Source organism: Rhinoderma darwinii, chromosome 3 (assembly GCF_050947455.1).
Source record: "Rhinoderma darwinii isolate aRhiDar2 chromosome 3, aRhiDar2.hap1, whole genome shotgun sequence".
NCBI classification, from domain to species: Eukaryota; Metazoa; Chordata; class Amphibia; order Anura; family Rhinodermatidae; genus Rhinoderma; species Rhinoderma darwinii.
In genome coordinates, this window is record NC_134689.1 from 67,343,463 (window position 1) to 67,415,551 (window position 72,089).

At 42.0% G+C, this 72,089-nt stretch overlaps 1 protein-coding gene across 1 annotated transcript; it reads left to right on the top strand.

Annotated features, from left to right (window-relative positions):
• The first annotated feature begins 11,256 nt into the window (after positions 1-11,256).
• Positions 11,257-48,735, top strand: TLX3 (T cell leukemia homeobox 3). The gene is made up of 3 exons (XM_075859966.1): positions 11,257-11,677; positions 14,228-14,471; positions 48,525-48,735. Exons 1-3 carry the CDS (start codon positions 11,257-11,259, stop codon positions 48,733-48,735), a joined length of 876 nt encoding a protein of 291 aa, XP_075716081.1.
• Positions 48,736-72,089: the final 23,354 nt, after the last annotated feature.

Sequence of the window (72,089 nt, forward strand, 5' to 3'; positions counted from 1 at the left end):
ATGTATGGAATTGCTCTGGGGCCGCCACCACATGCGTCCTGTTCTGTTTCTGTATCAAAACTGCACCTCTTCTCAGATTCCTACTGCCCCATTGGACCAGGAAGTGTATATTTAAATATAGTACAACTTGTCCAAGGGTAGCCTTTTCTAAAAACATATATTATTAATTGCTTATACAGTTGTTAATAAATGATAATTGGGTGCAGGGTTTTTTCTGGACAGTGTACTCAAAACTGACAAATGTTATTTGGAAACATACAGAGGTGTTAAATCCAAAAGAAAAAAATTGAGGCATTCTCCGTCAGGTTATGAACCCCATCCCAAAATATATTTTACATTGTACATATGGAAGTCCTATATAAATATTGCTGTGCCTTTAGGGTATGTTCCCACAGGGCGGATAAGCGACGGATTTTCCGCAAACAGATTTCCTTGCGGAAAATCCACAGTGTATCACAGTAACAGCAAAGTAAATGAGATTTGAACAAATCTCATCCACACGCTGCAGAAAAAAATACGCTGAGAAAACGTTCATAAATTGACCTGCAGTGTGTTTTTCTAATCCGCAGCATGTCAATTTATGCTGCAGAATCGCAGCTCTTTTGTTGTGGTTTTTCCCTGTTGGATTCAATAGGGAGGTAGAACCCGCAACAACTAGCAAATGTTATGATTTTTGCAGCAGAAAACCTACGATTCCCCGCAAAAATCGCAAATCACAAAAGAAAAACACTCTTTTTTTGGTTCCAATTAATTTTAAAAAAATAATACTTACCCGCCGGGCGTTATTATAGTAATGCGTCCCTCTGTCCTCCATGCAGCTCGGCCTCCTGGGATGACGGTTCATCCCATATGACTGCTGCAGCCAGTCACGGACTGCAGCTGTCACATTGGCTGCTGAGTCATCACAGGACGCCGGACTGCACGGAGAGCAGAGGGACGCGTCACTATTAGTATTGGCTTTTTTTTTCGAACACTGTTTTCCGCAGCAAACATTCCACCCGAAAATCTGCTCACCGATTTTCTAGGGTAGATACGCTGCATAATTTTATGCAGCATATCCGCCCTATGTGAACATTCCGTTAAAGGCCTTTGAAAGGGATTTTTCTTTTTTTTTTTATTAAAAAGATAAATCAGTGTGTTTGGTGCAACTTTATAATTTTTATTAAAAATTATTTTTACTTTTTGAGATACAGTGACGGGTTCAGTGTCAGCGGGTCCTGACAGGTTCTGTGTCAGCGGGTCCTGCGTGTCTTTGACACGCATGATTCACCTGTAATCTATCACATCTAATCCTTTAATATGGTTTTTTTTTTCCAGGATTGACGTTCCAGGGGAAAATATATTACTTCTGTACATTGAATATTATTTGTTATTTGTACTGTCATTTGAATTGTTTGGTTTACAGGTAATAATAGCTTTCCACTGTAGCTTTAATGCATTTGGCGCCTGGAGAAATGGCCTGGTTGCCATGTTAGTAAGGAGATTTTGCCGTGCCATAACAATGTTGGGGATGTAACACAGCGTGATTATGCTGCGTTGACACTGGCGGGCAGTGTTTAGTGCATAAAAGCCGTCTGTTTCCACCTAAAAGAGTTCGATGCGCGTGCTCTGGAGAAGTAGTAGTGCTGCACAGTGGGTCTGGAGTATGGGTGGCAAACGAGCAGGAGCATTCCCACGTGTGTGATTACTGACGGTCGGGTGATGGGCAGGAGCCGCCCCATCAGAGATAGCTTGCTTTTGGCGGATGAAAAAGCAGGAGAATCCATGCAAGTGAGCAAGCAAGCAAATTTGGATAGGCTGCAAGCCAGAAGGCCCTGCTAGGAGCTGCATTTTAAGAGGATGTAAACCTGTATCAGGGAGAAATGCCTGAGACTCTGCCATACAAGTAAATGGTGAGTCAGCCATCATTGCCAGAACCAAGTTGAACCTGAGTGAAGTAGAAATGATAAAATAGATGTCAATACAGTTTATGTGAATGGAGCAGGTGAAAAAAGCTGGTGACGTCACCCACCAGCATCTGCCTGTCTGCCCTATTCTGAAGCCAGGATCCAGAAAAAACAAGCTGTGGGGGAGCGGAGAACGTTAAATATTTATTTTCTTTCTTTTTTAGCCCCTTCATTGATATATTGAGTGTCATAATGGCTGTCCATTCAGGTTACAGGACAGTCATTTTAAGGGTATGTTCACACGGCGGGGGTCCGTAACGGCTGAAATTACGGGGATGTTTCAGCCTGAAAACATCCCCGTATTTTCAGCCGTACCAGCATGTGCAGGCGCTTGAACGCCGCGTCAATTACGGCCGTAATTAGCGCTGCTATTCATTGGAGTCAATGAATAGCGGCTCCAATTACGGCCAAAGAAGTGACAGGTCACTTCTTTGACGCGGGCGTCTAGTTACGCGCCGTCATTTGACAGCGGCGCGTAAATATACGCCTCGTGTGAACAGACAAACGTCTGCCCATTGCTTTCAATGGGCAGATGTTTGTCAGCGCTATTGAGGCGCTATTTTCGGGCGTAATTCGGGGCAAAAACGCCCGATTTACGTCCGTAAATAGGCCGTGTGAACATACCCTAAGAGTACATGATAAAGCAGAATTATTTAGGGAGTTGAAAGTATAGATGTACAATACAAATTTGTTCTTCATATACCAAAGTATAAGGATAAGGGACACTCACAGTAGTTTCTTTTGAGTTTGTACGAATTATATGCTGAAGGAAATGCACAACTAAGGCTGGGTTCACACGTGGCGGAATTTCACTTAAATTCCGCTGCGGACACTCCGCAGCGGAGCCGTTTCTGCATTGACTTCCACTTCTATTTAGAAGTGTTCGTTTAGACGATGCGTAACATTCCGCTGCGGAGCGGAATTTGGTGTCCGCAGCATGCTCTGTCTGTTGCGGAGCAGTGGCGGACTCATGGCGGAATTTCTCCATTGACTTCAATGGAGATTCTAAGTTCCGCAATGAAGTCCGCAGCTGTCATGCACATGTTATGTGTGCTGCGGATGCGTCTTGCTTTTTTGCCATGACATTTCTTCATTCTGGCTGGACCTATGTATTTCTAGGTCTACAGCCAGACTGAGGAAGTCAATGGGGCTCCCGTAATGACGGGAGCGTTGCTAGGAGACGTCTGTAAATAGTCACTGTCCAGGGTGCTGAAAGAGTTAAGCGATCGGCAGTAACTGTTTCTGCACCCTGGACAGTGACTACCGATCACAATATACAGCAACCTGTAAAAAAATATAAGTTCATACTTACCGAGAACTCCCTGCTTCTGTCTCCAGTCCGGCCTCCCAGGATGACGTTTCAGTCTAAGTGACGGCTGCAGCCAATCACAGGCCAAGCACAGGCTGCAGCGGTCACATGGACTGGCGCGTCATCCAGGGAGGTCGGGCTGGATGCCGAAAGAGGGACACGTCACCAAGACAATGGCCGGTAAGTATGAAATTCGTTTACTTTCACTAAGGAAAGTGCTGTCCCTTCTCTCTATCCTGCACTGAATAGGGAGAAGGGAAGCACTTTTCCTGCAGTCCGCAGCAGCTAGTCCGCATCAATTTTCTGCACATTTTGGGCAGATCCGCAGCCGTAATCCGCAACCCGGATTAGGTGCGGCATTGATGCGGACAGATGCGGAGGAAATCCGCCACGTGGGGCCATGCCCTAATGCCTTTTTTTCATCAGTTAGGGCATGACCACACATGGCGGAATTCCTCCGCAACTGTCCGCATCAATGCCGCACAGAATCTGCGTTGCAGATTCTGCAGCGGATCTGCACAAAATGTGCAGAAAATTGATGCGGACTGGCCGCTGCGGACTGCAGGAAAAGTGCTTCTCTTCTCCCTATTCAGTGCAGGATAGAGAGAAGGGACAGCACTTTCCCTAGTGAAAGTCAAAGAAATTCATACTTACCGCCCGTTGTCTTGGTGACGCGTCCCTCTTTCGGCATCCAGCCCGACCTCCCTGGATGACGCTCCAGTCCATGTGACCGCTGCAGCCTGTGCTTGGCCTGTGATTGGCTGCAGCCGTCACTTACACTGAAACGTCATCCTGGGAGGCCGGACTGTAGACAGACGCATGGAGTTCTCGGTAAGTATGAACTTATATGTTTTTTTACAGATACATGTATATTGAGATCGGTAGTCACTGTCCCGGGTGCAGAAACAGTAACTGCCGATCGCGTAACTCTTTCAGCACCCTGGACAGTGACTATTTACAGACGTCTCCTAGCAACGCTCCCGTCATTACGGGAGCCCCATTGACTTCCTCAGTCTGGCTGTAGACCTAGAAATACATAGGTCCAGCCAGAATGAAGAAATGTCATGGTAGTAAAAACAATACGCTCCGCAGCACACATAAGATCTGCGGACTTCATTGCGGAATTTTGACTCTCCATTGAAGTCAATGGAGAAATTCCGCCATGAGTCCGCAACCAGTCCGCCACTGCTCCGCAACAGACAGAGCATGCTGCGGACACCAAATTCCGCTCCGCAGCCTATGCTCCGCAGCGGAATTGTACGCATCGTGTAAACGAACACTGCTAAATTAAAGTGAAAGTCAATGGAGAAACGGCTCCGCTGCGGATTAACGCTGCGGAGTGTCCGCAGCGGAATTTAAGTGAAATTCCGCTATGTGTGAACCCGCCCTTATACAATCTGAAGCATATGGGAAATGCATATGTCTCTACAAAAACGTGTTCATTTCTTCATGGGGTTTAGTCAATGAGGTATAGGTTGGACAACCAATGCTAAAAAAAATTGATTATTTGAGTAATCACATATTCACATAAGTATAGAAAGACTCAAAAGACGCTACTGTGAATGCATAATAGTATCTGTTTCGTTGTAAATATTTTGGGAATTAGCAGATTGGAGTGATATAATCTGTAATACTAGCACAGAATATTTCAATAGTTTTAAATGATAAATGACCAGTATATATGCATCAAGTACATTACCTTTGATCAATGCACTCCATATGTAACAGTGTGTGTGTGTGTGTGTGTGTGTGTGTGTGTGTGTGTGTGTATAAATATCTATTATGTATGAATAAATACATAGATATCCTAACTATAGAGGCCTCTTCTGAGAACAATGATCTTCTCATGTTCCTGTTAGATTGGGAGAAGCCTAAGGAGACTAGGTTCTAAACGTCTCCTTAATTGCAGCAACACTGTACAATATCCACAGATCTTATTCTATACAGTGTATCACAACACTGTTAATATTTAATAAGGAGACTAACCTTTTATGCATGACACTGGACCCTTTACAGAAATAGTGAGGGGTTGTGTCAAAAAGAGAAATATTTAAGAGCAGACAGATACTTTATAATATAGTTTCCATTTTTCTAAATAATATAGATATCTTTTGAATATTGTAATAAAAACATATGAGCACCTTTTAAATGCACTATTACTTACCAGGCCTTTTCATATTGTACTATCACAGACACTTAGAAATTGCTTTAAAAGCACATCATTCATTATTCAGAGCTCATCATTGCATATTACGCCAGCTCAAGTCTGCCAGGCTCCCTGTGAAATTGTTCACGGAATTGATATCAGCAGACACACATGCAATAATAAGATAGCCCTGGGCATGCAGAGCCCCATTATGCAGATTTCTCTAACAAAGCCTCGCTCATTCACGACCAGCAACAGCATTTTATTTTCCTTACAATTCACCAAGTATCAGGTTGTAGGCTGGACTAGAGGCTTTTAGCAGTGGTGCCCCCAGGCCAGGCCAAGAGGATTGTGTGACACCAAATGCACCTCCCTTCCATTCTGCTTCAGTCTCTAGCAGTGTCCAGAGCTGGGATGCTGTTTACTGAAAGCTGGCACAGCAGCTTGCTGGTATCCTGTAAATCCAATTAGCTCCACTCTATAGAAACTCAAACTAATGACCAGTCAGCTTAGACACGCCAGTGCAAATGGAAAAAAATCAAATTAGGTCTTTGTGAGCCTCCCAGGCAGCTCTGAAAGCTCCGCCGAATAATAGACCTGCAACCTCATATGGACTTTGTCATAGGAGATAACCTGGAACACAGAATCCATCCATCCATCTAAGTCATATCTTTCTATCTATCTATCTATCTATCTATCTATCTATCTATCTATCTATCTATCTATCTATCTCATATTTATCTTCTATCTCAAGTAGCTTATACCTATCATCTATTTACATATCTGATATCTATCATCTATCGATTTCATGTTTGTGATCTATTTATTTATCTAACTTTCTTATATCTAGTATTTTTCTATCTGCCCTCTTATCGACATCTTTCTTATATACATCTCATATCTATCATCTATTTACCTATCTTATATCTGTCATCTAACTATCGAGATAGATATATATATATATATATATATATATATATATATATATATATATATATCCATCTGATCACACATATTTGTGTGCGCTAAGAATTCAAATATATATAGATAGACATGAGGTGAAAGTAGATAGAGAGAGAGAGAGAGGGAGAGGGATGGATGGATGGATGGATGGATGGATGGATAATTAAAGTAGATTTCCACAATGTAAATTAGGCAAGTGGGTTCTCTGTGAAAAATCTTATTTATATAATTTTAACTCTTTTGATTTGATATACTTTCTATTAGAAAGATTGACCTTTTTAAAGATTATATTAACTATTCCCATTATAGGAAAACAATATATATTAAGCCCGATTAGCCCCACCTGCAGGTATTGCAACCTAAGTACCGTTTCATATGACACGATCTTGTAGATTGAACACTAGATGTGCAATTGTTTGATCCAGAGATAAGGTCCTCTCCACCCCTGCCCCTAACTGAGATGATGTATGCCAGTGAAGATGTATGTTTGTAATTGATAAGTATGGTTTATAGAAATGAGCGCCTCTCCCTTATTAGTGACAAGACTGCTTTACCCACTCTACACAATTGAGCTTTTTAGCATCCAAGCTAATTGCCCTTGAAATATTAAACACTTTTAGGATAAGGCAGCTCCAATTATTAATCAGGATATTGTGTCACTTGAACGTGGATGCCGTAATTTGTAATTAGGTGCGGATGAGGCAGCTGACTGTATCAAGGGCTGGTGCTTCCCCTTCTATAGGTGTGCGCTTCCCTCCATCAATCTCTCATAATCCAATAAAACTAATTGGTTTCCCTTTGTAAATCAGCTGCTTATTTGGGAGAAGTAATTCTTCATGTCAGCTCCTTATTAGCGCTCACTCTGCGCTCAGCCCCAGATATTTGCTTTGGGGAACTTGCACTTTCCCTTATATCCGACTTTGATTTTTTTTTTTCTTTTTTTTTTTCTATTTCCAGAAAAGGGTTCTTTATGATAGAAAAGGACAAATGATTTTAGTTATGAGAAGACCATATTAATCTAATCTACCACTTTTGAAGCAACTCAATCGCAGGGTATAATGTATTTTATGCTGAGAAGTTTGCTCAGTATAATTGATTGTTTTGTTTGCGTGTTAGGTGCAATATCTTAGTTCATACTCTCTGATTATTATTATTATTATTATTATTATTATTATTAGTATTAGTAGTAGTAGTAGTAGTAGTAGTAGTAGTAGTAGTAGTAGTAGTAGTAGTAGTAGTAGTATTATGCCAGCAAATTCCTGAGTGCTCTAAACTTTGGTACAAACAAGGATAAGGAACATAATGCAATCAGATTCCAACGCCTCAAACAGCAGAGATCGTGAACTACAGTAATAATCGTCATAAAACATTTTTAGAAATAAAAAAACAATAAAACGCAAAAAAACTGTTTCAAAACGGAGGGAAAAATGCAAAGGCAAAATCATTGCTAAACTTTCAAGGTGTCCTTCACAAGAGGTGCTAAGCGGACCCCTCAATACAAACCACTGGGGGGGGGGGATACGAGTGAGAAAGAGCACACCACTTACATTATTATTATTATTATCATCATTATTATTAGTAGTAGTAGTAGTAGTAATAATAATAATAATAATAATAATAATAATAATAATAATAATAATAACAATCATCATCATCATCATCATTCGGTTACTATCATTATCTGGCCATCATTATAGCATGAAATCATAGGAAAAACGGTGTTACCATCTACAGAGCTCCCATAATAAGCAATAGCAGCGACCATTTATGTAATTGTATTTTAGTCAGTATTTTGCATCAGTTTTTCTAAGTCAAAACTAGGTGGGTCCAAAATACGGAAAGAATTCTTTCTAATATACTTTTTTCTGTTTATAGTTTACTCCTGGCTTTAGCTTCCAAATACTCAAGCAAAATACTGACCTTTACATGCATTTCAGTCATGTTATATACATATTTTGTGAAATCCTCATGACGTGTTCAAGCGATGCATTTTTCATTCCATTGACTTCAGTGTAAAAAAAACAAAACAAAGAAAAACAAAACAAAACTGAGTTTCGTATGTTTTTGGAGAGCCAAGCCCACAATCCTACAGCACCAGTAAAATAAGAGGGTGCATGCCCCATTGTATATATATATATATATATATATATATATCTATCTATCTAGACATATATATATATATATATATATATATAGACATATCTATATATATACAAATCCAAATCCAATGTCAGCCGCACAGCCTTATAAATCGTGGGTGGGTGCCGAACTGCCCAGGTCAGGGCTAACAGACCTGCTGTAGTAGAATCCAAAAATCAGGCAGCACTCCAAGGTATAAGCAAAGTAGAAAACGGTGCTTTATTGGTCCATATACACACGACGTTTCAGCTCAACACAGGAGCCTTTTTCAAGTGAGAAAAATTATTATCAGGGAATGTCCAATTTAGAGCTGCGTAGTATATTATAACAATATTAATAATGGTAGTAATAATAATAGGTCCATTATAGCATTTTGTAGTAGTAGTAGTAGTAGTAGTAGTAGTAGTAGTAGTAGTAGTAGTAGTAGCAGTAGTAATAATAATAAAAAATAACCATATATAATTAGGTGTCCATTATGATATAGTAGTAGTAATAATAATAATAACAATAATAATAATAAATGATGAGATGTCCATTGTAGGGATGTCCATTATAGTAACAATAATGGATGATGGGATGTCCATTATACGGATGTGTAATATTTAGTAATAATGGAGTAGGATAGAATGTCCATTATAAGGATGTGTAGTATATAGTAATGATGATGTATAATGGATATCTATTAAAAGGATGTGTGGTATATAGTAATAATAATGTATCATGTAAGATTCATTATAGGGATGTGTAGTATGTAAAAATAATAATAATGTGATGTTCAGTATATACTAATAATAAGGAATAATGGGATGTCCATTATAAAGATGTGTAGATTATATTAATATTGTATGATATGATGTCCATTACAACTATATGTAGTATATGGTAATAATAATTTATGATGGTATGTCCATTATATGGATGGTGTCTTATACAGTAATAATGTAGTATGATAGGATGTACATTATAAGGATGTGTAGTATATAGTAATGATCATGTATAATTCGATATCTATTATAAGGATGTGTGGTATATGTATTAAAAATTTGTCATGTGATATTCATTATAGGGATGTGAAGTTTATAGTAAAGATAACAAAGTATAATGTGACATCCATTATAGGGATTTGTGGTATATAGTATTAATACATGTATCAAATGTGACATTCATTATAGGAATGTGTAGTATGTAACATAAATAAAGAAATAAAATAATAATAATAATAATGTTCAGTATATACTAATAATACTGAATGATGTGATGTCCATTATAAAGATGTGTATATTAAATTAATAATGTATGATGGGATGTCCATTACAGCTATGTGTAGTATATGATAATAATAATAATTTATGATGGAATGTCTATTATAGGGATGGGTAGTATGGAGTCTTAATGTTTGATGGAATGTCTATTCTATAAATTTGTAGTAGTAGTAGCAGTAGTAGTAGTAGTAGTGATGATGATGATGATGATAATATATGATGGGGTGTTCCTTCTAATGATGTGTAGTATACAATAATAATAATAATAATAATAATAATAATAATAATAATAATGATAATGTTGATGATAATAATAATAAGCTCAGCAGATCATCTAGCAATCTCTATGTGTACTGCAGTAATTTAATTTTGTAGGATTTTTTTCCTAGTTATCATTCCGCCTTGTAAATGATTTACCAGTATGCAGCAATAACAGGTACTGATTAAATACTATTACAGCGTTTTAAATGCAGCTAGTAACCCCCTCCCGCTTCTTTAATTGTCTTCCAAAGTGAAAAGTAAACTTATTTTATAGCCGGATAATTTGAACACCTTATTTAATAGAGCAAATTAGGGAACGTCTGAAAACTCCCAACCCTTGTATCTATATTACATTCTGGACAATATTACATTGATTTTTCCATTTAACATTTATCTCTGAGGCTGATAATAAAATACCCCGGCTATATTGTGCACAGTTATGATGGAGCTTCATTGTAACAAGTCCAATTAAAACGCGTGACAAGGGCAAATATTGTTATAATAATTGCACAAATAGATAATCCCTTCATGTGCATTCCTTATGTAAATATTTCATAACTGTAGAATGCATATTTGTGTGCAGTAAAAAAGAGACTGTACACATAGAGAGGAGATACAGACACGTAAGTGTCCGTGCGTGTGTATAATAAAGTAACAAAGTGAAAAATAAAATACTGCCAAATATAATAATAACCTGCAGGTCTTCTTTAAATATAGATCAACAGATTAAGAATTCTGCTATGATCACAATGAATATACACAGAAAAGAATCACAATGTAAAAATAAACCATCAGTTCGTTTGCATAAGGATCGAATTGCGTCATGTACTGAATTATGCTTTGATTAAATCGTTCGTGGTAAATCTATGCGACGCATTGTGTTATATTTTAGACACTATTGGAATATCCGCCACCTATTATTTTAGCTAATAAATTTGACCTATCGTTCGTTTGGTAAAATGATGTCATCTTAGAACATGAATTACCGGCCGGAAAAAGCAAGGAGCCAATCGTCGGACAGAGGCTCGTTCTCGTTCACCAATCAGTGCGTCAGGAATTGCATTACAAGCAGGAACTCGATGTTTGGTTCAAAGTGATGACACCGAATCTATGAAGCAGGAGCAGCTTGGCAAATTTTCACTGTGCCAGCCGCACGGACGTATATGGGTGTGCTGTAAAGAGTTGCAGCCTTGGTAGAAGAGCGCTAGATAATTGTGTTATTGATAGAGGATGGATCAGGCCACAAACACACAGACCCCGCAACAGCAGCAGCATGAACCCATCAGCTTTGGGATTGATCAAATCCTAAATAATTCTGACCAGGAGAACTCCTCGCAGTCGGCTACCAGATCCTCGGAGAACACGAGTTACCTGGGCAGTCCAGTGAGCCGCTCAATTGCCCCCTATTCCTCCCTACCTGCTTCTTTCCCTGGCATCAGAGCAGCGTTTGAAGAATCGGGATCTTACAGTGTAAATCTGAGTTTAGCTCCAGCTGGAGTAATCAGGGTGCCAGCTCATCGACCCATCCCTGGTGCAGTCCCACCTCCCATATCGAGTGCTATCCCAGCCATGCCAACTGTGCATGGCCTTGGCAGCCTTAACTTCCCCTGGATGGAAAGCAGCAGAAGGTTTGTTAAAGAAAGATTTTCAGGTAAGGACAAATCACACTGGGGAGGGATCTGGAATTTCAGGAAAACCTTTTTTATTTCCCTGGGTGGAATCATTCCATAGGACTGAATGTTCTGTGATATTAAGGAGGAAAACGTCCTTATTAGAAAACCCCGCAATACAAATACACATTGTGCAAAGACTCAGCTCAGGCCCAGGCTGTAGGCAATGCCCACTACAGTCCTCTCTTATATGTAATGGAAACGGACAACGAACACCTCATCCTACCTGCAGGAAATTTTGAATTTTGTGAAGAGCAGATGGCCCTGCTTTATCCTTTGGGCATAACGAACTTGTGTAAAAGTCCCACCCATCTCTGTTCTGCACACTTTCTATACCTGGGCCTCAATATAGGTAAACCCCCGACACACGCCGGACGGGAGCTCCGATTCTGAGGAAAATATATTCACATACTATATTTCACGATAGTACTAAATATGTCCATTCTCAATTTACAACTTTCCTCTCTGTAGCGCATGTGTATATGTGAATGTAATGATAAAAGGCAATGCCCAGCTTAAGAGAAGGGCAGTGAATTGTATATATATATATATATATATATATATATATATATATATATATATATATATATATATATATATATATATATATATATATATATATGTATATATTTAAATTTTTAAATTTTTTTTTCTTTCCAAAAAACAGGCAGCAGTCAAAAAGTTGTAGCAAAATTAGAAAAGGTGCTTTATTCCAACTACAAAGCTACAACTTTTTGACTGCTGCCTGTATTTTGGAAAAATATATACACAAAAAATGTCAACCGCACAGTCCAAGTCCCATAAAAGTGAGGGTGCACGCCCGCTAGGGGGATACGGCCACAGTCTCCCAAGGTATATATTTTTCCAAAATACAGGCAGCAGTCAAAAAGTGATATATATATATATATATATATATATATATATATATAAATAAAAGAAAGCATAGAACGCAGTAACGGCACCAGGACTTTGAGATAGATGACAACAGGGTGGATTTATTCACCTCAAAACAGCGAAGCCAGAAGGCTTGAGAAAGGTTCCTGTTGAACCGAAACGTCGCTGTTTTGAGGTGAATAAATCCACCCCGTTTTCATCTATCTTGAAGTCCTGGTGCTGTTACTGCGTTCTTTGCTTTCCTCTATTTAAAAAAAAGGGGGAATTGATTCATCCCCCGGTGACGAGCGAATGGCCTAATATGTGAGTGTGTGTGTGTGTGTGTATATATGTATATATATATATATATATATATATATATATATATATATATATAAAATTATATATGTACATATATGTATATATATGTGTATATATATATATATACACACACACACACACACACACACACACACATATATATATATATATATATACACACACACACACACACACACACACACATATATATGTATACACACACACACACACACACACACGCGCACACACGCACACATATGTATGTGAAGAAATGATCGCAACACTCCAATAGGTTGATGTCAAACAAAAATGTGGGTTCAAACTTGAAAAAGGTCCTGTGAGAGGAATGAAACATAGCTTATCATTTGAAACATGGAACAATAAACCACATTTTTGTTTGCCATCAACCTATTGGAGTGCTGCGATCATTTCTTCACATGTCTATAGGACCGTTTTGGATTAAGGTCAGGTTCGCATAGCACCAACCTATACAGTCACGAAGTGCTGCTTTTTACTTCCACCTTCTACGTATAACATATATGTATATGTCTTTCTCGTGTATTTTTATCTATCTATCTATCTATCTATCTATCTATCTATCTATCTATCTATCTATCTATCTATCTATCTATCTATCTATCTATCTATTTTTGCCTCATGTCTATGAATTCTTAGCGCACAAAAATATGTGTTATCAGATGAATCGATAAATAAAAATGTGCAGCTAGTATAATTATTCAATATGTAATTGTATTGGACTACGGTACACGACTGGGTTCACACTGATGTGTTTTAACAGTTTCACATTTACTCATAATTTGGCACTACAATGCATGAACGAAATCCTTTACCCACAGGTCCTATTTAATTCTGTAGGAATGAAACGCGTACCTAAATGGCATCTGTTTGTTTATTTTTTTTGTGTTTGTTTTGCAAAAGATCTAAACTGTATGTATAAATTCCGCTCTCTGAATTAGCTTTTTTTTAATTAATTTATTTATTTTTCTAGATAACGTGCTTTATTTCGTTTTGTGTTATTTTAAATTTGATTTGGGGTCGGATCTAGTGATACAAAGTTAGCAACTAGTGTATTTTTGCCTCAGTTTGCATTCATGGAAATAAAAGTAATCCATTAAATGCTATGTATTTTTCTTTTTTTGACAAAAACAGACGTTTTATAGAGAAGCACACGCGTGAACACGTCTGGGAAAGCTAGCTACATCAGGTGTATACCGGTCAGGACACATCCTGAGCTTTTCCTAGATAGCAGGCGCAAGTTATGTTACTTATTGCTGCTGAGTTCAGGGATCTCACCTTCTTCTTATGTTTCCTGGCAGCAGCCGCAGCTCTCACTCCCTTCACGGTGACTCGCAGGATCGGGCATCCATACCAAAACCGGACACCTCCCAAGCGCAAGAAACCGCGCACGTCGTTCTCCCGGGTGCAGATCTGTGAGCTGGAGAAGCGCTTCCATCGCCAGAAATACCTCGCCTCCGCTGAGCGCGCTGCCCTGGCCAAGTCCCTTAAGATGACCGACGCGCAGGTGAAGACCTGGTTCCAGAACCGCAGAACTAAGTGGAGGTGAGACCCGGCCGATATTTAATTGTGCAATAGACATAAGGGCCAGATGTTACCTATACAACACTTAATTGTAACAGTAATATATAGATATGTCGCTTGTGTGATGAATCACTATCGGAATAGGAATTATGTATCAGTGAGGCTGAAATACAGAACCCATTTATATTGCTCACTATCAGATATTTAGGTACAATACTACTACTAATAATAACAACAACAATAATAATAATGATTAATGTTATTGTAATATTTATATTAAGCACATTACAGTACAATGCATTGGAAACACAGAAAATGCTCTAACCATATCTATAAAAAAAAACAGGGCATACTGCAATGACTAAAATCCTAGTTCTCAAAGGATATTGTGTAGGTCTTTCCAAGAAAAAAAATTCTAGACAACACTGGTCTAATCTGGCGTTCCAGCATATTTGCCAGAACTCATCCCATGTTTTCCTAGGGTGGATTTACATGCAGCAGATTTTGTTGCAAACATTTTCTGCCACTGAAAATCTGTTCCATTCCTTTGAATCCATATACCTGCTGCTGAAACAACTCAATTCAGATGAATGGAACTGATTATCAGTCGAAAAAATTTGTGCAGCAAAATCTGCCGCGTGTGACTGCACTCGTATGCGTCTGTTTTAATGACGGATGTCTACGTTCGACGGACAAAAGCACGATGCATTCATTCTTAGTTTTTGTTAATTAAATCTAACATCAACATAATAATAATAATAATAATAATAATAATAATAATAATAATAGTATTAACATAGTAGTATATTGTATTATAAATAATATCCAGTAGTGTAAGAGAAACGTCATATCATTTTATAATGTAGTAGAAACATAACTATTAGTATCATGTAGTAGTAGCAGTAATAGTAATAGTAGTATATGATCATAGTCATTAGTATAATATAGTATTGTAACCATAACCGGTAGTTAAATATAGTAGGGTGATAATAACAGTAATATAGTGGTGTAATAATATCCAGCAATATAATACAGTAGCATAATAAGAAACAGTAGTATAATATGGTAATAGTATAATCATAGTCAGTAGTATAATGAATATATTGAAGTAGTGTGAATATGGTAGAGGCCATGTATCACACGTCTTATGAGTTAAAAATGAAGCAAATCTGTCAGGAAATATGACAGTTCAGACGCCATATTTGCTACATATTACTCTATATTTTACCTCACTTACTAACAGTTTTAAAACAAGGGGCACGGCTAAGCCTTTGCTTTATGCCAACATTTGTTTGAGCAACAGTTTTTTTTAACGAAAAAATGTGTATGAGGGCACGTTCAGACGTGGCGGAATTTTTCCGCTGCAAATGTTGGTGCAGATTTGGGGCAATTACGCAACGAATCTGCATCAACATTTGCATATTTGACAGGTAATTCAGACATTGCAAAAATCACAGCGGACTTGCCACAGATTTCAGTTTTTTTATTGCAAAGGCTGAAATCCGCAGTGATATTTCGCTTCTTCTCCACAATAGACAGTGCATGCTGCGGGGGGAAAATTCTGCACCGCAGTCTGATTTCAGTTATTTTCTGCAACGTCTGAACTAACTTTCCTCAAAATGTATAGAAACAAATGTAAAAAATGGCTGCTGGAGAATTCAACTGCGGACTGTCCGCAGCGGAATTCCACAGCAATTCCGTCACGTGTGAATGTGCCCTGAGGCTTGCATTGTCCTACAGACTTTCCTCCAGCTCACGCTGCAACCACGTCCGGTAAACGACTCTATAGTTTCATAACCCACAATAATATACTAGTAGTATAATAGGGCAGTATAATAAAAAAAAGAAACAAAAAAAAACCCTCTAGAATAATATAGTAGTAGTAGAACCCAACCAGAAATTATGTGTAATAACAACAGCAATAATCAGTTTTATAACATATTAATACAATAATTATCAGTAAGTAATATAATAGAGTAGTTTATTATTATTATTAATAATAAAAATAATTATAATAATGATATTAATAATATTATTTCTTAATAATAATCATTAAGATAGAATCAACAGTTATATTATTTTGTAATATAAGAATAACCAGTAATACAAATAATAATAATAAACAATAACAGCAACAACAACAATAACCAATAGAAGTACAATTAATTAATGACCAGCCTATTTTAAACCTTAAAGAGGCTCTGTCACCAGATTTTGCAACCCCTATCTGCTATTGCAGCAGATAGGCGCTGCAATGTAGATAAGAGTAACGTTTTTATTTTTAAAAAACGAGCAATTTTGGCCAAGTTATGACCGTTTTTGTATTTATGCAAATGAGGCTTGCTAAAGTCCAACTGGGCGTGTTTAAAGTAAAAGTCCAACTGGGCGTGTATTATGTGTGTTACATCTGGGCGTGTTTACTTCTTTTACTAGCTGGGCGTTCTGACAAGAGAAGTATCATCCACTTCTCTACACAACGCCCAGCTTCTGGCAGTGCAGACACAGCCGTGTTCTCGAGAGATCACGCTGTCTCGTCACTCACAGGTCCTGCATCGTGTCGGACGAGCGAGGACACATCGGCACCAGAGGCTACAGTTGATTCTGCAGCAGCATCAGCGTTTGCAGGTAAGTGGATGTAGCTACTTACCTGCAAACGCTGATGCTGCTGCAGAATCAACTGTAGCCGATGTGGCCGACACGATGCAGGACCTGGGGCAGGAAGTGAGTGACGTCACAGCGTGATCTCTCGAGAACACGCTGTGTCCGTGCACTGCCAGAAGCTGGGCGTTCTGAAGAGAAGTGGATGATACTTCTCGTCAGAACGCCCAGCTAGTAAAAGAAGTAAACACGCCCCGATGTACGCACATAATACACGCCCAGTTGTAACACACATAATACACGCCCAGTTGTACTTTTACTGTAAACACGCCCATTTGTACTTTTGCATGCCTCATTTGCATAAATACAAAAATGGTCATAACTTGGCCAAAAATGCTCGTTTTTTTTAAATAAAAACGTTACTGTAATCTACATTGCAGCGACTATCTGCTGCAATAGCAGAAAGTGGTTGCAAAATCTGGTGACAGAGCCTCTAGGTATTTTTTTTAAGTTTTTCCATCGTCGCATTCCAAGAGCTATAACTTTTTCATTTTTGCGTAGACATGGCTGTATAAGGTCTTGTTTTTTGCCGCACAAGTTGCATTTTTTAATAGCACTATTTTGGGGTACATATTATTTATTGATTAATTTTTATTAACTTTATTTGGGGGGGAAATAGAAAAAACACAGAAATTTCACCACACTTTTTTGCATCCTAAATCTACGCCGTTTACCGTGTGGTATAAATAACACAATAACTTTATTCAGCGAGTTGTTACGATTTCAACGATACCACATTTGTGTTTTAGTACTTTTACACAATAAAAACGCTTTTTTTTAAAAAATATTAGATTTTGTCTCCATATTTGAAGAGCCATAACTTTTTTCTTTTTTCGCCGATGCAGTTGTATGAGGGTTTTTTTTTTTGCGGGAAGACTTGTAGTTTTTATCGGTACCATTTTGGAGTAGATGCGACTTTTTGATCCCTTTTTATCACATTTTTTTAAAGTCAGGATTCACAGAAAACAGTAATTTTTCCATTGTTTTTTTATTTTATTCTTTACGGCGTTCATCGTGCGGGTTAAATAATGTAATATCTTTACAGTCAGGGTCGTTACGGACGTGGAGATACTAAATATGTGTAACTTTTTTTGCTTAATCTTGTTTTTTTTAAATAGTAAAGCAGTTTTTAAGGGGAAAAAGTGGGTTTTGCATTTTTTTTTACAATTGTTTATTAATTACCTTTATAAAACTTTTTTTCACTTTTTAACTAGTCCCACTAGGGGACTTTGATATGCGATCATCCGATTGCTTTTATAATACACTACAATACTTTTGTATTGCAGTTTATTACTTTCTGTCCGTTTAAAACGGACAGGCATCTGCTAGGCCTTGCCTCTGGCATGACCTAGCAGGCATTCACTACAGGCAGACCTGGGGGCCTTTATTAGGCCCCCGGCTGCCATCGGAGACACAGACACTCGGCGATCTTATCGCCGGGTGTCAGTGGTATGAGAGGGAGCTCCCTCCCTCTCTCCAAAACCACTCAGATGCGGCGCTCGCTATTGAGCGCTGCATCTGAAGGGTTAATCGGGTGAGAACGATACTTATATCGATCTCACATGTTCGAACAGGGATGCCCCCAGCCCTCAGTCCTCAGCTGAGAGCAGGGAGATTTAATGGCTCCCTGCTCTGTTTATTTATCCTGATGCAGCGCTGTGAAAAGGCATATGCATCAGAATAAAGCCCATTAGTGGCCGTTGTGAAAAGGTGTATTGGCGGTCACTAGCGGGTTAAAACCTACTTTTTTTAAAATTGTACTGCTATTGGTTATTGTTGTTGGTATTATCATTATTATTTATTAATATACAAATGTTTACTACTGCATAGTATTGTATAGTAGTATGATCCTAAACATTTGTAAGATATTGCAGTATAAAAATTAACAACATTTTACTATATTAGGTTAATAATTAATAATGAAGTGAAATAATAAAGAACAAAAGTATCACAATAATTGCAACTAATACTATGATATATTATAATAATATCAACTAGTAATATAATTTAGAAGTATAATATCAAGTTATATATCACAGTAGTCTAATAATAGTGTTGTTGTTGTTGTTGTTGTTGTAGTAGTAGTAATAATATTGACCAGCCTATTTTAACCCCTTAATGACCAGCCTATTTTAGACCTTAATGACCAAGCTATTTTTTACGTTTTTGAATCGTCGCATTCCAAGAGCTATAACCTTTTTATTTTTGCGTCGACATAGCTGTATAAGGTCTTGTTTTTTGCGGGACAAGTTGTGTTTTTTAATAGCACCATTTTGGGGGACATATTATTTATTAATTAACTTTTTTTAACTTTTTTTTGGGGGGGGAATAGAAAAAAATCTGAAATTTTGCCACTCTTTTTCGCATCTTAAATCTACGCCATTTACCGTGTGATATAAATAACACAATAACTTTATTCAGCGGGTTGTTACGATTGCAACGATACCAAATTTGTATAGTTTTTGTATGTTTTACTACTTTTACACAGTAAAAACGCTTTTTTTTTCAAAATTATTTGTTTTTGTGTCTCCATATTTGAAGAGCCGTAACGTTTTTATTTTTTCGCCGATGCGGTTGTATGAAGACTTGTAGTTTTTATTGGTACCATTTTGGAGTAGATGCGACTTTTTGATCACTTTTTATCACATTTTTTTAAAGTCAGGATTCACAGAAAACAGCAATTTTTTCATCGTTTTTTATTACATTTTTTTACGGCGTTCACCATGCGGGTTAAATAATGTAATAGATTTATAGTCGGGGTCGTTACGGACGCGGCGATACCAAATATGTGTTTCTTTTTAACTTTATTTTTTTAATAGTAAAGCATTTTGTAAGGGGAAAAGCTGGGTTTTTCAATTTTTTTTCCACATTTTTTTTTAATTAACTTTATTAAACTTTTTTTTTACTTTTTTACTAGTCCCACTAGGGGACTTTAATATGCGATTCTCCTATCGCTATTATAATACACTGCAATACTTTTGTATTGCAGTGTATTACTGGCTGTCCGTTTAAAACGGACAGGCATCTGCTAGGTCATGCCTCCGTATTTTCAGTTGTTTTTTTTTAAGCGTGTGAACATAGCCTAAGGGTACGTTCAGGGTATGTTCACAAGACCTATTCTCAGCCGTTTTTCGGGCCGTAAACGCCCCGAAAAACGGCTAAAACTTCAGGGGGCTGAACGCCTCCAAACATCTGCCCATTGATTTCAATGGGAAGAATGGCGTTCCGTTCCCACGGGGCTTTTTTTAAACGTAAAAAAAACGCCCTGTAAAAAGGGAGTGCATGTCACTTCTTGAACCATTTTTAGAGCCGTTTTTCATTGATTCAATAGAAAAACAGCTCAGAAAACATCCATAAAAAACGCAGTAAAAAACACTTGATGCCTAACCCCTTCAGGACCCAGCCTGTTTTGGCCTTCAGGACACAGCCGATTTTTCCAAATCTGACGTGTTAATTTATGTGGTAATAACGTTAGAATGCTTTTAGGGCATGACCACACGTGGCGGATTTCCTCCGCAACTGTCCGCATCAATGCCGCACAGAATCTGCGTTGCAGATTCTGCTGCGGATCTGCACAAAATGTGCAGAAAATTGATGCGGACTAGTTGCTGCGGACTGCGGGAAAAGTGCTTCCCTTCTCCCTATCAGTGCAGGATAGAGAGAAGGGACAGCACTTTCCCTAGTGAAAGTAAAAGAATTTCATACTTACCGGCCGTTGTCTTGGTGACGCGTCCCTCTTTCGGCATCCAGCCCGACCTCCCTGGATGACGCGGCAGTCCATGTGACCGCTGCAGCCTGTGCTTGGCCTGTGATTGGCTGCAGCCGTCACTTAGACTGAAACGTCAGCCTGAGAGGCCGGACTGGAGACAGAAGCAGGGAGTTCTCGGTAAGTATGAACTTCTATTTTTTTGACAGGTTGCTGTATATTGTGATCGGTAGTCACTGTCCAGGGTGCAGAAACAGTTACTGCCGATCGCTTAACTCTTTCAGCACCCCGGACAGTGACTATTTACAGACGTCTCCTAGCAACGCTCCCGTCATTACGGGAGCCCCATTGACTTCCTCAGTCTGGCTGTAGACCTAGAAATACATAGGTCCAGCCAGAATGAAGAAATGTCAAGTTAAAAAAGCAAGACGCATCCGCAGCACACATAACATGTGCATGACAGCTGCGGACTTCATTGCGGAAATTAGAATCTCCATTGAAGTCAATGGAGAAATTCCGCCATGAGTCCGCCACTGCTCCGCAACAGACAGAGCATGCTGCGGACACCAAATTCCGCTCCGCAGCCTATGCTCCGCAGCGGAATTTTACGCATCGTCTAAACGAACACTGCTAAATTAAAGTGAAAGTCAATGGACAAACGGCTCCGCTGCGGATTAACGCTGCGGAGTGTCCGCAGCGGAATTTAAGTGAAATTCCGCCACGTGTGAACCCAGCCTTACCTATCCAAGCGATTCTGAGATTTTGTCGATAATTTTGGTATTTATTTCTGAAAAACACCAAAATGTAGAAAAAATGTGCAAAAATTAGCATTTTTCTAAATCTAAACGTATCTGCTTGTAAAACAGATAGTAATACCACACAAAATAGTTACTAGTTAACATGTCCCATATGTCTACTTTATGTTTGCATTGTTTTTTGAACGTCCTTTTATTTTTCTAGGACGTTACAAGGCTTAGAACTTTAGCAGCAATTTCTCATATTTTAAAGAAAATTTCAAAGGCCATTTTTTCAGGGACCAGTTCAGTTCTGAAGTGGCTTTGAGGGCTTTATATATTAGAAAATCCCCAGAAGTCACCACATTTTGAAAACGGCACCCTTCAAGGTATTCGAATCAGCATTCACAAAGTGTTTTAACCCTTTAGGCGTTTCACAGGAATTAAAGCAAAGTAGAGGTGAAATTTACAAATTTTTTTTTTTTGCCAAAATTCATTTTTATTACATTTTTTTTTTGTAACACAGAAAGTTTTACCAGAGAAATGCAACTCAATATTTATTGCCCAGATTCTGCAGTTTTTAGAAATATTCAACATGTGGCCCTAGTGTAGTAATGGACTGAAACACAGGCAAAGGAGCACCCAGTGGATTTTGGGCCGCCTTTTTGAAGAGGTTTTGTGGTGCCAAAACAGTGGAAACACCCCAAAAGTTACTCCATTTTGGAAACTACACCCCTCACGGAATTTATCTAGGGGTATAGTTAGCATTTTGACAACACAGGTTTTTCGCTAAATTTATTAGAATTAGTCTGTAAAAATGAAAATCTACTTTTTTTCGGAGAAAACATAGAAATGTTTAATATTTACAAGGAATAATAAAGAAAATGCACCCTAAAATTTTTAAAGCAATGTCTCCCGATTACGGCAATCAGTGCTGCACCTGCCATGAGGCCAGGTGAGCCGACAGCCTCAGGCGGCACCACCTACCCAAATTGGGGGGCGGCATTTTCAGCCTGGGACGGACTGGACCGGGGGGAGGGGCCATGCAGACACACATAGCAGACATGCCGAACGTCTGAAACACTCCTCCTCCTCTCTGACGCTGTACACAGCACATGCAGCCAGAGAGGAGCAAGTCTGCAGGAGGAGCGGTCGAGCGACGAGAAGCATGAGGTAAGTTCCTGCCTTGCTGGGACCGGGACCCGTGACATGAGTATACTACAAGGGGGGGTCTGGGCATTTTACCGACAGCAAAGGGCTCTATGGGGCTGGAATAATTCACCCCATAGAGCCCTCACATCACTATAATGGAAGGATTAGTGTGGGTGGGGGAGGGTCTGAGCGTCTGACTGTCTGACTTACTGCAGAGAGCTCTATTCTGCCCCCCCCTTTAGAGCAGTCAGTCAGATGCTCAGACCCCCCTAACCTTTCAGTATAGTAACTAGTCAGGGCTCTATGATAATTCCCCCCTATAGAGCCCTCTGCTGTCAGTAAAATTCCCAGACCCCCCCCCCTTGCAGTATACTCCTGGCAGGGGCAGGAAGCTGAGTGCAGTATAAGGGCTTTGTAGCATTCCTGTGCTTAATTAGCGTGGGAAAGCTACAAGCGGGGCTGTGACTGGTGAGTCTCAGTCACTCCCAGTGCACACTGAATGCGGCAGCCAGTCTGACTGTGAGTCTCCCAGTTACCACCCACACGCAGCAGACAGACAGGATAGACTGATAAACCCTCAACTACTACAGTTTCACAGGCATTGACTATGACGGCTTCTATAGTGTAGTGGTCAGCTTGTCCGCCTTTCATGTGGAAGGTTGCTGGTTCAAATTCCAGCTGGGGTTTTTTTTTTTATATTAATATCTTACTTGTATTGGGCTTTGTTCACACTAGCATTAATATACGTTTACCTCTCTACCGTCAGAGGAAGAGAGGATCGATACGTTAAACGGAAAGCAGCGGCTCCATTAGAATTACCATTGCTTTCAATGGTAATTCTTTTGAAGCAGTTGCTTTCCGTTTGTCTCCGTTCGCTAGGTTTCCGTTCTATTGAACGGAAATAAAAGTTCTGCAGACTGCACTTTTGTTTCCTTTAAAAAAAACGGAAACTTAGCGAACGGAGACAAACGGAAAGCAACTGATACAAAATAATTACCATTGAAAGCAATGATAATTCTAATGAAACCGTTGCTTTCCGTTTAACGTATCGATCCTCTCTTCCTCTGACGGAAGAGAGGTAAACGTATATTAATGCTAGTGTGAAAGAAGCCTTAGGGCCTGTTCACATCAGCGTTGGCTTTCCGTTCTGGGGTTCCGTCGGAGGTAACCCCGCAACGGAAAGTCAAACTGAAACCACAGCTTCCGTTTCCGTCACCATTAGCGCAGTCGACTGCGCTATTGATTCCGTCACAAAAATGGAAACCTGCCGGAATGGTGACGAATGGAGACCATTAGCAATGTTTCCGCCACCATTGATTTCAATGGTGACTGAAACGGAAGCTGTGGTTTCAGTTTGACTTTCCGTTGCGGGGTTCACCCGACGGAAACCTCCCATGGACCCCGAAACGGAAATCCAACGCTGATGTGAACAGGCCCTAATCCTTCCCCATAAACCTGCCCCCGCTAATTAAAATAAATATATTATATAATGTATATAGCGCTGTATCCTGTATCCGTCAGGTCAGCGGGACTGACTGATTCAGTGTCAGTGAGTTCTGCAGGATCGAGCTGTTACCGATCACATCTAAGTTCATAACTTAGATGTGATTGGTAATGGGCGACCTAATGGATTCAGGACTCAGCGCTATATACAGCTGCTCTGTATAAAGGATACAAAGCAGCTGTATCTCAAAAAGTGCAAATCATTTTCAATAAAAAGTAATTAAAACTTGCACCAATCGCATTAATAGATATCTTTATATATCATACTGACATGTCAGAAGTTTTCATTGGTGGGAGACCGAGCACTGAGGCCCCCACCGATCACTAAAACGAAGCAGCAGAAGTGCTCGGGTGAGCGCTGTGCCGCTTCATTTATGATCGACTTCCAGCCGAGTGTGCGGTGTACTGACTCCTAGACTTTCTATTGAGCCCGTACACTGCTCCAAGGAAAGCCAAACAGAATTGAAGCGGCACACCGTTCACCCGAGCACTTCTGCTGCTTCGTTTTAGCGACTAGTGGAGGGTCTCAGTGTTCGGACCCCACTGATCAAAACTTCTGACATGTCAAAAGTTTTTTAAAAAGTTGTTACACTTTAAAGAGAACCTTTCACCTGCCCACAGATTTGCATTTGAGTTCAGCATGTAATGGTCAGGGCTGCACAAACTCTGGGGCACTTTATATTTTTTTTCTTACCCTCTTTCCTTACTTAGATATCGGTGCTGTAATATTTGGCGCCCGATATTTAAATAACCCCATGAACTGCCAATGGGGCGGTAATTGGCAAGGGGACGTGTAACATCGCTGTGACACTGCCCAATCTGCTACGGACAATGTCAACAGCATGAGCTGGAGAGAGGAGATCATGTGCGCACGCACGCTCTCACTCTTCAGCTCTCGGCAGGCAAGTACAAGACTGTGATCTCAGGTGAGAGATCAGTCTTGTCGTCCTTGTCTGCGTGAGGCTGGATTTACACTAGCGTTGCGTTTTTGCGCGCGTAAAAAACGCGTCGTTTTGCGTGCGTTTTTGTTGCGTGTGTCATGCGTTATGGTTGCGTGGCTGCGTTTTTTACGTGCGTATGCCATGCGTTTTTCACGCGCGTAAACAAAACGCAGCGTGGAGTAATGGAGAGGGCAGCCTACAAAAAGGCACCCTTCTCAAACGCCTGCTGGATGTGAGCACATGTTCTCATCCTTTTTGCACCTTGCAAAATATTTTGGGGAGTTTATTGTGTTTTTTGCTTGTTGACGTCTAAAAGCCAAATTATGGCGCTGACTCCGCTGGGCCGTGTGCTGCTATGCTGGATGGTTTCTCAGCGATTTTGGGAGCGCAGATGGAGAAGTCGTTGCTGTTTCGAACTAAACCGCAAAAGATCAACTAAGATCTCAAGAATGACATGCAACTACCTTGGGCCATGGGCAGCATGTTGCAACGTTACCTTGGGAAATGTTTGGGAAAGCATGTTACAATACATATATTGAGAGAAACACAGAAACTTTGGTTGCTCCACAAAACCACACTTTATTGGGTAATGGGGCCAAAAATAAAGCCTAAAACATAGGACAACAAAACAACAAACAAACGCACCAACATGATGCACAATGTGGAAACCTTGGACCAAATAAGGACGAAATTAGGCAGCAAAACTGTGTGGCGTCACCGGCACTACAACTCCTGATAATGGTGGGGTGGGGAGTTGTAGCTGTCCATTTCATCACCACTATGCTGCGCATGGCCCTGCCGAGGATGTTCCTCAACAGCATAGTGGTGCTGATGCTGCATGTGGTAGCCTACAGGTGGACCGTGTGGAACGTTTACCATGGGTCGGCTGTAGGCTGGAACAGGCCAGTTCCGCATCGGCGCTGGACCAGGTGACATGCGGGCCGTCAATGGGCATTGGAAGTTTGTCCGGGCCAAAGGGGGGCAGCCTGAAAAGGGACAGGTGCATTGCACGGCACCGCTGTCTCGGCCAATCCACGCCAATGCTCCATTGCCTGGAAGTTTTGGCGTGGGTTGTTCGGAGGTGTGGCCGCGTCGATGAGGCTGAGGATCGTGCCTTGGAGGCGCGCCATACAGTCAGTGGGTACTCGCCGGAGAAGCGGGGCAATGCTTCGGCCAAAAGCGTCACAGCCGTCCTCGTCGCCGCAGCGACGCAGGTACTCAAGTACCCGGGAGTCCACTTGGGCAGTTGCGGATCCGATCTGCCTGCACCTGCCTGCTGCGGTGGTTTCAGCCCGAACGTCACGAGGCACCTGGGGTTGGCCGGACGCCTGTGGGGCAGGTTCTGGTGCTGTCGCCTCAGGGGTTAAGGGCAACACGGGATTTTCTTCTGGTGGCACCTGCGCCTCCTCATGGGCAGGCTCCTCTTCCGTGTCCAGAAGATTGTCACTGCATCTGTAATCAAAAATGTACACGTCTTCGTAACATTGCCACAAGGGACAAACCATCAATTATGGGGGCATGACATGTGAACACAGACATGTTTTCAAGGCACAGACATTACTTCCGGCCGCATTTCCATAATGTCCTTCAGGAACATTAGCTGCTGAGTGTAAATGTATTGCCTCTTTTTGGTGGCCCTGTCACCACTGCGGCCTCTAGCGCCATTTTCACGGCGGAATTGATCCCGGCAGCTTCTCCACCGGGTTTTTATATCATTAACTGTAGAAAGGAACAAAACAACAAAATGCTACTGTCACCTGGTGCCATACCCGAAATATGCACTTGTTGTAAACGTTGCCATTCCCTTACACACCAATATACATGATCTACAAGCTGACTGATGCTGGGACACAGCCGTAACGTTGGCCATTGGGAACATGTTAACACAAGGATATACTACAGCATGTGGGTTTTACAGGGCATAGATAAACCAATGTACTTACCAATGCTCTTGCGGTCTCGTGTGTTGCGTTTAGCCCACTCGTCACTGAAGAAGGTCTGCGCGACCTCATCCCACGCGACCTCCTTGCCCGCGCGGTCATGGTAGGCCTCCGCACGCGTGTCCCACAACAGTGGCCTCTCCTGGACCAGGCAGATCATCTTCTCCACATCACACGCACGAGGCGTTGCAGCAGATGTCGGTGGGAAAATGAAGCAAGTGAAAATCCACTTCCTGGTTGCTGCTTGTTTGGACCTGTTGTCTCAACTCATTTACATAGAGTTAACAAATGCTGCGTGAAAAACGCTGTGCGTATGGAAGTGCTTCCGTGTGGCATGCGTTGTTTTCACGCACCCATTGACTTCAATGGGTGCGTGATGAGTGAAAAACGCCCAAAGAACGGACATGTCGTTACTTTTGCGCAACGGACCAACGATGCGTAAAAATCACGCACCTGTCTGCACGGCCCCATAGACTAATATAGGTCCGTGCAAAGCGCATGAAAATCATGCGCGTTGCACGCACGTATATCCCGTTCGTCTGAATAAAGAGTGAGAGCATGTGTGCGCGCACAGCTCCGATGCCATGGAACAGAAGAAGAAGAATTCACACTCTTCTTCTCCTCTTGTGTTCCTTAGTGGTGGCGGAGCTGCGCGTGAACGCTCTCTCTCCCCAGCTCTTGTAACGCTGACCGTAGCTGATTGGACAGTGTCACAGCGATGTTACACGCCCCCTTGCCAATTACCTCCCCATTGACAGTTCATGGGGTTATTTAAATATCGGGCGCCAAATATTACAGCACTGATCTCTAAATAACGAAGGAAGCTAAGAAAAAAATCTAAAGTGCCCCAGAGTTTGTGCAGCCCTCCCCATTACATGCTGAACTCTGCTGCACATGTATGGGGAGATGAAAGGTTCTCTTTAAAAGAAAGGTGTTCGAATTTTTTTTTTTTTATTTGATATGTTTTATTTTATGGGCCTAATTTTTCTAATTATTTTAATATGTTTCCGAAGGTAGCTATTTTTCATATGTTTGTACGTCTGTGGGGGCAGCCAACGTTATTTTTATTTGTCATGCTGCTAATTTTTGTTTTGCAGGTTTCCGCTGGACCATTTGGACTACGTCATAGATTCGTTGGACTACTTCGCTGATTTAAGCTTTATTTCTTTTTTTTTAATAAAATGGTTAAAGTGGATTGTGTGGAAGAGTTGTCATTTCAATAAAAAAAAATTCTTTGTCTCTGTTTTTTAATACTTCATTACTGCCTTAGTAATAGCAGCTGTCTGATTTAGAGCATCCATTACTAAGAAAGGGCTTAGTGTTAGCCAGTAATAAGGCTAGCACTAACCCCTATTATTACCCCGGTACCCACCGCCACCAGGAGTACTGGGAAGAGCTGGGTACGATCCAGCACCCGACCGTCTGAAGAGAAGGGCGGGTACTGGGATGGCCACAGGCTGGTACTATCAGGCTCGGAATGGCCAAAAACCATGGCCCTTTCCACCCTGGTAATGCTAGGCTGCTGCTGCTTTATTGTATCTGGCTGGTTATGAAAAATGGAGGGGATCTCACGTAATTTTTTTTCTATTATTTTTTTTTTTAAAAAGACGTGGGGTTCCGGCTATTTTTCACAACCAGCCAGATACAATAAAACAGCTGCAGCCTAGCATCCCCAGGGTGGGAAGGGCCACGTTTTTTTATCCCTTTCCAGCCTGGTAAAACCAGCCTGTGGCCACCCTGCTGCCTTACCGTCGCTTCAGATGGTCGGGCACTGGATCGTACTCCACTCGCGGCAGTGAGAACCGGGGTAATAATAGGGGTTAGTGATAGCCTTTTTACTGGCTAACACTAAGCCCCTTCTTAGTAATGGACGCTCTCAATCAGACAGCAGCCATTACTAAGGCCATAATAAAGTATTAAAAAAAACAGACAAGAAAAACTTTTATTTAAATCTAAACTCCCCCATGCAACCCTCTTTCACCATTTTATATATTTTTTAAAAAGTAGATCATCGGAGTAGTCCAATGAATCTACGACGTAGTCCAAACGCTCCAGCGGAACCTACCAAAAAAAAGCAGTATAAAAATTAAAAAAAATTAAATTTGCCACAATAGTCACTCGATATAACTATACTGTAATCACTTATATGGTCTGCAGATATCTTGTGTATAACTGGCATCTACCTCTATAAGGTCACTATATGGTGGTAATATTGGTCTATATATAGTGTGATTTATTCACTAACAGTATGGTGGGTTTTTTCTGACACAATGTTGTAGTAATATGTGATCTTGGTTTGGTAGTTTTATTCAGTAACCGTATGGAGGTATTATTCAGTATCAGTATGGGGGTATTATTCAGTAACAGTATGGGGGTATTATTCAGTAACAGTATGGGGGTATTATTAAGTAACAGCATGGAGGTATTATTCAGTAACAGTATGGGGGTATTATTCAGTAACAGTATGGGGTATTATTCAGTAACAGTATGGGGTATTATTCAGTAACAGTATGGGGGTATTATTCAGTAACAGTATGGGGTATTATTCAGTAGCAGTATGGGGGTATTATTCAGTAACAGTATGGGGGTATTATTCAGTAACCGCATGGGGGTATTATTCAGTAACAGTATGGGGTATTATTCAGTAACAGTATGGGGGTATTATTCAGTAACAGTATGGGGTATTATTCAGTAACCGTATGGGGGTATTATTCAGTAACAGTATGGGGGTATTATTCAGTAACAGCATGGGGGTATTATTCAGTAACAGCATGGAGGTATTATTCAGTAACAGTATGGGGTATTATTCAGTAACAGTATGGGGGTATTATTCAGTAACAGTATGGGGTATTATTCAGTAACAGTATGGGGTATTATTCAGTAACAGTATGGGGGTATTATTCAGTAACAGTATGGAGGTATTATTCAGTAACAGTATGGGGTATTATTCAGTAACAGTATGGGGTATTATTCAGTAACAGTATGGGTGTATTATTCAGTAACAGTATGGAGGTATTATTCAGTAACAGTATGGGGTATTATTCAGTAACAGTATGGAGGTATTATTCAGTAACAGTATGGGGTATTATTCAGTAACAGTATGGGGTATTATTCAGTAACAGTATTGGGGGTATTATTCAGTAACAGTATGGAGGTATTATTCAGTAACAGTATGAGGGTATTATTACAGTATGGGGGTATTATTTGTAATGTTGGTCTTACAATCTATGTAAATTACTGTGGTGGGGGCTGTGGCGAAGTGTGAGGGTATGTGCACACACACTAATTACGTCCGTAATTGACGGACGTATTTCGGCCGCAAGTACCGGACCGAACTCAGTGCAGGGAGCCGGGCTCCTAGCATCATAGTTATGTACGATGCTAGGAGTCCCTGCCTCGCTGCAGGACAACTGTCCCGTACTGAAAACATGATTACAGTACAGGATAGTTGTCCTGCAGAGAGGCAGGGACTCCTAGCATCGTACATAACTATGATGCTAGGAGCCCGGCTCCCTGCACTGAGTTCGGTCCGGGACTTCCGGCCGAAATACGTCCGTCAAATACGGACGTAATTAGTGTGTGTGCACATACCCTTAGGCTGGGTTCACACGTGGCGGAATTTCACTTAAATTCCGCTGCGGACACTCCGCAGCGTTAATCCGCAGCGGTGCCGTTTGTCCATTGACTTACACTTTAATTTAGCAGTGTTCGTTTAGACGAGGCGTAAAATTCCGCTGCGGAGCATAGGCTGCGGAGCGGAATTTGGTGTCCGCAGCATGCTCTGTCTGTTGCGGAGCAGTCGCGGACTCATGGCGGAATTTCTCCATTGACTTCAATGGAGAGTCAAAATTCCGCAATGAAGTCCGCAGATCTTATGTGTGCTGCGGAGCGTATTGGTTTTACTACCATGACATTTCTTCATTCTGGCTGGACCTATGTATTTCTAGGTCTACAGCCAGACTGAGGAAGTCAATGGGGCTCCCGTAATGACGGGAGCGTTGCTAGGAGACGTCTGTAAATAGTCACTGTCCAGGGTGCTGAAAGAGTTAAGCGATCGGCAGTAACTGTTTCTGCACCCGGGACAGTGACTACCGATCTCAATATACATGTATCTGTTAAAAAATATATAAGTTCATACTTACCGAGAACTCCCTGCGTCTGTCTCCAGTCCGGCCTCCCAGGATGACGTTTCAGTCTAAGTGACGGCTGCAGCCAATCACAGGCCAAGCACAGGCTGCAGCGGTCACATGGACTGGCGCGTCATCCAGGGAGGTCGGGCTGGATGCCGAAAGAGGGACGCGTCACCAAGACAACGGCCGGTAAATATGAAAATCGTTTACTTTCACTAGGGAAAGTGCTGTCCCTTCTCTCTACCCTGCACTGATAGGGAGAAGGGAAGCACTTTTCCCGCAGTCCGCAGCAGCTAGTCCGCATCAATGTACTGCACATTTTGTGCAGATCCGCAGCAGAATCTGCAACGCAGATTCTGTGCGGCATTGATGCGGACAGTTGCGGAGGAAATCCGCCACGTGTGGTCATGCCCTTAGTGTGGCAGCAGATGATCAGGCTAAGAGACAGTCTGCAGAGTGGCATGTGATGTACTTTGACATGCAGGTGATACTTACGTGTAGGATGTGGCCCATAATTTGTGTACAGCCCAGGGCCAAAAATCATATTAATCCACCACTGGCATCGAGCCAGCACAGGCAGACCACAACAATATAGCAGGTAGAGCAAAGAAATCAGCCCAGGACGCGCCGCTTCAAAACAGCGCTAAGCGCGATCCGTCCTGGACTGGCCTGAATGTAATTGCAGAGAGTGACGCCGCAAATGAGACTGGCTGCCGAGGAGAGATATGGGGCAGTGCAGACTGTACTATTTGCATTGCACTGATTAGCAGTAAGAATAATTCTTTAAATATTTTCCATACTTCAAACAGCACTTTAAGGCTATGTTCACACTGAGTTTTTTGCAGGAGGAAAATTCTGTCTCAAAATTCTGTTTGGGATATTGAGGCAGATTTTGTCCTTCCTGCATGTCGTTTGCAGCGATTTTCACCGCGTTTTTCGCTCACGGCCATTGAGTGCTACGGGCAAAAAACTCTGCGAAATACCCTTTCTCGGCCTCCCATTGATGTCAATAGGAGGTCAGAGGCGTAAACGTGCGAAGATAGGGCATGTCCCTTCTTTCTCGGGAGGCATTTTCGGCCGGTTTTTGACGAGTTTTGCGGAGCGGTTTCCGCGCCCAAAAACTCGTCAAAATACTCCGTGTAAACAGGGCCTAACAAATAAACATCAAATGTTTTCCTATTTAATAATTTATATATTGCGTGTTTTGATGTGTAAAGCTAGGAATGAGAAAACTCCGATAGATTTGGGGGGGGGCGCCTTTTTGTAGTTTGCCTCAGGCGGCAGACGGGCTAGGTTCACCCCTGACGGCAATATCCCATATGTGGTAATAAACTGCTGATTGGACCCACAGCAGGGCTCAGAAGAGAAGGAGCGCCATTTGGATTTTGGAGCACGGATTTTGCTGGATTGGTTTTCGGGGCCATGTCGCGTTTGCAACACCCTGGAGGGATCAAAACAGGAGAAATCCCCCAAAAGTGACCCCATTTTGGAAACGACACCTCTCAAGGAATTTATCTAGGGGTATAGTTAGCATTTTGACCACACAGGTTTTTTGCAGAATTTAGTGGAATTAGGCAGTGAAAATGAGAATAGACTTTTGTTTCTGAGAAAGCATAGAAATTTTACATTTTTACAAGGAATAAAGGAAAAAAAGAACCACAACATTTGTAAAGCATTTTATCCTGATTACGGCAATACCCCATATGTGGTAATAAACTGCTGATTGGACCCATGGCAGCGCTCAGAAGGGAAGGAGCGCCATTTGGATTTTGAAGCACAGATTTTGCTGGATTGTTTTTCGGTGCCATGCCGTGTTTACAACACCCTGGAGGGACCAAAACAGTGGAAACCCCCCAAGTTACCCCATTTTGGAAACACCTGTCAAGGAATTTTTCTAGGGGTATAGTGAGCATTTAGACCCCACGGGTCTTTTGCAGAATTTATTAGAATTAGGCCGTGAAAATTAATATCCCAATTTTTTTCCACTAAAATGTTGAATTTTCTCATTTTCACAAGGGATAAAGGAGAAAAAAAAAATAACCAATTTTTGTAAAGCAATATCTCCAGAGTACGGAAATACCACACATGTGGTCAAAAGTTTTTTTTCATTAGAAATGAATTAACCCTTTCAGGACTGATCCATTTTTTGCTTTCTTATTTTCGTTTTTCACTCCCCACCTTCCAAGAGCCATAACTTTTTTCTTTTTCCGTCAGTAGAGTGATGTGAGGGCTTATTTCTTGCGGGAGGAATTGTAGTTTCTATTGACACCATTTAAAGTACCATAAAATGTACTGGGAAACTGAAAAAAATAGGAAAATATAGGAATATAGGAAAAAAAAATCTGATTCCATTTTTTGTGGTTTTCGTTTTTACAGCTTTTTCGGTAAAAAGAAAACTATAGCGATTTTGGCGGTTTAAATTATTTACGTTTTTTACGGTGTTCACCGTGCGAGTTAAATAATGGTATATTGTAATAGTTCGGCCTTTTATGGACTTAGCGATACCAATTTAGTTTATTTTTTTACATTACTTTAGAAGAAAAATGGGAAAAGGTTTTTTCTTTAACTTTAAACTTTTTTCTTTTTCACTACTAATAACTGTAATTCTTCTACACATTTTATTAGTCCCCTTAGGGGACTTGAACCCGCTATCATTGGATCGCTGGTACAATATACTGCAATACCAATGTATTGCAGTATATTGCTATTTTTACAGGCTTCTGTAACCACACGATCGCTGTTCCTGTTTGTTAGTCCTGGTTGTCAGCTGTAATACACAGCTGACAACCGCAGCGTATGGAGAGGGCTCAGCACGTGAGCCTGCTCCATACATCAACCTCCGCACAATGAGGTGCTATTAAGTCATAGTGCGCAAAGGGGTTAATGGATGGTGTGAATATTGCAATTTTCCACTGATGTGCCATTTTAGTGCATAATATGTTGTGCCCAGTTTGTGCCACTGAAGACAAATATCTAATAAAGCGTTAAGCGGGTTCTCTCGGGTATGGCGATGCCATATATGTGGGCGCAAACTGGTGCAGGGCTCAGAAGAGAGGGAAGCAATTTTACTTTTGGAGCGTAGATTTTGCTTGGCAGTTGTTCTGTTTGGGGTATTACTTGTATTTCAGTTTATAATGTGGGGGCATATGTAATCTGTGCGGAGAACATAAATGCATAATAAGAGGGTATAATAATGTGGTAAATAAATAATAATTCATAAATGTGTGGCCGGTGTCGCACTGATAAATAGCGCCCGATCTTATCCGATTTTGGAACACTCCGCACATTTTGCATCGCCATATTTTGAGAACCAGAACTTTTTTATTTTTTCACCACCGGAGCTGTGTGAGGGCTTATTTGTTGTTGGACAATCTGTAACTTTTCATTAGTACCATTTTGGGGTACATGCAATTTTTTTGATCACTCTTTATTCCATTTTTTGGCAAGCAAGGTGACCAAAAACCAGCAATTCTGACAATGTTTTTTAGTTTATTTTTTACAGTGTTCACCGTGTGCTATAAATGCCAATTTTACTTTATTCTGCGGGTCGGTGTGATTACGGCGATACCATATGTATATAGGTTTTTTTGTATGTTTTGCAGCGTTTGCGCAATAAAATCACTTTTTTATAAAATTATTTCTTTTCTGGGTCATCATATTCTGAGAGCCATAACTTTTTTATTTTTCATTCAAAAAAGCTGTGTAAGGGTTTTTTTTGTGGGGCGGCTTGTCGTTTTTATCGGTACTATTTTCGGGCACATGCGACTTTTTGATCACTTTTTATTCTCCATTTTGGGAGGGGTGGTGACCCAAAAATAGTGATTCTGGTGTAGTTTTTTATTGATTTTTTTTTGGGGTGTCCATCGTGCAGGAAAAATAGCATTATAGTTTTATAATTTGGTTCAAGAATTAGCCTCAGAAACAGTGGTTTTGAACCGGCTGCCAATAGCTCGCCTGGGAAACATCCAGAGAAGTCCAAGATAGTGTTTTTTTAGACTGGCTGCCACGAGCTGAAACGAATGCAGCCAAGAGCGAGCGTCTGTGACTTACGGTTCAAGAGTTATTCACAGAAACATGGTTCTGAACTTTGCTGCCAGCCGCGAAAGCGAAAGTAACCAAGATCGAGCGTCTAGGATTTACTTGTGAATAGCTCGCCTGGGAAACATCCAGAGAAGTCAAAGACAGTGCTTCTATACTAATTGCCAGGCGCTGAGACGAATGCCGCCAAGATCGAGCGTCTATGACTTACGGTTCAAGAATTAGCCTCAGAAACAGTGGTTCTGAACATGCTGCCAATAGCTCGCCTGGGAAACATCCAGAGAAGTCCAAGATAGTGTTTTTTTAGACTGGCTGCCACGAGCTGAAACGAATGCAGCCAAGAGCGAGCGTCTGTGACTTACGGTTCAAGAGTTATTCACAGAAACATGGTTCTGAACTTTGCTGCCAGCCGCGAAAGCGAAAGTAACCAAGATCGAGCGTCTAGGATTTACTTGTGAATAGCTCGCCTGGGAAACTTTGAGATAAGTCAAAGACAGTGCTTCTATACTAATTGCCAGGCGCTGAGACGAATGCCGCTAAGATCAAGCGTCTAAGACTTACGGTTCAAGAATTAGCCTCAGAAACAGTGGGAAACAGTGCTGGATCGTACTCCACTCGCGGCAGTGAGAACCGGGGTAATAATAGGGGTTAGTGATAGCCTTTTTACTGGCTAACACTAAGCCCCTTCTTAGTAATGGACGCTCTCAATCAGACAGCAGCCATTACTAAGGCCATAATAAAGTATTAAAAAAAACAGACAAGAAAAACTTTTATTTAAATCTAAACTCCCCCATGCAACCCTCTTTCACCATTTTATATATTTTTTAAAAAGTAGATCATCGGAGTAGTCCAATGAATCTACGACGTAGTCCAAACGCTCCAGCGGAACCTACCAAAAAAAAGCAGTATAAAAATTAAAAAAAATTAAATTTGCCACAATAGTCACTCGATATAACTATACTGTAATCACTTATATGGTCTGCAGATATCTTGTGTATAACTGGCATCTACCTCTATAAGGTCACTATATGGTGGTAATATTGGTCTATATATAGTGTGATTTATTCACTAACAGTATGGTGGGTTTTTTCTGACACAATGTTGTAGTAATATGTGATCTTGGTTTGGTAGTTTTATTCAGTAACCGTATGGAGGTATTATTCAGTATCAGTATGGGGGTATTATTCAGTAACAGTATGGGGGTATTATTCAGTAACAGTATGGGGGTATTATTAAGTAACAGCATGGAGGTATTATTCAGTAACAGTATGGGGGTATTATTCAGTAACAGTATGGGGTATTATTCAGTAACAGTATGGGGTATTATTCAGTAACAGTATGGGGGTATTATTCAGTAACAGTATGGGGTATTATTCAGTAGCAGTATGGGGGTATTATTCAGTAACAGTATGGGGGTATTATTCAGTAACCGCATGGGGGTATTATTCAGTAACAGTATGGGGTATTATTCAGTAACAGTATGGGGGTATTATTCAGTAACAGTATGGGGTATTATTCAGTAACCGTATGGGGGTATTATTCAGTAACAGTATGGGGGTATTATTCAGTAACAGCATGGGGGTATTATTCAGTAACAGCATGGAGGTATTATTCAGTAACAGTATGGGGTATTATTCAGTAACAGTATGGAGGTATTATTCAGTAACAGTATGGGGTATTATTCAGTAACAGTATGGGGTATTATTCAGTAACAGTATTGGGGGTATTATTCAGTAACAGTATGGAGGTATTATTCAGTAACAGTATGAGGGTATTATTACAGTATGGGGGTATTATTTGTAATGTTGGTCTTACAATCTATGTAAATTACTGTGGTGGGGGCTGTGGGGAAGTGTGAGGGTATGTGCACACACACTAATTACGTCCGTAATTGACGGACGTATTTCGGCCGCAAGTACCGGACCGAACTCAGTGCAGGGAGCCGGGCTCCTAGCATCATAGTTATGTACGATGCTAGGAGTCCCTGCCTCGCTGCAGGACAACTGTCCCGTACTGAAAACATGATTACAGTACAGGATAGTTGTCCTGCAGAGAGGCAGGGACTCCTAGCATCGTACATAACTATGATGCTAGGAGCCCGGCTCCCTGCACTGAGTTCGGTCCGGGACTTCCGGCCGAAATACGTCCGTCAAATACGGACGTAATTAGTGTGTGTGCACATACCCTTAGGCTGGGTTCACACGTGGCGGAATTTCACTTAAATTCCGCTGCGGACACTCCGCAGCGTTAATCCGCAGCGGTGCCGTTTGTCCATTGACTTACACTTTAATTTAGCAGTGTTCGTTTAGACGAGGCGTAAAATTCCGCTGCGGAGCATAGGCTGCGGAGCGGAATTTGGTGTCCGCAGCATGCTCTGTCTGTTGCGGAGCAGTCGCGGACTCATGGCGGAATTTCTCCATTGACTTCAATGGAGAGTCAAAATTCCGCAATGAAGTCCGCAGATCTTATGTGTGCTGCGGAGCGTATTGGTTTTACTACCATGACATTTCTTCATTCTGGCTGGACCTATGTATTTCTAGGTCTACAGCCAGACTGAGGAAGTCAATGGGGCTCCCGTAATGACGGGAGCGTTGCTAGGAGACGTCTGTAAATAGTCACTGTCCAGGGTGCTGAAAGAGTTAAGCGATCGGCAGTAACTGTTTCTGCACCCGGGACAGTGACTACCGATCTCAATATACATATATCTGTTAAAAAATATATATGTTCATACTTACCGAGAACTCCCTGCGTCTGTCTCCAGTCCGGCCTCCCAGGATGACGTTTCAGTCTAAGTGACGGCTGCAGCCAATCACAGGCCAAGCACAGGCTGCAGCGGTCACATGGACTGGCGCGTCATCCAGGGAGGTCGGGCTGGATGCCGAAAGAGGGACGCGTCACCAAGACAACGGCCGGTAAATATGAAAATCGTTTACTTTCACTAGGGAAAGTGCTGTCCCTTCTCTCTACCCTGCACTGATAGGGAGAAGGGAAGCACTTTTCCCGCAGTCCGCAGCAGCTAGTCCGCATCAATGTACTGCACATTTTGTGCAGATCCGCAGCAGAATCTGCAACGCAGATTCTGTGCGGCATTGATGCGGACAGTTGCGGAGGAAATCCGCCACGTGTGGTCATGCCCTTAGTGTGGCAGCAGATGATCAGGCTAAGAGACAGTCTGCAGAGTGGCATGTGATGTACTTTGACATGCAGGTGATACTTACGTGTAGGATGTGGCCCATAATTTGTGTACAGCCCAGGGCCAAAAATCATATTAATCCACCACTGGCATCGAGCCAGCACAGGCAGACCACAACAATATAGCAGGTAGAGCAAAGAAATCAGCCCAGGACGCGCCGCTTCAAAACAGCGCTAAGCGCGATCCGTCCTGGACTGGCCTGAATGTAATTGCAGAGAGTGACGCCGCAAATGAGACTGGCTGCCGAGGAGAGATATGGGGCAGTGCAGACTGTACTATTTGCATTGCACTGATTGGCAGTAAGAATAATTCTTTAAATATTTTCCATACTTCAAACAGCACTTTAAGGCTATGTTCACACTGAGTTTTTTGCAGGAGGAAAATTCTGTCTCAAAATTCTGTTTGGGATATTGAGGCAGATTTTGTCCTTCCTGCATGTCGTTTGCAGCGATTTTCACCGCGTTTTTCGCTCACGGCCATTGAGTGCTACGGGCAAAAAACTCTGCGAAATACCCTTTCTCGGCCTCCCATTGATGTCAATAGGAGGTCAGAGGCGTAAACGTGCGAAGATAGGGCATGTCCCTTCTTTCTCGGGAGGCATTTTCGGCCGGTTTTTGACGAGTTTTGCGGAGCGGTTTCCGCGCCCAAAAACTCGTCAAAATACTCCGTGTAAACAGGGCCTAACAAATAAACATCAAATGTTTTCCTATTTAATAATTTATATATTGCGTGTTTTGATGTGTAAAGCTAGGATATATGTTACTGAATATAATGAACATTGCTCTGGAAATCTGCAGCGGACATTTTCTCCATTGGTTTCCACACCTTTTTAGTTAGGTTTGTGCAGACGTGGCGGAAAACTCCGCCGCGGACCATAGGCTGCAGTGCGGAATTTGGTGTCCGCAGCATACGCTGGCTGTTGCGGACTAGTTACGGATTTGTTGCGGACTTGTTGCGGAATTTCTCCATTGAATTCCACAATGAAATCCGCAGATGTTATGTGTGTTGCATTGCGGATTGGTTTTACGAACAGGATATTTCTTCATTCTGGCTGGACCTATATGTTTCGAGGTCTATAGCCAGACTGAGATGAAATGTTTTAAAAGACAGCTAGATGTACTCTTCACCTGAATACGCAACAGCTAATCCACAACAATTTACTGCACATTTTAGGCAAAGTCGCAAAGGAATCTGCAATGCGGACAGTGTCTACAGAATTACGCCATGTCTGGGCATGCCCTAAGGGCATGACCACACGTAGTGGAATTGCTCTGGAATTCCGCTGCGGACAGTCCGCAGCAGAAATCCGCAGCGTACACGTTTCTCCATTGCCTTCCACAGCTTTTTAGTTGTGTTCGTTTACACGTTGCGGACAATTCCGCTGCGTAGCATAGGCTGCGGCGCAGAATTTGGTGTCTGCAGCATACAATGGTTGTTGTGGACTTGTAGCGGACTTATTGCAGAATTTCTCCATTGACTTCAATGGAGAGTCAAAATTCCGCAATGAAGTCCGCGGATGTTATGTAGATGTTATGTGTGCTGCGGAGCGTACTGGTTTTACTAACATGACTAAAGACAGCGGGAGCTTAGGGAGTTAAATGCATGGCTGAAGTCTTGGTGTAGAGGAGAAGGATTTGGGTTCCTAGAGCACTGGGCTGACTTTTCATTGGGGTACAAACTGTATTCTGCAGATGATTTGCACCTAAATGGAAGGGGGTCCGCTGTGCTGGGGGAGAGAATTCTAGCTGGGGTGGCGGAGTATTTAAACAAGGGCTGAGGAGGGAGGTCAATGTAGAAAAAAAAGGGGTAGCCAGGTTAGAGAGGGGTCAGACTATATTGGTGGGGGGAGAAACAGAATGTGGGGAGAGGACTAGACAACAAGATAAGGAGATCCTTTCGTTACAAAACATCAGTGTAAATAAAAAGGACCGATTAATGTCAAATCACATTTCTGATAATAAAAGTGAAAAACTGACAGGCAAGTTAAAGTGTATGTTCACAAATGCCAGAAGTCTAGCAAGCAAAATGGGGGAGCTGGAGGCCTTGATACTGGAAGAAAATATAGATATAGTTGGTGTTGCTGAAACATGGCTGGACTCTTCACATGACTGGGCTGTAAATTTACAGGGTTTTACACTTTTTCGTAAAGACAGGACAAATAGGAAAGGCGAGTGTGAAAGAGACAATAGTGGGTGAAGACTGTGAGGAGGTTGAAACCTTGTGGGTGGAACTAGAAAGGGAGGTAAACACTGAAAAAATTACTTTTGGTGTAATCTATAGACCCCCCAATATAACTGAGGAGATGGAAGTTCAGCTATATAAACAGATGGAGCGGGCTGCACAGGCGGGTACTGTAGTGATAATGGGAGATTTTAATTTCCGGTATATTAATTGGTGTCATGGTTCGGCTTCAACTGCAAAGGGGAGACATTTCCTCAACCTGTTGCAGGAAAATTTTATGGGCCAGTTTGTGGAAGACCCGACTAGAGGTGAAGCTCTGTTGGATCTGGTCATTTCTAATAATGCAGATCTTGTTGGGAATGTCAATGTTCGTGAAAACCTCGGTAACAGTGATCACAATATAGTTACATTTTACCTATACTGTAAAAAACAAACGCAGGCTGGGAGGGCAAAAACATTTAATTTTAAGAAAGCCAATTTCCCCAGGATGAGGGCGGCAATTCAGGATATAGACTGGGAAGAACTAATGTCAAATAATGGAACAAATGATAAATGGGAGATTTTCAAATCTACTTTGAGTTATTATAGTGCAAAATTTATTCCTACAGGTAATAAGTATAAACGACTCAAATTAAACCCCACATGGCTTACACCTTCTGTGAAAGGGGCAATACATGACAAAAAAAGGGCATTTAAAAAATACAAATCTGAGGGTACAGCTGTAGCCTTTGTAAAATATAAAGAGCTTAATAAAATCTGTAAAAATTTAATAAAATTAGCAAAAATACAAAATGAAAGGCAGGTGGCCAAGGATAGTACAACAAATCCTAAAAAATTCTTCAAGCATATAAATGCAAAAAAGCCAAGGTCTGAACATGTAGGACCCCTAGATAATGGTAATGGGGAGTTGATCACAGGGGATCAAGAGAAGGCAGAGTTACTAAATGGGTTCTTTAGCTCTGTATATACAACAGAAGAAAGAGCAGCTGATGTAGCCGGTGCCAGTGCTGTTAATATATCAGTTGATATACTAAATTGGATGAAGGCCCCGGGACCAGATGGGTTACACCCTAGAATTCTTAAAGAGCTTAGTTCAGTTATTTCTGTCCCCCTTTTCATAATATTCAGAGAATCTCTAGTGACTGGTATAGTGCCAAGGGACTGGCGCAGGGCAAATGTGGTGCCTATTTTCAAAAAGGGCTCTAGGTCTTCCCCGGGTAATTATAGACCAGTAAGCTTAACATCCATCGTGGGGAAAATGTTTGAGGGGCTATTGAGGGACTATATACAGGATTATGTGACAATAAATAGCATTATAAGTGACAGCCAGCACGGTTTTACTAAGGACAGAAGTTGTCAAACTAACCTAATCTGTTTTTATGAAGAGGTGAGCAGAAGTCTAGACAGAGGGGCCGCTGTGGATTTAGTGTTTTTGGACTTTGCAAAGGCATTTGACACTGTCCCCCATAGATGCCTAATGGGTAAATTAAGGACTATAGGTTTAGAAAATATAGTTTGTAATTGGATTGAGAATTGGCTCAAGGACCGTATCCAGAGAGTTGTGGTCAATGATTCCTACTCTGAATGGTCACCGGTTATAAGTGGTGTACCCCAGGGTTCAGTGCTGGGACCCCTATTATTCAACTTATTTATTAATGATATAGAGGAAGGGATTAATAGCACTATTTCTATTTTTGCAGATGACACCAAGCTATGTAATATAGTTCAGTCTATGGAAGATGTTCATGAATTGCAGGCAGATTTAAACAAACTAAGTGTTTGGGCGTCCACTTGGCAAATGAAGTTTAATGTAGATAAATGTAAAGTTATGCATCTGGGTACCAACAACCTGCATGCATCATATGTCCTAGGGGGCGCTACACTGGCGGATTCACTTGTTGAGAAGGATCTGGGTGTACTTGTAAATCATAAACTCAATAACAGCATGCAGTGTCAATCAGCTGCTTCAAAGGCCAGCAGGATATTGTCGTGTATTAAAAGAGGCATGGACTCGCGGGACAGGGATGTAATAATGCCACTTTACAAAGCATTAGTGAGGCCTCATCTAGAATATGCAGTTCAGTTCTGGGCTCCAGTTCATAGAAAGGATGCCCTGGAGTTGGAAAAAATACAAAGAAGAGCAACAAAGCTAATAAGGGGCATGGAGAATTTAAGTTATGAGGAAAGATTGAAAGAATTAAACCTATTTAGCCTTGAAAAAAGACGACTAAGGGGGGACATGATTAACTTATATAAATATATTAATGGCACATACAAAAAATATGGTGATATCCTGTTCCTTGTAAAACCCGCTCAAAAAAGAAGGGGGCACTCCCTCCGTCTGGAGAAAAAAAGGTTCAAGCTGCAGAGGCGACAAGGCTTCTTTACAGTAAGAACGGTGAATTTATGGAATAGCCTACCGCAGGAGCTGGTCACAGCAGGGACAGTAGATGGCTTTAAAAAAGGGTTAGATAATTTCCTAGAACAAAAAAATATTAGCTCCTATGTGTAGAAATTTTTCCTTCCCTTTTCCCTTCCCTTGGTTGAACTTGATGGACATGTGTCTTTTTTCAGCCGTACTAACTATGTAACTATGTAACTATGTGACATTTCTTCATTCTGGCTGGACCTATGTATTTCTAGGTCTACAGCCAGACTGAGGAAGTCAATGGGGCTCCCGTAATTACGGGTGACTACGTGTGTGCACCCATAATTACGTGAGCGCTGCTAGGCGACGTCAGTAAATAGTCACTGTCCAGGGTGCTGAAAGAGTTAAGCTATCAGCAGGAACTGTTCCAGCACCCTGGACAGTGACTTCCGATCACAATATACATCAACCTGTAAAAAAAAATAGAAGTTCATACTTACCGAGAACTCCCTGCTTCTTCCTCCAGTCTGAACAGTTCCTGCCTATCGCTTAACTCTTTCAGCACCCTGGACAGTGACTTCCGATCACAATATACATCAACCTGTAAAAAAAATAGAAGTTCATACTTACCGAGAACTCCCTGCTTCTTCCTCCATTCCGGCCTCCCGGGATGATGTTTCAGCCCATGTGACTGCTGCAGCCAATCACAGACCAATCACAGGCTGCAGCGGTCACATGGACTGCCGCGTCATCCAGGGAGGTCGGGCTGGATGGCGAAAGAGGGACGCATCACCAAGACAACGGCCGGGTAAGTATGAATTTCTTTTTACTTTTACTAGGGAAAGGGCTGTCCCTTCTCTCTATCCTGCACTGATAGAGAGAAGGGAAGCCCTCTTCCCCTCAATACGCAACGGCTAGTCTGCATCAATTTAATGCCCATTTTAGGCAAAGCCGCAAGAGAATCTGCAACGCAGATTCTGTGCGGTATTGATGCGGACAGTGGCGGAAGAAATCTGCCACGTCAGGGCATGCCCTAAGGGTATGTTCACATGCACAAGTAAAAATGGCTGAAAATTAGGCCATGTTCAGACGTGGCAGAATTTTTCCGCTCCGAATATTGGTGCAGATTCGGGGCAATTACGCAACGAATCTGCACCAACATTTGCATATTTGACAGGTAATTCAGACGTTGCAGATATCACAGTGGACTTGCCACAGATTTCAGTTTTTGTATTGCAAAGGCTGAAATCGGCAGTGAAAGTCCGCTTCTTCTCCGCAACATAATAAGCATGCTGTGGAGGGAGAATTCTGCATCGCAGCCTAAATTATGCACAGTTATTTTCCGCAAGTCTGAACTGAGTTTCCTAAAAATGTATAGAAACAAATGTAAAAAACGGCAGCTGCAGTATTCCACTGCGGGTTGTCCGCAGCGGAGTTCAACAATTCCGCCACGTCTGAATGTGCCTTAACAGAGCTGTTTTCAAGGGAAAACAGCCTCTTATTTCAAGGTGTTTTTGAAGCTTCTTTTAATTTGAAGCTTCTTTTGATGCATTTTTTTTAGCATTTTTCATAGTGTCAATGGAAAATCAGCTCCAGAAATGCCTCAAGAAGTGACATGCTACTACTTTTTATGAGGCTTCTTTTTAGGGTATGTGCACACGCTTTACTAAAAAACTTCTGAAAATACAATATTCCCTTGAAAACAGCTCCTGATTTTCAGAAATTTTATTAGCAACTCGCGTTTTTTTCGCAGCGTTTTTTACGGTTGTTTTTAGAGCTGTTTTTCTATAGAGACAATGAAAAACGGCTCCAAAAACATCTCAAGAAGTGACATGCACTTATTTTTCGTGGCCCGTTGGAACATAACGCCGTATTTCCCATTGAAATCAATGGGCATATGATTGGAGGCGTTCTGCTTCTAATTTCCCGGGCGTTTTTCGGCCGTTTACGGCCCGAAAAATTACCGAAAATAAGCCGTGTGCACGTACCCCTACAAGGCGTTTTTTGAATTCAGCAGCGTAAAAATAAGCCTCATGTGAAAAGCACAGTGTACTTCCCATTGAAATTAATGGGAAGATGTTTGCAGGCTTATTTCAGTGCATTTTGAGGGTATGTTCACACACAAAATCAAAAACGTCAGAAAAACGCGAGTGGCTTAAAAAACGTCAGAAAATCAGGAGCTGTTTTCCCTTGAAAACAGCTCCTGATTTTCAGACTTTTTAAGCCACTCGCGTTTTTTGCGGCATTTCTTTACAGCTGTTTTTGGGGCTGTTTTTCTATAGAGTCAAAAACGGCTCAAGAAGTGACATGCACTTCTTTTTCACGGACGTCTTTTTATGCGCCGTTTTTTTAAAATTAGGTGTAAAAAAACGCCGCGCCGGAACAGAACGCCGTATTTCTCATGGAAATCAATGGGCAGATGTTTGTAGGCGCTCTTCTTCCGTTTTACAGGCGTTTTTCGAGGGGTAAACGCCCCGAAATACGACTGAAAGCACTTTGTGTGCACATACCCTTAACCAAAAACGTCTGAAAAAACAGAGCTATTTTCAAGGGAAAACAGCCTCTGATTTACAGCCGTTTTTATGCATCAGGTGTTTTTTGATGCGTTTTTTACTGCCGTTTTTGGAGCTGTTTTTCTATTGACATGATGAAAAACTGCTCCAAAAACGGCTCAAGAAGTGACATGCACTTCTTTTTTTGAAAACTGCCAATTAAAAAATGCCCCGTGGGAACAGAACACTATTTTTCCTGTTGAAATCAATGGGCAGATGTTTGGAGGCGTTCAGCCCCCGTATTTTACACGTTTACGGCTTGAAAAATGGCTGAAAATAGGCCGTGTGAACATACCATGAAGCATAAAATTAGAGTAGGTGTAAAGAATCTGCCAGGCACAGCTTCGGGGTTAACTCCCAGAACTAATCAGTCAGCACCTGAGAATACATCCCTGAGACTGACTCCTGCTTCCACCATTCAGGCTGGCAGGCTTAGGAGTGGGAGAGCCTATCGTAACCTGGCCAGACTCAGCTAGCTCCCGCCCTCGGTCTATTTAAGCCTGCCCTTCCTGTCCCTCGGTGCTTGTGATTCTTTCCTTGTGGTTTCCTGGCCCAGCTACAGCTCCTGCTATTTTTGATCCTGCTCCATACAGACCCTGGCTTACCGACTACTCTTCTGCTTTTCGTTTTGTACCTCGCACACTCCTGGCTTGACTCGGCTCGTTCACCACTCTGGTTGCTCACGGTGTTGCCGTGGGCAACGGCCCCTTTTCCTTGCTTGTGTTCCTTTGTATGTTTGTCGTGTTTGTCGTGCACTTACTGAGCGCAGGGACCGCCGCCCAGTTGTACCCCGTCGCCTAGGGCGGGTCGTTGCAGTAGGAATCATTGACCACAAGTCCTTAATTTACCCATTAGACGTCTATGAGGGACAGTGTCAAATGCCTTTGCAAAGTCCAAAAACACTATATCCACAGCGGCCCCTCTGTCTAGGCTTCTGCTCACCTCTTCATAAAAATAAATCAGGTTGGTTTAACAACTTCTGTCCTTAGTAAAACCGTGCTCGCTGTCACTTCTAATACTATTTTTTGCCACATAATCCTGAATATAGTCCCTCAATAGCCCCTCAAACATTTTCCCCATGATGGATAATAAGCTTACTGGTCTATAATTAGGCACCACATTTGTCCTGCACCAGTCCCTTGACACTATACCAGTCACTAGAGAATCTCTGAATATTATGAAAAGGGGGACAGAAATAACTGAACTAAGCTCTTTAAGAACTCTAGGGCGTAACCAATCTGGTCCCGGGGCCTTGTGTACATTTATTTTATTTAAGTTAGCTTGGACAATATCTACATTCAGCCAATTCAGTATATCGACTGATATATTAACAGCACTGGCACCGGCTACATCAGCTGCTCTTTCTTCCTTTGTATATACAGAGCTAAACAACCCATTTAGTAACTCTGCCTTCAACTATTTAGGGGTCCAACATGTTAAGACCTTGGCTTTTTTGTATTTACATACTTGCAGAAATTTTTGGGATTTGTTTTACTATCCTTGGCCACCTGCCTTTCATTTTGCATTTTGGCTGATTTTATTACTTTTTTACAGATTTTATTAAGCTCTTTATAATTTAAAAGGGCTACAGCTGTACCTTCGTATTTGCCTTTTTCAAATGTTTTTGTCATATATTGCCTTATTTACAGATGGTGTAAGCCATGTGGGGTTTCATTTTATTCGTTTATACTTACCTATAGGAATACATTTTGCACTATAATTACCCAAAGTAGATTTTAAAATCTCCCATTTAAACCTTTATTTGACATTAGTTCCTCCCAGTCTATGTCCTGAATTGCAGCTCTCATCCTGGGGGTAATGGACTTCTTAAAATTAAGTGTTTTTGCCCTCCCAACCTGTGTTTGTTTTTTACAGTATAGGTAAAATCGAATTATATTGTGATCACTGTTACAGAGGTTTTCACTAACATTGATATTCCCAACAAGCTTGGCATTATTGGAAATGACCAGATCCAACAGAGCGTCACCTCTAGTCGGGTCTTCTACAAACTGGCTCATAAAATTTTCCTGCAACAGATTGAGGAAATTTCTCCCCTTTGCAGTTAATGCTGAATCATGACACCAATTAAGGGTGAAACCCTTTTCCTCTAGACGTAGTGGATGCCTCCTTATCCTTGTTACAGGCCTAGGTGTGAAAAGATCATTAGAAAGATCTCTGTACTGTACAATTATATATTTGTTTATTGTATATAGATCGCCCCAAAGCCAACTTTTTTCTAAACGGAATAGCCCTAATGGTGTATAAATAATAACAAACTCTACAGCAGCGTAAAAACTGCCAATAATATATTTATAACTAATAGTATATTATACTAGTGTAATAATAACTATAAGTATAATTTAGTAGTATAATAACAACAATCAATATATGAAATATGAAATAATTATAATAACCACAACAACAGCAAATTAATAATTTATTTAGCAAATACTGTAGAATTTGTAATTCTTTGCTTATTGTCAGAAATCTGCATTATTCTTGCTTTTATCACTGGCATATTACAGAGAAGGGAGAAATAATGGGAATTATTTTCTCGGGCGTTATTATTTTCCTGGACAATGTTGCATAAACGGGCTACTAATGAAGTTTATAGCATGGATGCGATAATTATGTGGCAGCAATTGGCACCACAGGACACAATCTAGTGCGCCCTTGATTTGAAATTGAGGGTGGAGCGAATTTCTGCGTCATTTTGAGCTATGTACTATTCTTAATATGACTACGGCAAGCGGCTTGTTTTACACTAGCGTCAGCCGTCTCTGCAATCACAGCATGTCCCATGTTTATTACATTTATTTCATTCAGTAGTAATCAGCCCCCATAGACACTGCACTTTCAGTACTGATGATAATCATTATTGGAAATGTAATCAATGGCAGAGGACGTCTTAAACGCCTATTTAAATGCATGGACGGGTTATTTAATGTTGATGTGAAATTTAATTTGCTTCCTTGTAGGAGACAGACAGCTGAAGAGAGGGAGGCAGAGAGGCAACAGGCGAACAGACTGATGCTCCAGCTGCAGCACGATGCCTTCCAGAAATCACTCAGTGACTCCATCCAGCCGGACCCTCTGTGTTTGCACAACTCTTCCTTATTTGCACTTCAGAATCTGCAGCCCTGGGAGGAGGATGGCAGCAAGATGGCACCGGTCACCTCTTTAGTGTGAGCGCTGGGTAAACACAATAACAACGCTTAAGTTAACCAATGCGTGGCCGGAAAGCTCAAAACAGCTTACGTGCATATGAGAGTTGTAATACTCCTTGTATATTGTTGAACTTAAGAAGTTCAAAGACTGAGAAAAGACTAATAGGGGAAGGGAAGATTGACATTCTTCTATGATGGTTGATGGTTCTATGATGACCTATGGTCTTTTTGAGAAATATGTGCGCACGCACACACACACACACCATTAATTTCTGAAAATGTGTTGCTGCCAGCCTATGTCACATGGGAAGAGTAGCAATTTTCCTATACAGAACAAAACTATAATCATTTTTAAATATATATATGTACACCTTATGGTTTGGGTCAGAAACCATAATTAATTGCATTTAGAACTGTACACAATCAGCCAGCCATATTGACTACTGTGATGTACTGGATATAGACAGTGAGTGGTGGACTCCAAAGAAAGAGCTCAATTCCATTGCACAGGTACAATTCTTTGAAATATACACGCATTCGAAATATACAGGTCTATCTATCTATCTATCTATCTATCTATCTATCTATCTATCTATCTATCTATCTATCTATCTATCTATCTATCTATCTATCTATCTATCATATATCTATCTTTCTGTCTATCTGTCTGTCAGTCATCTATCTATCTAACTGTCACGGCGGGGGTGTGGACCCACTGGGCCGTACCGCGTAGTGGGGTAGCAGCTGGCCAACAAGGTACAAAACAATGTCTATAGTTCACAACGGGTACCTGAGGCAATGTAGTCAGTAGCAGGAACACGACTTGACTTTCACAGCAGGTGGCACCATGGATGCAGCGGAAGACACGACTTGACTTTCTCTGCAGGTGGCACAGTGGATGCAGCAGAAGACACGACTTGACTTTCACAGCAGATATGATAGCACGGGATACAGGGTACAGGCAGCAGGAACGGGTAACACTGGGAATTAGGAAACACTGGGAGACAATTTGGAAAACAAATTTAGGTATACAACAACGCTCACGTGTTAAAGCCGTGCACACGCGGGCGCGCGCACCCTGCGGTAAACAGTCCGAGGACACTGAAGTGAGTGTCGGCGTCTCCCTGGAGGGAGCTGACGCCGAGAAGACACATGTCCATGGCCGGGGGTCCGTCAGAGGGTAAGTCTGAACGACGGCCCCCGGCCATAGACGTTACACTGTCTGTCTGTCTATCTATCTATCTATCTATCTATCTATCTATCTATCTATCTATCTATCTATCTATCTATCTATCTATCTATCTATCTATCTATCTATCTATCTATCCTGTATATATAAATACACACACAAACATTTATTTATTCCCCTTTCTTGCTATTCTGCTGACTTAAAGTTACCCACTTTCGAAATTCCAGTATCTTCCCTGAAAGACTCTTTAGGTATGCTGGAAGAGCATGGTTTATTGTACTCTTGTTTATTAAAGGGACAGCAGAATAATCTAGAATGTGCTGCCACAAATGACATGTAAATATTTTTAATTTATTCATGCAGTATTACGCCATTAAATTTAAATATAAATTATATATAAATATATTCTTAAATATTTATGTTGGTTGTAACTATTTTGTATTGACCGGAGGAAAACAAAAACAAATAAACGTTACATGAGGTTGCTTCTGGTCATAGAAATTTAGCAGCAATGTTTCATGAACACACGTCTTCTTTGTCACAAAAACTTTTTTATATTTTTATTTAGATGGATTGTTTGAAAAATCTGTCTTAAAAAATTATTCTAAAATTGCTATAAAAGCTGCTTAAGGTCTACAAAATATTCTACACAACCACATGTTATATGAAAGAACATTTAGCCACTTACTAAGTAAGCGCCTTAATTTCTCCAGGTTGACATGCGTTGACATGTGAAAATACTTTATATTAATGACTGATATATGTAAATAAACACTTTCTTTTAATACAGAACATGAATGTTTGCATGTTACTATATGGTCAGTGTTTATATTTCTTTCTTGCCTCTAGATGACTGGATATTTTCAAATGAAAATGTGAAAATGTCTAGATACTGTAGATAAACATATACAGAAGAGTTAATATAGGGGGTGCAGAGTTTGCGATCGCACCCAGACCCTGGAGTCTGAGAGGGCCAAAAAGGACTTTTTCCCATATGAGGAGACCAGAATTAAAAATGACCTGTTATAGTTGGGGGCCCTGTTAAAAACAGATTTTGTATTTGGACCCAGGTGCTTTAAGGCCTCATGCACATGGCCCTAGCTGTGTGCACAGTCCATGATTACAGCATGGGCGGATGCATAGTGGCAATTCACGGATCGTGCACACATTGATTGATTTGCTCCGGGCAATACACCGTGGAAACCAGGGTCGTGTGCATTGGCCCATAGGATAAAACAGAATAAATCCCTTGATCAACATCCCATCTCCAGAATCTAGTGCTCATAAGTTGCAATATTATATTTTTTAAGAAAGACATCAAGGCCTTGCTTAAACTTGATCAATGAATCAAGCATCACAACAACCTGTGGCAGAGTTATTTAGTCTCACTGCTCTTACAGTAAAGAATCAATGCCCGTGATGATGGTGAAACCTTTTTTCCTCTAGACATAGAGGATGCCCCCTTGTCCTTGTTAGGGTATGTTCCCACGCTTAGCAAAAAACTTCTGAAAATACGGAGCTCTTTTCAAGGGAAAACAGCTCCTGATTTTCAGACGATTTTTAAGCAACTTGCGTTTTTCGCTGCCGTTTTTAAGACCGTTTTTGGAGCTGTTTTTCTATAGTCAATGCAAAACGCCTCCAAAAACGGCTCAAGAAGTGACATGCACTTCTTTTTTGCAGGCGTTTTGTAACGCAGGCGTTTAAAAAAAACTGCTTCCTATTTTTCGGCTGTTTGTTGACAGTTTACGGCCAGCAAAACGTCAGAAAATAAGCCGTGTGAAAATACCCTTAACCCCTTCCCAACATTTGTCGTAAGTATACAACATGGAAAGCCAGTGCTTCCCGCAAAATGTTGTATACTTACCTCAAATGCATGGCACCGGCTCAGAAGCTGAGTTGGTGCCATCATCTCCGGATGTCAGCTGTATCTGATAGCTGACATCCTGCTGTAACGGCGGGGAACTAAGTTAGCTTCGATCCCCGCCATTAAGCCCTTAAATGCAGCCATCAAAACCGATCGCTACATTTAAGGCATTTGCAGCTCATCGACACCCCAGCAATGAAATCGCCGGGGTGTCGGTGGCTGCAATGGCAACCGGAGGCCTAATACTGGCCTCCCGGTGTGCCTGCCGGCAAGATGGCACAGACTCAGGAGATGAGCCGGCGTCATCAGCGGTGGATATCAGCTGTATGTTACAGCTGACATCCACTTGTAACGGCAGGAACCGGAGCTAGCTCCGATCCCTGCCATTAACCCCTCAGATGCAGCGATTGGATCCTATCGCTGCATCTTTGTGGTTGCTAGCAGATCGGCAGCTGTGCCCTGCAATCGCACGACTGTCGACTGCTATTATGACACCAGGAGACCTAACAATGGCCTCCTGTTTGCCATTACGGAAGCAGATCAGGCCCCGCTCGGAGGCAAAGCCTAATCGGCTTGCTGTCAGTGAATGACTGACAGATCTAATACATTACACTACGTAGGTAGTGCAATGTATTAGAAAAAAAAATCTGACAGTTGGATCTTCAAGTCCCCTAGTGGGACTAAAGTAAAGGGTAAAAAAAAGTAAAAACATATGTGAAAAAAAGTTGTAAAAAATATAATAAGATTTTTAAGTAATAAAATAAAACACAATTGCCCTTTTTCCATTATCAAGTCCTTTATTATTAAAAAAAACATAGTTATTTATTCCACGCGGTGAACGGCGTCAAAAAAACCCGTAAAAAATATTGACAGAATTTCTGTTTTTTGGTCACTTTGCCCTACAAAAGTTGAAATAAAAAGTGATCAAAAAGTCGCATGTATCCAAAAATGGTGCCTATAAAAACTATAGCTCGTCTCGCAAAAACAAGCCCTCATACAGCTCCGTTGACAAAAATTTTGTAAAAGTTATGGTTCTCACAACATGGCCAAAAAAAAAAATACATTATTTTACAAAAGTAATATTAATGTGCAAAAAGTTGTAAAACATAAAAAAGTGCTATAAATTTGGTATCGCCAGAATCGGACTGACCCGCAGAATAAAGTTAACATGTAATTTATAATGCTTGGTGAACGCTGTATAAAAAAAAACCATAAAAAATTGTGGCAGAATTGCTGTTTTTTGGTCACCTTGCCTCTCAAAAAATTGGATAAAAAGTGATCAAAAAGTCGCATGTACCCCAAAATGGCACCAATAATAACTACAGCTCGTCCCGCAAAAAAACAGCCCTCATACCACTACGTCTATGAAAAAATAAAATTGGTTAAGGCTTCCATAAGTCAGGAAATAAAAAATATGAGGGGAACATTTCGTCTGTTTCAAGAGGCGATTTATCGGGGCCCTAAAATTAGGGAACCAGGAAAGGGGGGCCCAAACATATCTGCTAGAAGCGAGGGTGCCCGTATTATACCAGGACAACATTTTCCCAGTAAAATTCCCCAAACTGCAAAGGTGCGGAGTGTGGACCAAAAGGGGGATAAGTAAAGACACCGTTTATCAGTGCAACACCGGCCTGTGCAGAAATGATTGCTTCACAGCGTAACACACATCAATGGATTATTTTATTGTTTACCCCATTATGCCCCTTATGCCCCCACATTATAAACGGAAACACCAGTAATACTCAAACAAAACTACTACCAAGCAAAATCTACGCTTTAAAAGCCAAATGGCGCCCTACAACGTGCCCAACAGCAGTTTACTTCCACATATATGGCACCGCTATACCCGGGAGAACCCTTTTAACAATTTTTGGGATGTGAGTCTCCAGTGGCATAAGCTGGGCACAGCATACTTGCCACTGAATACTTTGCACCATACGCAGCACATTCATTTATGGAAAAGACCTGTGGGGTGAAAACGCTCACTACACCCCTTAGGGGTGTAGTTTCTAAAATGGGGTCACTTCTGTGGGGTTTCTTTTATTATTTCCCATCTGAGCCTCCGCAATTGTGAACCAATTCTGTGTAAATCGCCAAATTAGGCCTCAATTTCGCATGGTATTCTCTCACTCCTGAGCTCTGGTGGGTGATTCTAAAACCGGGAAACACAGTAAAATAATTAGAGGCTGTCTTGTTATGGTTGCACAAGCTGGGCACCACATATTGGCATATCTATGGAAAAATCCAATTTTTACTCTGCAATATCGAGTGCACACTAATTTATGCAAAACACCTGTGGGGTTAACATGCTCACTACACCCCTAGGTGAATATCTTGAGGGGTGTAGTTTCCAAAATGGGAGTCACTTTTTGGGGATTTCCACTGTTTTGGTCCCACAGGGATTTTGCAAATGCTACGTAGCGACCAGAAACCAATCCAGCAAAATCTGTACTCCGAAAGCCAAATGGCTCTCCTTCCCCTCTGAGCCCTGCCGTGTGCCCAAAAATTTGTTTATAACCACATATAGGGTATTTCCATACTCGGGAGAAATTGCTTAACAAATGTTGGGGTTCTTTTTCTGCTTTATTTTTTGAGAAAATTTTGGCGCTAAAGCTACGTCTTATTGGAAAAAAAATTTAAGTTTTATTTTCACTGCCCAATTCAAATATAATCTATGAAAGACCTGTGGGGTCAAAATGCTCACTAAACCACTAGATTAATTCCTCAAGGGGAGTAATATCACAAATGGAGTCCCTTTTGGGTAGTTTCCACTGTACTGGTACCTTAGGGGCTTTGCAAAAGCGACATAGTGTCAAGAAACCAATCCAGCAAAATCTATGCTCCAAAAGTTGCTCCTTCTCTTCTGTTCCTTGCCATGTGCCCAAATAGCAGTTCATGGCCACATATGGGGTATTGCCGTACTCCAGAGAAGTTGCTTTACAAATGTTTGGGTTCTTTTTTTCCTCTATTTGTTGATAAAATGAAAAATCTTGGGCTAAAGCTACGTCTTATTGAAGAAAAAGGATTGTTTTTATTTTCACTGCCCAATTCTAATAAATTCTATGAAACATCTGTGGGGTCAAAATGATCACTACACCCGTAGATTAATTCTTCAAGGGGTGTAGTTTCCAAAATGGGGGTCACTTTTTGTGCGTTTTCATTGTTTTGTCGTCTCTGGGGCTCTGCAAATGTGACAGGGCCTCCGCAAACCATTCCTGCTAAATTTGAGCTCCAAAAGCCAAATGGCACTCTTTCCCTTCTCAGCCCTGCCGTGTGTCCAAACAGCAGTTTATTACCACATGTGGGGTACTGTTTTACTCGGGAGAAATTGCTTTACAAATTTTGCGTACTTTTACTCCTTTAGTCCTTGTGGAAATGAGAAAAAATGAGCTAAACCTACATTTTCTTTGAAAGAATGTAGACTTTCATTTTCACGGCCTACTTCCAATAATTTCTGCAAAAAACCTGCGGCGTCAAAATGCTCACTATACCCTTAGATAATTTCCTCAAGGGGTGCAGTTTCCAAAATGGGGACACTTGTGGGGGGTTTCCACTGTTTTGGTCCCTCAGGGGCTTTGCAAACCATTCCTGCTAAATTTGAGCTCCAAAAGCCAAATGGTGCTCTTTCCCTTCTAAGCCCTGCTGTCTGTTCAAACAGCCGTTTTTGACCACATGTGGAACACTGTTTTACTCGGGAGAAATTGCTCTACAAATGTTGTGGTGCTTTTTCTTCTTTAGTCCTTTTGGAAATTAATTTTTTTTTGTTAAACCTACATTTTATTTGAAAGAATGTAGATTTTCATTTTCATTGCCTAATTCTAAAAATTTCTGCAAAACAACTGTCCAGTCAAAAGGCTTACTATACCCCTAAATAAATTCCTCGAGTGGTGTAGTTTCCCAAATGGGGTCATTTTTGGGTGGTTTCCACTGTTTTGGTACCCCTAGAGCTCTACAAAGCGGACATGGTGCCTAAAATATATTCTAATAGAAAGGAGGCCCAAAATCCACTAGGTGCTCCTTTGCTTCTGAGGCCGGTGCTTCAGTCCAGTAGCGCACTATAGCCACATGTGGGATATTTCCTAAAACTGCAGAACCTGGGCAATAAATATTGAGTTGCGTTTCTTTGGTAAAACTTTGTGTTACAAAAAAAATGGATTAAAAATTTATTTCTGCAACAACAAAAAATTAAATCTGTCAATTTCACCTCTACTTTGGTTTAATTCCTGTGAAACGTGAGTGACTTTTTGGAGGTTTCTAATATATAAAGCCCTAAAAGCTACTTCACAACTGAACTGGCCCCTGTAAAAATAGCCTTTTGAAATTTTCTTGAAAATGTGAGAAATTGCTGCTAAAAGGATGTTCAAAAAACGATGTCAATCTAATGTAGACATATGGGGGATGTTAATTAGCGACTATTATGTGTGGTATAACTGCCTGTCTTACAAGAAGATACATTTAAATTTAGAAAAATGCACATTTTTGCAATTTTTCGCAAAATTTTGGTGTTTTTCACATTTAATGAATGTATCAAGCAAATTTTGCCAGTAACATAAAGTCCAATGTGTCACGAGAAAACAATCTCAGAATCGCTTGGAGAGATGAAAGCATTCCGAAGTTATTACCACATAAAGTGAAACATGTCAGATTTGAAAAATGAGGCTCTGTCAGGAAGGTCAAAAGTGGCTAAAGAGGGAAGGGGTTAAAGGTCTAAGTCTAAAAAGATCATTCAAAAGATCTCTGTACTGTCCTTTCACATAATTATACATTGTAATTAGATTCAACTCTAAGCCGTCTTGTTTCTAAACTAATTAACCCCTTGGGGACATGTCAAGTAATATTACGTCGCTCTCGCCAAGGTCTTAATGCAAAACAACGTAATAGTACGTTGTGTTGCTGGTGCGGGCTCAGAAACTGTTTATTACAGCTTATACCCTGCTGCACGGCCAGGATTGGAGATAGCCTCCGATAAAGCCAATTAACCCCTTAAATGCAGCGCTCAAAAGCGAGCGCTGCATCTATGGGATTTACCAGCAAATCGGAACTCTATGTAATCGTGGAGTTCCGTTAGCTGCTTTGGCCGCTCGGAGGCAGGGCCTATAAGGCTTCCGTCCCCAGAAACAAGATGGCGCAGACTCGGAAGCTAAACCTGCGACATCAGCCGCAGGTGTCAGCTGTATGTTACAGCTGACACCCTGCTGTAATGGCAGGGAACGGAGCTAGCTCCGATCCCTGCCATTAACCCCTTAGATGCCGCGATAAAAAGCAATTGCGACATCTTAGTGGTTTGCAGCCCATCGGCATCGCTGCGATGTGATAGCTGGGTTGCCGATCATTGCTATTGCAACCGGAGACCTAAAAATGGCCTCCTTGTCATGGCGGGGCATGATAGCCTCACTGTCAGTGAATAAATGACAACTCTAATGCATTGTACCAAGTGGGTAGTAAAATGTATTACAGTAAATATCAAAAGTGCAGGCCTTCAAGTGCCCTAGTGGGACAAAACAAAAAGTTAATAAAAAAGTTGAATAAAAGTGTAAAAATAAAAGTTTAAATTTAAAGAAACCAAACACTGCTTTTTTTTTCCTATAATAAGTCTTTTATTATAGGAAACAAATGAAAACATAAAAAAAACACACATATTTGGTATCACCACATTCATAATGACCCAAACTGTTTTAAAACTATAATCTTATTTTTCTCAAACGGTGAACACTGCCAGAACCGGTATTTTTTGGTCTCCACCCCTCACAAAACATAGAATGAAAAGTGATGAAAAAGTCACAAGTACCCGAAACTAGTACTAATAAAAACTACAACCCGTCCCCCAAAATAACAGTCCTTACACAGGTTTTTTGATGAAAAACAAAATATATGGTGACACAATTTTTTTTTTCTTTTGAAAGCAGTGATTTTTATTGTGTCAATGCTGCAAAACAGAAAAAAAACTATATACATAAGATATCGCTGTAAGTGTATGTGGACACACAAAATAAAAAATGTCTGATTTTCAGTCATTTTTTTAGCAACTAGTGTTTTTTGCTGCGTTTTGTATGCCCATTTTTGGAGTCAATGAAAAACGGCTCCAAAAACGGCTCAAGAAGTGACATGCATTTCTTTTTTGCAGGCGTTTTTTTACGCGGTTGTTTTTCAAAACGCCCCTTCGGAACAGAACGCAGTTTTTCTCATTGAAATCAATGGGCAGATGTTTGGAGGCGTTCGGCTTCCAATCTTTCGGCCGTTTTATGGCCTGCTAAACGGCTGAAAATAAGCTGTGCGAACATACCCTAATAGTATGGACTTGCAGAACAAAGTAAAATGTAATTTATAGCCCACGGTAAACATTGTAAAAAAAAAAGAATAAAAAACATTGTGAGAATTGCTTGTGTTTGGTCACCTTGCTTGCCAAAAACTGGAATAAAATATGATCCAAAAAAATCGCATGTACCCCAAAATTATACCAATGAAAACTACAGATTGTCCCGCAACAAATACACAACTCACACAGCTCTGGTGGAGAAAAATAAAGAAGTTCTAGCTCTCAGAACATGGCGATGCAAAATGTGCAGTGTGTTCCAAAAGAGGATCAGATTGGGCACCATTTATCAGTTTGACACTGGCCACAAATCTATGAATTATTATTTATTTAACGCATTATTATACCCTCTTATTATGCCCTGATGTACTCTGCTGAGCCTATATATGCCCCCACATTATAAACTGAAATACCAGTACAACCCCAAACAGAATTATCACCAAGCAAAATCTGCACTCCAAAAACCAAATGGTGCTCCAATGTGCCCAAACAGCAGTTTATGTCCACATATATGGCATTGCCATACCCGGGAGAACCCGCTTAACACCTTATGAGGTATTTGTCTTCAGTGGCACAAACAGGCAACAACATACTGTGCACTAAAATGGCATATGAGTGGAAAATTGCAATTTTTACTTTGCACCATCTGCTACGCATTCATTTCTAATGAAAAAGCATGTGGGGTCAAAATGCTCACTATGCCCCTTAATGTGCCCTACGGTGTATAGTTTCCAAAATAGGGGTCACTACTTGGGGGTTTGTTTTACGATTTGACCTCAGAGCCCTGCAATTTTGGGCCAATGCTGTGAAAATCACTAAAATAGGTCTCAAATGTGAATGGTGCTCTTCAATTCTGAGCCCTATCATTTGTCCAGGCAAATGATAAATGCCTTGAGGGGTGTAGTTTCTAAAATGGGGTCACATCTTGGGGCTTCCGCTATACTCTGGTATCTCAGGGTTTTGCAAATGCGACATGGTGCCCAAAAATCAAATCAGCAAGATCTGCATGCCAAATAGCGCTTCTGCCATTCTGAGCCCTGCCGTGTGTCCAAACAGCAGTTTATGACAACATATGGGCTATTGTCAAACTCAGGAGAAATTACTTTGCAAATATTGGGGTGCTTTTTCTCCTTTATCCCTTGTTGAAATGAAAAAGTGCAACATTTTAGTGTAAAAAATGTTGATATTCATTTTCATGGCCTAATTCCTCTAGTCAGCAAAAAACCTGTGGGGTTTAAATGCTCACAATACCCCTCAATAAATTCCTTGACGGCTTTAGTTTCCCAAATGAGGTAATTTTTGGGGGGTTTCAACTGTTTTGAAACCTCAGGAACTTAGCAAATACGACATGTCACCCAAAAACGATTCCAGCAAAACTTGTGCTTCAAAAGTCAAATGGCGCTCCTCCCCCTCCTATGGGGTATTGCTGTAATCGAGAGAAATTGCTTTAAAATGTTGGGGTGCATTTTCTCCTTTATTCCTTGTAAAAATTGAAAATTTCTACGCTTTACCAGAAAAAAAATTTCAATTTCACGGCATAATTACAATAAATTCTACAAAAAAAACACAAAAAACAATGGGGTCATAATGCTCACTAATGCCATCAATAAATTCCTTCAGGAATGTATTTTCCCAATTGGAGTCACTTTTGGAAGGTTTCCACTGATTTAGTCTCGCAGGGGCTTTGCAAATGTGACATGGCGCTGCAAACAATTTCAGCAAAATTTGAGTTCCAAAAGCCAAATAAGGCTCCTTCCCTTCTAAGCCCTGCCGTGGGTACAAACAGCAATTGATTTCCACATATGGGGTATTGCCGTGCTCAGGAGAAATTGCTTTTTTTTGGGGTGCTTTTTCTCCTTTAGACCTTGTGAAAATAAAAAAAATATAAGCTAAAGCTACATTTTATGGGGTCACTATACCACTAGATAAATTCCATAAAGGGTGTAGTTTCCAAAATGGGGTCACTTTTGGGGGGTTTCCACTGTTTTTGTCCCTCGGGAGCTTGGCACCAAAAACCATTTCAGCAAAATTTGTGCTCCAAAAGAAAAAAGACGCTCTTTCCCTTCTGAGCGCTGCCGTGTGTTCAAACATAAGTTTATAACCACATATGGGGTATTTCCACACGGACCGTGTGAAGGGTCTGTGAGAAAATAGGACATGTCCTGTTTTTTCACGCTTCACACATCCCTCCATAGACTCTGATCTATGGGGGATGCGTGACATCGCGTCCCGCAGCCCAGGGCACGGATCTACCTTGGACGTCAAAAACTTCCGTATTTCACGTCCGAAATGCGCAACGCTCGTGTAAATAAGGCATTAGCAACATGATCCGAAACCAACAACCTACATTCATTGTGCTCATTTCTATGCACTAGTACCATAGAAACAAATGGCCCATATATAATAGTTCCACTTTCTTACCACGTCCTTACCGAGTACATATACTCTAATAAGGGTATGTTCACACGCAGTGTTTTCAGGCGTATTTCGTGGCGTTTACGCCTCGAAAAATGCCTGAAAAAACAGAACCTGAACGCCTACAAACATCTGTCTATTGAAATCAATGGGAAAAACAGCATTTAGTTCATACAGGGTGCCATTTTACGCCGCTTTTTAAAAAAAACGGAGCATAAAAAGACGTAAAATGTCACTTCTTGTGGTGTTTTTTGGAGCTGATTTTACATTGAACACTTTGAAAAACACCTCAAAAAATGCCTCAAAAGAAGCCTGAAAAGAAGCTCCAAATTCATTTTCAGCTTAAAAAATACCTGAAAATCAAGGAGCGGTTTTCCATCGAAAACAGCTCCTTATTTTTAGATGTTTTTGAGTTTGCGTGTGAACATACCCTAACTCCTATAAAAAACAGAGCTTATCACTAGATAGTTTTAACTCAGCACAAAAAAATATGAACCAACAATGTACAGCTGCTTAGTTTCTTCACAAAACATAGCAGTTATGACAAACGTTATAAACCCCCATCCCTAACGGAAAAAAATAAATAAATAATAATTTAAATAATAAATAATAAAATAATAATATCTCCAAACCACTCTCTCCTCCCCCTCCGCTAAATCGCCTCCAATACTTCCCTTTCCAGTGCCTCAAACTGACCTTTTCAAAACTGACATGGTGCCTAAAATATTTTCTAATTGAAAATCCACTAGGTGCTCCTTTGCTTCAGAGGCCTGTGTTTAAGCCCATTAGCACACTAGAGCCACATGTGGGATATTTCTAAAAATGGCAGAATCTGGGGAATAAATATTGAATTGAATTTTTTCTGGTAAAACCTTCTGTCTTACAGGAAAAAATTTATTACAAATAACTTTCGGCAAAAAAAAATTACGTTTGTAAATTTCACCTCCACCTAAAGGGTTAAGACACTTTCTGAATGCTGTTTTGAATACTTTTAGAGGTGCAGTTTTTAAAATCGGCTGATTTATGGGAACTTTCTAATATATAAGGCCCTCAAAGCTACTTCAGAACTGAACTGGTACATGAAAAAATTGCCTTAAGAAATTTTCTTGAAAATGTGAGAAATTGCTGCTAAAGTTCTAAGCCTTGTAACATCCTAGAAAAATAAAACGACGTTCAAAAAACTATGCAAACATAAAGTAGACATGAAAAATGTAAACTCGTAACTATTTTGTGTGGTATTACTGTCTGTCTTACAATCAGATACATTTAAATTTAGAGAAATGCTATTTCTTTAAAATTTTCTCTACATTTTGGTGTTTTTCACAAATAAATATTGAATTTATATATAATTTTTTTTCACTAACATAAAATAAAATATGTCACGAGAAAACAAACTCAGAATTACTTGGACAAGTAAAATCATTCCCAAGTTATTACCACATAAAGGGACACGTCAGATTTGAAAAAAAATAGGCTTTGTCCACAAGGCTAAAACTGTCTGTGTCTCCAAGGGTTTAACCTCAAGTTTGACAACCGTTCCTGGTACTGCAATCCACACATTCCTTTGGTTGTACTTCTTTGCTCCCCTTCTAGTTCAGCTATGTCGTTCTTATACACAGGTGCCCAAAATTTGACACATAATTCCATGTGTGATTTAACTATTGATTTGTATATAGACAGTAATTGGGTAGGTGCAAAGGGGAGAGTCTAGGTTGCAGAGCTTTGTGGAGTGGGAGGGCTGGCGGAACAGAAAGTGTCAGAAGTAGGAGTGGGGCCAGGGGGAACACGTAAAATGATAGGGGCTATATGGAGGGCCATGGGGGAGACCATAGGTGTGCACAGGCTCTTTTGGGGGTTGGGGTGTTGTGGGGGACTACATAAAAAAAGAAAATCATTGCACTAAAACTGTAGCCAGAGCACAGTGACCTACTAAGTTGCAGTTCTGGCTACTGATTCTGGCTCCTGCAGGATCTACGATCTCACACAGTCACGACACGACTAAATGAAGTCTCAAAGGCCTCCTCAGATGCGGTAACCACGTTACCTGCGACCAGACCAAATGTCAAAATTAATTCAGACTCCCGACCACACCCCTAAGTTAATTTTGACCTCTGTCAGACGACTAAATTGATTTAGACCTCCGAACAGACCCCTAAATTAATTCCGACCCCAGACCAGATCCCCTAAAGTTTTTCAGATCCGCGACCCCCTAAATTAAATTATTTAGAGCCCAGATAGGACCCCCTAAATCAATTAAACTCCAGACCCACTCCCTAATATTATTCAGACTTCAGACTAGAACCCCTAAAATTTTTTAGACACCAGACCAAATCACCCTCAAAATTCAGACACAAGATAAGACCCCTTGGTACTTACCGGTCTTGGGTCCTGCCTCAAGTTCTGCAGCCGCTGTCATGTTTTTACATGCTCCACTGCTTCATGTTACTTAATAATTTTTAGCAGGGCCACTGTGGCCCTGCAATGTAATGGGGCCTGTTCCTTTCTCGTGGGTAACTACCACCATGACCTTGATCATGGGGTCCTGATGCTGGCAAGCATCAGTAAGTTGTGTGCATCAGCGCATACAAGGCCCTAACACGAGCATCATACAGTATTAATACCAGGGCCCACTCCTTTCTTCAGTAACTACCACTGGGGCCCCATTTTTTTTAGCTCTATGGCTGACTGCTGACGGCAGCAGCACTATCCATACTGCCCTCATGATGGCCCTGCGGGTGCCATGCTGGGAGCATGTGGCATATTCCCCAAATGTAGTGCAGCCACAATGTCCCAGTCATTGCCGCTGACAACGATGCCCAGTTGTATTTGGTGGGCGGACATCCAGCAGGAAATTTGCTGCTCGATGCAGAACAGAAACTGACCCGCTGTGTGACTTCTCTCACCCAGGTTCATCAGGTGTAAGACTACATGGCAGCACTTGAGCTTACACATGTGAAAGGAAACAGGAGGAGTGGAAGCAACACTCTGCCCTGTTGCTGCAGGGGATGGAAAGATATCCATTGAGGAAGATGTAGAGGGGGTGCAGTACTGCCTGTTGTCAGAATCAGACCTGTATAACCGTGGAGGTGTCACTAGCACCTGGCCTCGATTTGGTGGTGCACCGTCGCCACTGCTGTGCAAATTATTGAACCAGTGGACCATAATATACATGTACTGTCCCTGACCATACCTGCAGCTACACGTGTCGGTGGTTGTGTGTGCCTTATTGCACAGTGAAAATTCAATGGTGCAGGCCACCATCTCGGTCAAGTCAGGGTACAAGGCAACACCAACTTTGCATTGAGGCTAAACGCATGCCATCATTTGCCTAAAAGCAGTGGAATCCACTACGTGGTACAGCAGCGTCTGCAGCAACTGTGCCAGTTCAGTTGACACACAAGCAGATTATTAGGCGCGTATTGCTGTTTCCTGCCCAAACCTTCCATAATGACTGACAATATAACGGAGGGAAAGTTGATGTTTAATGATGATGATGACAACAAAGACGACAACAAATTTGCTACTACAATAACGACGTTTGAGGACGGTTTTGTTCAGAATGCTGACCTATGCAATTTTTCAACCTGAGCTGGTGACGCCGCTTCATGTGCTGAAGCAGATCCATAGTTTCTACATTTGTGCCTGAACGGTGACCACTTACTTATTCTCTGCCTGCAGAGCTTGCACACTGGAATGGTTTCGTCAGCCAGAGATGTGGAGAAAACTTCCCACACGGGAGATGCATGCACAAAGCCATCCCCATCAATGCTCGGCACATTTCTACCACCACCACCTGATCTTGCCCTACATCTGACAGTTTTTGAGCCAATCCCAGGCTGACCACTGTAGAAACAGAATTGCCTTCTGAAAGGTTTTGATTTTTTGGCTGTACGTTGGCTCCGTTCTTTTTAGACATCACCACCACCATCACCCTCCTCCTCAAATGTAATCACCAACACCTTCTCATCAACCTGATCCAGTATCCAGTATCTAAATCGATCGCTGCATCTTAGCGTTTCATAGCAAAATCGGCAGCCCTGCATGCAATCGCAGGGCTGCCGACTGCTTCTATAGCAACAAGAGGCCTAACAATGGCCTCCTGCTCTGCCGGTATAGAAGCCGATTAGGCGTCGCCAGTACGCGATGCCTAATCGACTTGCAGTCAGTGAACGACTGACAGAGCTAATACATTGCACTACATAGGTAGTGCAATGTATTAGAAATTAAAAAAAGACAGTTAGACCTTTAAGTCCACTAGTGGGACTAAGGCATAATTTACACGAGCGTAATATACGCGCGTGCGACGCGCGTGCTTTTCACGCATGTAGTACGCACCTATATTAGGCTATGGGGCAGTGCAGACAGTGCGTGAGTTTTGCGCAGTGCGAGTGCGTTGCGTAAAACTCACAACATGTCCTTTCTTTGTGCGCTGTTCGCGCATCACGCACCCATTGATGTCAATGGGTGCGTGAAAACCACGCAGGTCGCACGGAAGCACTTCCGTGCTAACTGCGCGGTTCGCGCAACAGCTGTCAAACTCTGAATCTAAACAGAAAAGCACCACGTGCTTTTCTGTTTACAAACATTCCAACGGAGTGTCAAAATGATGGCGGCTGCGATAAAATCTCGCAGCCGCGCATCATACACTGATGACACGCAGCTTTTAAGTGCCTTTTGCACATGCAAAACGCCGCGTTTTTTGCGTGCGCAAAACGCACACGCTCGTGTAAATCAGGCCTAAAACAAAGTGTAAAAAAAAAGTTGTAAAATTTATAATAAAAGTTTCAAGTAATAATATAAAACACAATCGCTCTTTTTCACTTATCAAGTCCTTTATTATTGAAAACCGTGCGACCGTAACGGCCTGAACTATAAAAATATTATGTTATGTATTCCACACGGTGAACGACGTTAAATATTTTTTTAAGAACCTATGCCAGAATTTCACTTTACCCTACATAAATTGGAATAAAAAGTGATCAGAAAATCGCAGGTATCCAAAAATGGTAGCACGTCTCGCAAAACAAGTCCTCATACAGCTCCGTCGATTAAAAAAGTTATGGTTCTCACAACATGGCGACCGAAAAAATACATTGTTTTTACAAAAGTAATTTTATTGTGCAAAAAGTTGTAAAACATAAAAAATGCTATAAATTTGGTATCGCCGGAATCGTACTGACCCGCAGAGTAAAGATAACATATCATTTATAACGCATGGTGAACGCTGTATAAAAAAAACTAAAAAAAAACTATGTCAGAATTGCTGTTTTTTGGTCACCTTGCCTCCCAAAAAATAGGATAAACAGTGATCAAAAAGTCACATTCACCCCAAAATGGCTAACATTAATAACTACAGCTCGTCCTGCAAAACAACAGCCCTCATATCACTACGCCCATGAAAAAAATAAAATTAGTTAGGGCTACAACAAGTCAGGAAAGAAAAAATATGAAATTGTGCAGGCCCGAGGGGAACATTTCTTCTGTTTCAAAAGGCGATTGTTAGGGATCTGCCAGGTACTACGTCTAGGTATACTCCTGGGATTAATCAATCCACACCTGAGGCCAGACCTGTTCGACTGACACCATCTCCCACCAACCAGGGTGGCAGGCTCAGGAGTGGGAGAGCCTATCGCGGCCTGGTCTGTCGGAGTTAGCTCCGCCCTCTGTCCTTTATTACCTGCCCTGTTCTTTTCCACAGTGCTTGTAATTCTTTTGGATTCCTGGCCCCCTGCTGCTTGCTCCAGCCTGCTTCTGCCGTGCTTCTGCCTTGCTGCAGTTCTCTTGACCTGCTTTGCTTTGCCCCTGGCTTGCTTCTGTCTCCGTGCCCCCTTGGGTGTACTCACTCGTCCTGGCCCTGACTATTCGTTCGCCGCGCCCGTTCCTCGTGGCGTTCCGTGGCTACTGCCCCTTCCCTTGCGTGTTCCCTGTTTGTTTTCCCGTGCACTTAGACAGCGTAGGGACCGCCGCCCAGTTGTACCTCGTCGCCTAGGGCGGGTCGTTGCAAGTAGGCAGGGACAGGGCGGTGGGTAGATTAGGGCTCACTTTCCCTTCACCTCCTGCCGGCCATTACATAATTACAAGCCCTTACCTAGTCTACCATTTCTCCTACGCTGACGCCATCATGAACCCCCTTGAGACCCTGACCCAGCAGATGCAGGGCCTCTCCCTACAGGTCCAGGCCCTGGCCCAAAGGGTCAACCAGGGTGACGCTGCTTTAGTGGTACCCCTCACCTCACCTCTAGAACCCGACCTCAAGTTACCTGACCGGTTCTCAGGGGACCGTAAGACGTTTCTCTCCTTCCGGGAGAGTTGCAGACTATATTTCCGCCTAAAGCCCCACTCCTCGGGTTCCGAGAACCAGCGGGTGGGTATCATCATAACCCGACTCCAGGAAGGGCCCCAAGAGTGGGCCTTCTCCTTGGCTCCTGACGCCCCTGAACTTTCCTCTGTTGATCGTTTTTTCTCTGCCCTCGGACTCATTTACGACGAGACTGACAGGACTGCTTTAGCCGAGAGTCAGCTGGTGACCTTACGTCAGGGTAGGAGACCGGTTGAGGAATACTGTTCTGATTTTAGGAAGTGGTGCGTAGCTTCTCAGTGGAACGATCCGGCCCTAAGGTGCCAGTTTAGGTTAGGATTATCTGACGCCCTGAAGGATCTGCTGGTTAGCTACCCCTCGTCTGACTCCCTTGACCAGGTTATGGCCCTAGCAGTACGACTTGACCGACGTCTCAGGGAACGTCAGCTAGAACGCTTCAATGTGCTCCCCTCTGACTTTTCTGCGATCCCCCCCGAGGTCCCGTCTCCTCGCCCCTCCACGGAGGACTCGGAGGTACCTATGCAACTCGGGGCTTCCATGTCCCCTCGACAACGTAGGGAGTTTCGCAGAATGAATGGTCTCTGCTTCTACTGTGGGGACGACAAGCATCTACTGAACACCTGTCCCAGGCGCAAGAATAAGAAGCCGGAAAACTTCCGCGCCTAAGTGATCATCGGGGAGGTCACTTGGGCGCACAGGTATTTCCCGTTAATGTGAAACGCAATAAAATTTTGCTTCCCTTTCAGGTCTCGTTTGCTGGCCGGTCTGCCACGGGCAGTGCTTTCGTGGATTCTGGCTCATCTGCTAATATCATGTCTGTGGAATTTGCTATGTCTCTAAAGATGCCTTGTATTGATTTACCTTATCCTATCCCTGTAGTAGGAATCGACTCAACTCCCCTTGCTAATGGTTATTTTACTCAGCATACTCCTGTTTTTGAACTCCTGGCTGGCTCCATGCATTTGGAGCAGTGCTCTGTACTGGTGATGCAGGGATTATCGTCTGATCTGGTTTTAGGCCTTACCTGGTTGCAGTTGCATAATCCCACGTTTGATTGGAATACTGGGGATCTCACCAAATGGGGTAATGAATGTCTTATGTCATGTCTTTCTGTTAACTCTATTTCTCCCCGGGAGGAGGTAAACACGCTTCCTGAGTTTGTTCAGGACTTCGCCGATGTGTTTTCTAAGGAGGCCTCCGAGGTGTTGCCCCCCCATAGAGATTACGATTGCGCTATCGATTTGGTGCCTGGTGCCAAGCTTCCTAAGGGTAGGATATTTAATCTTTCATGTCCTGAACGTGAAGCTATGAGGGTGTATATCCAAGAATGCCTGGCCAAGGGTTTCATTCGCCCCTCGACTTCTCCTGTAGGTGCTGGCTTCTTCTTCGTGGGGAAGAAGGATGGTGGTCTTAGGCCGTGCATTGATTATCGTAACCTGAATAAGGTCACCGTAAGGAACCAGTACCCACTTCCTTTGATTCCGGATCTTTTTAATCAGGTTCAGGGAGCCCAATGGTTTTCTAAGTTCGATCTACGGGGGGCATATAACCTTATCCGCATCAAAGAGGGGGATGAGTGGAAAACTGCGTTCAACACACCCGAGGGTCATTTCGAATACCTGGTCATGCCCTTTGGGTTGTGTAATGCCCCTGCTGTCTTCCAGAATTTTATTAATGAAATCCTGAGAGAGTACCTGGGTAATTTTCTTGTTGTGTACCTTGATGACATACTGGTGTTTTCCAAGGACTGGTCCTCCCACGTGGAGCATGTCAGGAAGGTGCTCCAGGTCCTTCGGGAGAATAATTTGTTTGCTAAGACTGAAAAATGTGTCTTTGGGGTACAGGAGATACCATTTTTAGGGCAAATCCTCACTCCTCATGAATTCCGCATGGACCCTGCCAAGGTTCAGGCTGTGGCGGAATGGGTCCAACCTGCCTCCCTTAAGGCGTTACAGTGTTTTTTAGGGTTCGCCAACTATTACAGGAGATTTATTGCCAACTTCTCGGTCGTCGCTAAGCCTCTTACGGACCTTACCCGCAAGGGTGCTGATGTCCTCCATTGGGCCCCTGAGGCCGTCCAGGCCTTTGAGACCCTCAAGAAGTGCTTTATCTCGGCCCCCGTGCTGATTCAGCCCAACCAAGAGGAGCCATTTATTGCGGAGGTTGACTCATCCGATTTGGGAGTGGGGGCCGTCTTGTCCCAGGGTACCAGCTCCCTCACCCATCTCCGCCCCTGTGCTTACTTCTCTAGGAAATTTTCGCCCACGGAGAGTAACTATGATATTGGCAACCGCGAACTTCTAGCCATTAAATGGGCTTTTGAGGAGTGGCGGCACTTCCTGGAGGGGGCCAGACACCAGGTAACGGTCCTTACGGATCACAAGAATCTGGTTTTCCTAGAATCGGCCCGGAGGCTTAATCCTAGACAAGCTCGGTGGGCACTATTCTTTACCAGATTTAATTTCTTGGTTACCTATAGGGCTGGGTCCAAGAATATTAAGGCTGATGCTTTGTCACGTAGTTTCATGGCCAATCCTCCTTCCGAGAAGGATCCTGCTTGTATTTTACCCCCTGGTATAATCGTCTCTGCCACGGATTCTGATTTAGCTTCTGATATCGCGGCTGATCAGGGTGCAGCTCCCGGGAACGTCCCTGTGGACAAACTGTTTGTTCCCCTGCAATACCGGCTGAGGGTACTCAGGGAAAACCATGACTCCGCTCTATCTGGTCATCCTGGCATCTTGGGCACCAAACACCTCATTACCAGAAACTATTGGTGGCCTGGGTTGCCTAAAGACGTTAGGGCTTACGTCGCCGCTTGTGAGGTTTGCGCTAGGTCCAAAACCCCTAGGTCCCTACGTTCCTTGCCCATTCCCCAGAGACCTTGGACCCATATCTCCATGGATTTTATCACCGATTTGCCTCCATCTCAGGGCAAGTCGGTGGTGTGGGTGGTAGTCGACCGCTTCAGCAAGATGTGCCACTTTGTGCCCCTTAAGAAGCTACCTAACGCCAAGACGTTAGCTTCTTTGTTTGTGAAACACATCCTGCGTCTCCATGGGGCCCCAGTCAATATCGTTTCTGACAGAGGGGTACAATTTGTTTCCTTATTTTGGAGAGCTTTTTGTAAAAAGTTGGAGATTGATCTGTCCTTCTCCTCCGCCTTTCATCCCGAAACTAATGGCCAAACGGAAAGGACTAACCAATCCCTGGAACAATATTTAAGGTGTTTCATCTCCGACTGTCAATTCGATTGGGTCTCATTCCTTCCCCTTGCTGAATTTTCCCTGAATAACCGGGTCAGTAACTCGTCAGGGGTCTCCCCGTTTTTCTGTAATTTCGGGTTTAACCCAAGGTTCTCCTCCGTCTCCCCTGGTTGTTCCAATAATCCTGAGGCAAAGGATATTCATCGGGAACTGTGCACTGTCTGGGCCCAGGTTCAGAGGAACCTAGAGGCGTCCCAGAGCGCACAAAAGATTCAGGCGGATAGTAGACGTTCTGCTAACCCCCGGTTTGTCGTCGGGGATTTGGTCTGGTTGTCGTCCAGGAACTTGCACCTTAAGGTCCCGTCCAGGAAGTTTGCTCCCCGATTTATTGGACCTTATAAAATCATTGAAGTCCTCAACCCTGTATCCTTCCGTCTGGAGCTCTCCCCATCCTTTCGCATACATGACGTCTTCCATGCCTCCCTCCTTAAACGCTGCTCCCCGTCCTGGTCCCCCTCGAGGATACCTCCTGTTCCCGTTCTCACCCCTGAGGGGGTGGAATTCGAGGTGGCCAAGATTATGGACAGTAGGATGGTCCAGGGCTCCCTCCAGTACCTGGTCCATTGGAGAGGATACGGGCCGGAGGAGAGGACTTGGGTACCTGCCCGTGATGTTCACGCTGGGGTATTGATCAGGAGGTTCCACCTTCTCTTCCCCACTAAACCGGGTCCTCTTAGTAAGGGTCCGGTGGCCCCTCATAAAAGGGGGAGTACTGTTAGGGATCTGCCAGGTACTACGTCTAGGTATACTCCTGGGATTAATCAATCCACACCTGAGGCCAGACCTGTTCGACTGACACCATCTCCCACCAACCAGGGTGGCAGGCTCAGGAGTGGGAGAGCCTATCGCGGCCTGGTCTGTCGGAGTTAGCTTCGCCCTCTGTCCTTTATTACCTGCCCTGTTCTCTTCCACAGTGCTTGTAATTCTTTTGGATTCCTGGCCCCCTGCTGCTTGCTCCAGCCTGCTTCTGCCGTGCTTCTGCCTTGCTGCAGTTCTCTTGACCTGCTTTGCTTTGCCCCTGGCTTGCTTCTGTCTCCGTGCCCCCTTGGGTGTACTCACTCGTCCTGGCCCTGACTATTCGTTCGCCGCGCCCGTTCCTCGTGGCGGTCCGTGGCTACTGCCCCTTCCCTTGCGTGTTCCCTGTTTGTTTTCCCGTGCACTTAGACAGCGTAGGGACCGCCGCCCAGTTGTACCTCGTCGCCTAGGGCGGGTCGTTGCAAGTAGGCAGGGACAGGGCGGTGGGTAGATTAGGGCTCACTTTCCCTTCACCTCCTGCCGGCCATTACAGCGATTTATCAAGGCCCTAAAATTAGGGAATGAGGAAGGGTAGGGCACAAACATATCTGCTGGAAGCGAGGGTGCCCGTATTGAACCAGGACAATACTTTGCCAGCAAAATTCCTCAAACAGAAAAGGTGCCGACTGTGTGCCAAAAGGGTATCAGAAAGGACACCATTTATCTGGCCTGTGCGTAGGACATAGCTATTGTTTTTTTTTATTGTCATTATTATACCACCTGACTTTGCCCAGCTTACATGTACCCTAACATTATAATTGAAAAAAAAACCGCAATACTCAAACAAAACTACTACCAAGCAAAATCCACTCGCCAAAAGCCAAATGGCGCTCCCTCTCTTCTGAGTCCTACAGTGTGCCCAAATAGCTGTTTACTTCCTCATATATGGCATCACCATACCCGGGAGAACCCTTTTAACAATTTTTGTGGTGTGTGTCTCCAGTGGCACAAGCTGGGCACAACATATTTGCCACTAAAATGGAATATCTAGGGGAAAAAAAAAAAATGTAAATGTTTACATGGCACCATCCGCAGCACATTCATTTATGGAAAAGACCTGTGGGGTGAATATTGATAGAAGAATTTGTGTACTTATCAGAGATTCAAGAAGTCAACTGAAGAAAATTGAAATATTGCGGCCTTTTATTTTCGTTAACGAGGAGACAAAAAACAGCAGATCACATCACCTTTCAGCTTTTTTCTGCTGCTACCTTG

Excerpts from the sequence above, each read along its gene's own strand:
- TLX3 (XM_075859966.1), top strand. The coding sequence starts at position 11,257 with ATGGATCAGGCCACAAACACACAGACCCCGCAACAGCAGCAGCATGAA. Across the intron at positions 11,678-14,227 it reads TGTTAAAGAAAGATTTTCAG|CAGCCGCAGCTCTCACTCCC; the intron begins GTAAGGACAAAT and ends GTTTCCTGGCAG. Across the intron at positions 14,472-48,524 it reads AACCGCAGAACTAAGTGGAG|GAGACAGACAGCTGAAGAGA; the intron begins GTGAGACCCGGC and ends GCTTCCTTGTAG.